Here is a 60,948-nt window from a genome sequence, read left to right on the forward strand (position 1 = left end):
ATCACTTTTTGCCCCTTTTGTATGTGATGCTGCAAATTTTCTAATCTAAACCTCTATATTTGTTTAGTCATACACCTCTGTTTTTCATGTTTTATTTTCAACATGATGTTAAGAGTTTTGTTGATCTTTAAGAGCATGTAAGGGAGGGAAAAAATGGAAAGGAGAAACCAACAAGAAAACCCGTACAAAAAAACCTTCAAAAACAAAAATGGCTTCTAGCGGTAGTTCTTTACCCCCACCTCTTATATTTGTGGATGAAAATTATCACTTGTGGGTTGTGAAAATATGGATTTATCTCAAAGCTCAAAGTTTGTGAGTTATAGTGAAAAATGGAAATAGTCCACCTCAATTATCATAAAATCCAACAATAACTCAAATAAGGAGTCACAATGATGAAGTTACAAAAGAGGGAAGAACTCTTGCCATTATACAGACAACACTATATGATGATGTATTTATTAAGATTCTAACTCTTGAGATTACAAAAGAGGCATATGATAAGTTGCTAGAAGAGTTTCAAGGGGGTTAAAGAACTAAAGGAATGTAGGTGTTAAACATAAGGAGAGAGTTTGAAGCTATAAAAATAAAAGAAAGTGAATTTGTCAAAGATTTTACTAATAGGCTTTTAAAAGTTATTACCCAAATTAGATTGTTAGGTGAAAAACTTAGTGATCAAAAAGTTGTGGAAAAAATCTTGATGTGTCTTTTGGAGAGGTTTGAATCCAAAATCTCCTCTCTCGAAGAAAATAAAGATTTTTCTCAAACATTAATTGTAGAACTTGTGAATACTTTGCAAGCTACTTAACAAATAAGATCTTTAAGGATGGAAGAAAATAGTGAATGTGCTTTTGTGCCATACAAAAAGGCAAAAAATAGGAAGAATACAATAAAGAAAAAGGTTGGAAAAATAAGTTTTCACCATGTCTTCATTGTAAGAAGAACAATCATACTGAAAAATTTTGTTGGTTTAGGCCAAACACTAAATGTTGGGTCTGCAATCAGTTTGGTCATGTGGAAAAGGTTTGTAAAAATAAAATAAATCTATAGGAACATCAAGCCCAAATTGCAAACCATGAAGAACAACACAAGGAACATTTATTTGTTGCTACTTGTTATTCAATGAGCAATAGCAAAGAGGCACGACTCATAAATAGTGGATGTACAAATCATGACTTATGATGCTGCAATTTTCAAGGAATTAAATTAGTTCTTGTTCTTACCGGATTTTGGTCGTAGGGGTGATCCGTCCAGTAAGATTGGTGAGCCTCCTTCACAGGTGTGCTGATGCTCCGAGGTGGGGTTGGTACCTGCAAAAGAGACTCCGATGCTAAAGTTAGGGTTTGTATGAGTGATAGTCTCGTATATGTAATGCACGTACCTTAGTGTGATTTAGGGTTGCTTTGGGCCTTGGGCCTGAGATGAGATTTATCATGATGTAATATGATATGATATGGTTAGCTGGGGGATCTCGTCTGGGGCGAGATCTTCTGGAATCAGTTATGATTCATTTAATAGCTGAGCTGACGTCGCGTTAGCGCGCCCGAGGTCATCTTGTATTTACGAGATCGAGCTCGGAGCTCGGTCTTATAGTATGGACAGTACACTAGCCCCTCGAGCTCTGAAGACCGTAGGGCGAGGAGGTGGGATCGAGCTCGCAGGATGTAAGTGATGTTCGGCGCGCATCTGTTCGTCGCAATGCCTTATGCCGCCATTGTTGCTTCATAGTCGACATGCCTGTCTGCTTGAAGACGTGGCCTCCTTGGGCCTCCGTGGTGTCTCGATGTCCATGTCTTATGGTCGATCAGTGGGGCTTGACAGTGATGAGATTGCTGCTTGATTGGACTGGTAAGTTTTCGGTCCAATCGGTAGATTGGTACGGGGCGAGTTGACGCGACTGTCCAGGATACTTGTTCCCTGGGCACCGAGTGGTGCAATAGCAGAAGGGCTTTGGAGGAGCCTTCAATTCATTGCTTGAGGGTTCAAATTTGACCTTGTTGAGTTGTTGTGATCTTCAAGGATCGGGAAAATGTAATTTTCAGGTTCGAACTCGACCTTGGTGTGATAAGGTTCGAACTCGACCTTGTTGTAGTAAGGTTCGAACTCGACCTTGGTTGGGGAGATGCAGTTTTGAAGTTGGGTAATAGGTTACGCTTGGAGCGAAGATCCCTGAATAGCTGTGGTTTGCCCAAACGTCGAGGCAATAACGGAAGGGCTTTGGAGGAGCCTTCAATTTATTACTTGGTCGAGCTCGGGCTTGGCCTCATATACTAGGCCGTAGGTCGCCGAGTTGAGTCCGGGCTAGTTGGAAAGTGGCTTTTCGCATACGCTAGCTTGCCTAAGATGTCACGTGTCGTGGCTGTCGCTTCCTATTTCGATAATCGAGGCCGGCGCTTTGATGGGTGTGACGGTTATGCCATGATGGCTCCTTTTGTCATAATGGGTTTCATTTATTGTGTGTCTAGGCGTGTCCCCTGGTTGGCACGTGTCATGGCCGTTTGAATTTCGGGGGATTCTTTTGCCCTTCCTCGCGCCCCTTTTCTTTTTACTTGTTTAGTTTTGCTTTCTTCAACTTCTTCCGCACGCCGTTCTTCCCATTTTCGACTGTTCTCTCCGTCTTCTCTGTTTCCGTTGTCGTTTCTGGTGACCCATTCGTTGTTAGGGTTCCTGTCTGTGGAGGAGTACCAGGTATCTCCTTTCTACCATTTTCTTCTTTCTTCTTCTCCCAAATCCCTTTCGAGTCTTTCTTGTTTCTTCTCTTCTATGGCTGGGGGGAGTGGTGCTGGTTCCTCCGTGCCTGCGAGGGAGAAAGGCAAGGCGCAGGGTAAGGCGGCGGCTGCTAAGGCGGCTGCTACTGAGAGAAAGAAGGAGGTTGTGCCGACGGCGGGCCTCGTTCCAGGCATTCCTGGATATGACTGGGTTAGGCGCGAAGTGGGGGGAGTCTAGAGTGTGTTCCGGACGCGATCTGAGGTCGACGCGATTTGGGAGTCGCGACGGATTTGCGACCCTTCCATATCTCGGATGCTTCGGCTGGAGCCTTGTCAGTCCGATGAAGGCGTGTACATGGGGAGGTCTACCGACCCTCCCCATTTCTATATGTTTTGGTGTTTATTCAGGGACCTAGGTGTCCGTCTTCCGTTCACTCAATTTGAGTGCGATTTTTTGAACCATATCAACGCGGCTCCTTGCCAGTTGCATCCCAATAGTTGGGGTTTTCTGCGGGCTTTCCAAGTCCTTTGTACAGTTTTAGGGATAGAGGTGTCTCTTCCCGTTTTTCTTCATTTTTACCAGTTGAAGCTGGGCGTTCCCCCTGATGGTATATTGTCCTTGAATGGGGGTAGGGAAGGAGGTTTGTTCACCCTTCACTCCCAATCATACAAAAATTTTAAACGGGAGTTTTTTCGGGTCACTTTGGTGGATGTCGATCCGATTGAGGATGGTGCTTTCTACTTCGGTGGGTTGCCGAGGTTTCCTTTTTATTGGTGCCCCAAGCCGTCTAGGTTTCACGGGGAGGGCCAAGTGAAATTGACGGCTGTAGAGTTGGTAGCCATCAAGGATCTTAAAGTGCTTCCTCGGCCGCTGGATTGCAGGTTCATCCTGTCTCTCGAGAGCTCGGTGCATAGGGAGAGGGACCTAGAGAGTGAGTATTTTGTCTTTGACCGTCTGTTGGGGTTCGTGGGCTTCCCCTTTTGTTGATGTGCTTCCTCCCCCCCTTTTTTTGCTTGTAGGTCATATGGGGAATTTGTGGAAGGAGCTAAAGCACCGCTATAATATTGCCGAGCTCGAGGTTCCCGAGCTCCCCGAGGAGGAAACTCCCTCCCAAAAGCTTACCCGGAAGAGGAAGAGGGGGGGGAAAGAGGCCGGAGGGACTTCGGCCGCTCCAGATATTGAGGAGGTGACTTCAAGGGCCGCCGATGCTGATGCGGTGGATCTCACTAAGAGTCCCCCGCCCCAAGGGGTCCCTCACTTGTCCGCTGAGGGGGTGGCCCGAGTTGTTGGGCCTGCTCAGGCTGCGGAGGTGAGTGTCTTACCTTCTTAATTGCTTGTTTTGTGCTGACTTTGCTTGGCTTATGGAGGTGATATGGGTTCCTTTGTAGGTTGGGGCGCCCCTGGCCGAGGTGGGAGCCCATGTTGCTGAGCAGGGTGCTTGAGTTGCCGAGGTGGTGAGTACCTTGTTTCTGGGGAAGTTCATTTTTTACTATGTTTTCTGGTCGCTTGACTTAGGGCTCCTTTTTTTTTTCTTTTACAGGCAGGAAATGTCGCTGAGGTGACGACACAGGGTGCTGGGCGAGTTGCCCAAGCTGCCGAAGTGAGTAATGTTTGACTGGGAGTTTTTTACGGTTTCTCATAGGTCGCTTTCTTTTGTTTTTGACTTGAGGCTGGTTTTCGCAGGTGGGGTCAGCGGTCCCCATTGTGGACTTCCTGGATGCCGAGCAGGGGATGCCAACCTCTGCTTCTGCTGAGGTTCGCGGGGAGGGTCCCTCTCCTGCCGTGGCTTCAGAGCCGCCTTCTGATTCGTCACAGGGGACTTCCCGGAGTCGGTTTCTGTCTCATCGTTTCGGGAAGGGCTCGTCGAAGGTTCGGTTGGATCACTTGAGTACCTCGGCCGACGTCGACTCATTGTGGAGCGCGGGAGTGACCGCTGATAAGTTCTTCCCTCAGGGCTCACTAAGCTCTGACGACCAGGGGTTGATAGAAGAGGTCAACCCCGAGGATGGCATGGATGCTGCCCAGGTCCTTTTGCAGAGGGCGATAGGTATAATGGGTCACTGGAAACCCAGATGGGCTAAGCAACAGGAGGACCTGGCCAAGCAGCAAGAGGACTGATGAGCCTAAATTGTACTTGTTTTTATACAAGATTTAATAAGCAATTTCTTCCATTCTTTGTACCTTTGCATTATAATTGTTCTCAATTTTATTTCTTTTGTATATGCAGGTATTCAAGTAGAGAATTGAGGATAAAAGGGCTAAAGGAGTGGAAAATCAAAGATAAAAGAGCAGAATAGAGCACCGCACCGGGCTCAGGTTTATTGCGCGCCGGGCGCGCCACGGGGCAGAAGGAAGGAGAGACGCGTAAAATGAATTGCGCCGGGCGCGACAACCTTGATCTGCCTCCCCAGCTCTATAAAAGGAAAATTTCGAGGGTTTTCTCCCTCATTCACTCAGGGGCGCCTCCAGGAGCTGCGGAAGGGATTCCCAGAGCTTGGGAACGGCCATGGTGGATCATTCCTTCGGTTCTTCCTTTCCTCTTCCATCTCTATTTTAGTTTTCCCCTCTTTGTTTTGAGAGGTTCTATCCATTGTATTGGGGTTAGATGTAACCAACAAACTCTATTGTAATCCTTTTGTGTTTAATGATATATATATGTGTTGTTTCATTCCTTGTTGTGTATGTTTCCATGCTTAATGCTTGCTTTGGCTTGATCACCCTTTGCATGATTTAACGTTTCATTGAGTATTGGGAAATATCCTTGAAATTAGTTATGAAGCATATGCCTAATGGGGATTGTATCTAGGGATAGAGCTTGACCCATTAGTAGTCTTAAAACCCTAATTTGTAATGCGGGTGTAGGTATTGGATACTCAAGGGATTGATATTCAATATCCGCACTTAGGCTCTTTCTCTAAGGGATTAGGTCTGAGTAAATTTATGGTTGACTGAGCAATGAATGTAACAAGAGCTCTAGGATTCAGTAGTTTGTTGTTTGGTGAAGTCTAACCCCACAACCTCATGTTTCCATTTTACCATTTCTTACCCTTTTCCAATCTAATTCAATTATTTGTGTTTTAACAATTCCAGTAGTTATGTTCTTTAATTCATATTCATATAAATTGGAATTGTTCCCAAGTCACAATTAGCCAATGAATACTTATTTTACCTTCTAATCCCTGTGGATACGATATTTTTACTACTTGTACGGCCGGTATACTTGCCGTGTTTGAGTCCGTTGATGGAAGCTATAATTAGAATAAAAGTACTTCAACGGAAACCTCAACAAGTTTTTGGCGCCGTTGCCGGGGATTAGAATGGTAATTTAGTATTTATAGCTATTTGTAACTTGTTTTGTTTATATGTATATATGTTTTGTGTTATATGTTGTTTGTGATATGTGTTGTTTGTGTTAATTGTTAAGTGTGAATCATGTTTGAAGTGGGGTAAATATAAGTTACATTTTGCTTGGGGTGTGAGAAATGAGGTAAATCTGTTTCTGGGTGGTTATCAGGCTTTCTTTCAAGGCAAATTTAAGCAAAACTGACCATTTCAGAGTACCACGCTCGGCGCGCAATAACCCTGCGCCCGACGCGGTATCAGAATTGAAACCTCGTTGGACTTTTACTGATATGACGCCCGGCGCGGGTTTGTGTTGCGCCCGACGCGCACCCCCCTGACTCCCCATATTTGTCTATTTTCAATCATGATTCTCTGTGTTTGTTGTTGTGTTTAATTTTGGTCTAAGGTTGTTCTTCATTTTTGCTGTAATTGAATGGTCATTACTGTGTTTAATTGCTATGCTCACCATGTTCTTTCATGATTATACTCTTTCATCACCTCTGGTTACTAGGACTTTCAGGTATATACTGGTTGGCCTAGGGGACCAGGCTTCTAAGTGTGGGGGAGTGGAGCTGCTAATGCAGGTGTGGTGGAGCACCTACTGAGGATGATGACCATATTTGATGGAAACAGATGGAGCTCACCTTAGTTTACCTCTGTTTGCAATTTATTTTTCTGTTTGTTATTTTCAGTATTTTAATTGTTTTTGGGATTACTCTGGTTGGTCATCTATGTGAATATCCTGCTAGAAGGTTTTTAATCTTGTTTGATACTTGTTTTGTATGTGATCAATTTTGGATTGAGGTTTGCTTGATGTTTATGGTGTGTGTACTTTAGACATTTTCAAGTCATGATAGAGCTTTAGTTCATGATTAGTTGCATACGGGTTTCAATGTTGATCATTGACTGAGCTGAGTTTGATAATCTGTGGATGCCAGCCGGGTGAGGTTTGAGCCTAAACACTGATGAGAGAAACTACACTTATGTTGCATGATAGACTTTGCTTGAGTTTCCCGGGTGGTTTACTAGTGTAGTGCATTTACGTGATCAAGGCATTTATATATTTTGATAACCATCTAAGCCAAAAAGCCATATTTATTTTTCATTTGACCCATATCTTCCTAAGCTTAAACACTCAACCTTCCACTTATCCCAACCAGGAAAAATTAACCATAAACCCTTGTTTTGGTTAAGAGAGTATATTGATGACATCAAACAAGTTTGGAGGAGTTGAAGAATGAGGAAATTTGGAAAAGAAGAATTATGTGGTCATTCAAAATTTAAAAAAAAAAAAAAAAAGAGAATAAGATGCAAAAGTGTATAGATGCATCACATAAAGGCTAATGGCTGGATCCGGTTAAGGGCCTGTGCTAAAATGATACATTGGGGTATGGAGAAAGATATTATTGTAGAAATTTCAATTACTCTCTTAAGCTATAGCACCCTCATTCCTTGAAAAACCATGAAACTGTTATGCTTGACCCTAATTACCTCAAATTGCCCTAACAAAGCCCTTGTGATAAATGCCTGCATTTATATTACCATCGGTTTCATTTGGAAATGAAGAGCAAAGTTGAATCGTGTGGCGTGAGTAGTAGATATGAGAGAAACATTCACCCCTATACACTAGTGTGCATAGAGAGAAACACTTTCCTAGTGAGGATGCATCCATAGATAGTCATTAACTTTTCTCAGCTCTTTGATCTCTTTTGAAACTTTTGTTTGCACCTTGTCATGTTCCATTGCAATAATTGTGGTTGAAAGTTGTTTAAGGTTCATGCTTGTGAAAAGAAATTACAAGTGAACCAAAAATAAGGAATTTGACACACATGCATTGCTTGTTATCTACTAGATTAATTACCTTTTGCTTGAGGACAAGCAAGATTCTAAGTTTGGGGGAATTTGATGAGCCTAAATTGTACTTGTTTTTATACAAGATTTAATAAGCAATTTCTTCCATTCTTTGTACCTTTGCATTATAATTGTTCTCAATTTTATTTCTTTTGTATATGCAGGTATTCAAGTAGAGAATTGAGGATAAAAGGGCTAAAGGAGTGGAAAATTAAAGATAAAAGAGCAGAACAGAGCACCGCGCCGGGCGCAGGTTTATTGCGCGCCGGGCGCGCCACGGGGCAGAAGGAAGGAGAGACGCGCAAAATGAATTACGCCGGGCGCGGCTTATATGCGCGCCGGGCGCGACAACCCTGATCTGCCTCCCCAGCTCTATAAAAGGAAAATTTCGAGGGTTTTCTCCCTCATTCACTCAGGGGCGCCTCCAGGAGCTGCGGAAGGGATTCCCAGAGCTTGGGAACGGCCATGGTGGATCATTCCTTCGGTTCTTCCTTTCCTCTTCCATCTCTATTTTAGTTTTTCCCTCTTTGTTTTGAGAGGTTCTATCCATTGTATTGGGGTTAGATGTAACCAACAAACTCTATTGTAATCCTTTTGTGTTTAATGATATATATGTGTTGTTTCATTCCTTGTTGTGTATGTTTCCATGCTTAATGCTTGCTTTGGCTTGATCACCCTTTGCATGATTTAACGTTTCATTGAGTATTGGGAAATATCCTTGAAATTAGTTATGAAGCATATGCCTAATGGGGATTGTATCTAGGGATAGAGCTTGACCCATTAGTAGTCTTAAAACCCTAATCTGTAATGCGGGTGTAGGTATTGGATACTCAAGGGATTGATATTCAATATCCGCACCTAGGCTCTTTCTCTAAGGGATTAGGTCTGAGTAAATTTATGGTTGACTGAGCAATGAATGTAACAAGAGCTCTAGGATTCAGTAGTTTGTTGTTTGGTGAAGTCTAACCCCCACAACCTCATGTTTCCATTTTACCATTTCTTACCCTTTTCTAATCTAATTCAATTATTTGTGTTTTAACAATTCCAGTAGTTATGTTCTTTAATTCATATTCATATAAATTGGAATTGTTCCCAAGTCACAATTAGCCAATGAATACTTATTTTACCTTCTAATCCCTGTGGATACGATATTTTTACTACTTGTACGGCCGGTATACTTGCCGTGTTTGAGTCCGTTGATGGAAGCTATAATTATAATAAAAGTACTTCAACGGAAACCTCAACAAGGACTTGACCAGGTTGAGGGGTCGACTTCAACCTTGGAAAGATGCGAATAAGATCCTGAGGGAGGAGAACAAGGTCCTTGTTGCTTCCCTTGACGAGGCGAAGCGGAAGGAGGTTGAGCTTCGATCTGTGCGAGGTGACCTTTCGAGGGTGCGGAAGTCTCTAGAGATCGCCTTGCGATCCAATGAGGCATATGCCTCTCAGGTAGGGGAGCTGCAGGAGCTTGTCGCTTTTTCCAGAGGTCGCGCTCGCTCCCTAGAGGATGAGGTGACTTCTCTCAAGGGAGAGTTGGCGGTGGCGGCTGAGAAGCGCCTACGTAACGAGGTTGTTCTTGGTGGCCAGGAGGACGAGATTGCTGCCTTGAAGGCTGAACTTGCGGAGGTGAAGGCAGGGAAGGCCGCCACGGAGGAGAGGCTAGCGGAGGTTGAACACTCCGTTGTGGTAGAGCACAAGAGGGGCTTCCAAAAGGCTGTTCGCCAGGCCCGACTCCTTGCTCCTAGGTTCAACTTCTCTTCAATGCATGTGGAGAAGGTTGTCCGTTTTGGGAGGCTGGTCAGGGAGGATGAGGTCGACGACAGCTCTAGTGAGAATGCTTCTGCCTAGGCTGCCTTTGTAATATTTTTAACTTAGTTTCCTTTGCTTTGGATTCGTGTATTTGAACTTGTGAGATTATTGTGTATACATCGTTCTTGTTTTTTGAGTTTTCGATCCGTTTTTGAACTTGCGTGGTATGTGCGTGTTCGCTTTGCATTTTGTGGGGGCTCAAACTTGGTTATGGTTTGCCCCGAGGTTCGAACTCGACCTCGAATCTTTGTAAGGTGATTCTGACTGAGGTTTGGATTCGCCCTCGATTTTAGCGTAAACCATCTTATGATTTGTATGATGTGAAATTGAGTAAGTACGAATGGGGAATGTTTTTAGTATCGTTGAATCAGCTTTGTACGAAGGTATGGGTGATATCCATGTCGTTATGGAAATCAAATAATTCCAGGTCCTCCGAATTAAAATGTAATGTAGTGAGCTAACCTAGGTCGAATCTCAAAGACAGAAATCAATTTGTTTGAAGATTTTATCAGTTCAATTAGCAAGGGGATTGAAGAACAGTTTAATGAATACTAGATCATAAATTCGAATCAATTGAAACAAGATGGAAATCTAATCAAATGAAAATACCAATTCAAATCTCAGATTTATACGGTAATAAGGAATTAATCCGAATTCCACTGTTTATCATTCAATTCGAATTGGAGAACGAAGAACACAATCGTGTTCTATGGAAAATTAGACACAAATCTGTTTTATAAAATTCCAATCCAAATTGAATCCAACTTTGGTGTTTTAATTTCAAAACGAATTGAATCTGTTCTTGAATTAATTAGAGCTAAATCATAATCATGAATTTAGGTCGAATTAATCAAAAACAGATTAGAGAGAAAGAGGAATTCCAGATTTTAAAGATTTTAAAGAACAGATTACCGCATAATCAGAAACTTGAATCGGTGCAACGAACCTAGCCGAGCATCTTCATCATCCTTGCTTCACAAATCTGTGTTCAAGCCTGAGAAGAAGTTCATCCAAGAATTTCAAGAAGCAGAAACAATTCGTGGAGAATGGAGGAGGGAAAAACAACTTGAATTCCAAGAAACTGAATCTGAAAAATCTTTAAACTGAAAAAGTGTGTTATTTTTTTACATCACTGTAAGTTTTGCTATATGTAAACGACTTAATGGGCCTAAATCTGACTAAACAAGATCCAGCCCATTAGCTTAAGTCACTAATACACTAATTACAATTCATTAAGTCCTAATCTAAAAACAGAAAATAAATCTGCACAGAGCTGCGACTTTGTAGGCAAAATTAGACATCCTTAACGTCTGAACTGGGCTTTTCTTCCAACATAGAAATTGTAAATCTCTTTCTTATCTTTCCAGGGACACCAAGAAAGTTCAATTCTAAGGTCTGTAGCTCCAGATATGGCCTGTGCAAGAAAACTGTTCAAAGCAGGAAAAATATGAAAATTAACTAGGAAATGCAACTAATATCTAAAATGACTTACTAAATCAAAACAAATCTAAAAATATCAAAATAACCTCAACACAAGTCTAAAATACTATAAACCAAACATATAAAAAATGTGTAAAAATATATCTATCAAATACCCCCACACTTAATCTTTTGCACTCCGGGGCAAAACTAAAAATCAATCTAAAACAACTTTTCTAAAACTTTATCAAAGAATGAGCAAAACTTCTTATTTTTTTTTTTTTATATATGAATTCACAAATGTATAAGAAGAAAGAAAGAAATACAACATTCAAGCATCAAGGTAAAACAACAATCCATGAACACAAATGCAACATTAAAAGCTAGCAAGGTGATAAGCTCAATTAAAGAATGATTCAAAAATAATAGAAGCCTCACAAGGAAGTGTTTACACTCATCACTCAAGTGTTTAAGTTTGTGTTTACACTCAAATGCATCATGTAGAACTAGCACACCCAAACTTTGACAAACCTCTAAATTTCACAACTTGAATCACATGCAACTAAAGATCAATAGGACTGTTATTAGGTTGTAACTTGGCCAAGGTAAAGGTTAGATGAGAAAAGAAAAAAAAAATGTCATTTAAGCTTTATAACCAAAGAGAAAAGAGGAGCAATGGGGAATAGGTTCAATAAGCATAAAGATTACCCCTAGAGGAGACTCCTATAAATTGTTATGCTATCCATTTTGATGTGCTCTTTTTTTTTTTTTTTCATTGGTTTTTTTTATTTTATTTATTTTGATATATATATATATATTTTTATTTTATTTTTTTGATATTTTTTTTTTCTGTTTTTTTTTTTTTACAAATAACTCAATATCAACAATATAGAAGTATTCCCTAAAAACACCCCCACACTTATAAAGAACTCATTCCCAAAACAATTCCAAAGCTCCTTTAATCCCTAAGGTTATGGGATATCATGGTTTTTCACTTTTGGTTTATTATGAGCTAAAATCAAAGAAGGGATATAAAGGCTCAAAGAGGGAAACTAGGGGAAAAAAAATGTAAGGTAGGCTATTTGGCTAGTAGTTTAAGACACAAATTCCTAAATGCCTAAATCATATCAATAGAGCATGTGAACAAGAAGCTTCAAAAGAGTTAAGGCAAAACCTAGAGTAATCTAGCAATCATGAGCAAATTCACACAAGAAAGAAATTGGAATGGAGTGATGTATTTCATTCATCAATATAGGCTCAAATCTCACAAGGTTAAAATTCTATTATCAAAGAATCAAACTTTAATTTTTTTCAAATCAACTTACAAAACTAAAAATGCACAAATGATTTACACTTCATGATGTTCAACCAATCAACAAAAATGATGCCACTTTCTAAATCCATACATTTACAAATCCAAAGAAAAAAAAATAAAAAAAAAAATTTTATTCTATTTTCTAATTTCAAAACAACAAAACAGCAAAACATCAAAAACAGAAAACAAAGACAGAAAATAAAATAGAAACAAAATACAGAAACAGAGATAGAAAGCAAAAAACAGAAACAGAAAATAAAACAGAAACAAAATACAAAAACAGAAATAGAAACCAGAAAACAGAAACAGAAAATAAAACAGAAACAAAATACAAAAACAGAAATAGAAACCAGAAAACAGAAACAGAAAAGAATATAGAATACAAAATACAGAATACAGAAATGCAAAAACAGAAACAGAAACAGAAAACAATGCAGAATCAGAATACAGAAAACAGAAATACAGAATACAACAATTTTTTTTTTTTTAAACGCAAACAACTCCCCCCACACTTGAAACACACATTGTCCTCAATGAAACAAATAATGCAATCAATAAAGACAATTGCCAATTATAGAAAAGGGGTAGAACTCCCTCAAGGTCCAAGAGTTGGCTCTTCTAATGAAATGTCCTCCACATTTTTGTCCTCCAACTTTGGGCTTTGATGAAATTCTTTAAGTTGATGCCCATTCACTTTGAATGTTTTGCCAGTAACTTCATTTTTTATTTCTACTGCACCATGGGAAAACACATTAGTAATAACAAAAGGACCATCCCACCTTGATCTAAGTTTACCGGCAATGAGCTTTAGGCGAGAATTGAACAATAACACTTGTTGGCCCACCCTAAACTCCTTTCTCAAAAGATGACTATCATGAAAGCGCTTGACTTTTTCTTTATAAATCTTGGAGTTTTCATAGGCTTCCAACCGGAGCTCTTCAAGTTCCTGCAATTGAAGTTTTCTTTGTAATCCTGCTTGGTCAAATGCCAAGTTGCAGCTCTTCACCGCCCAATATGCTCGATGCTCAATCTCTACAGGTAGATGACAAGCTTTACCAAATACAATCCTATATGGAGACATGCCAATCGGTGTCCTGTAAGCTGTCCTATGTGCCCAAAGAGCATCTTCAAGCATCTTACTCCAATCTTTTCTGTTTGGGTGAACCATCTTCTATAAAATTAGTTTGATCTCTCTGTTAAAAACCTCGGCCTGCCCATTAGTTTGGGGATGATAAGCTGTGGAAACTCTATGCACAACCCCATATTTATTGAGCAGAGATCGCATGCTAAAGTTGCAGAAGTGGCTCCCTCTATCACTTATTATGGATTTTGGCACACCAAACCTGCAAAATATGTTGGATCTAACAAAATCCACAACAACTTTAGAATCATTAGTTTTGGTGGTCTTAGCTTCCACCCACTTTGAAACATAGTCAACAGCAAGCAGAATATAAGAATAACCATGAGATACAGGAAAAGGACCCATAAAGTCAATACCCCAAACATCAAATACCTCACAAAAAAGAATAGGCTGCTGGGGCATCTCATGTCTCCTAGTAATGGCAGATCCTGATCTCTCACATTGCTCACAGGTGCTGGAGACTTTGTGTGCATCTTTGAAAAGGGTGGGCCAGTAGAAACCACTATCCAATACCTTCCTAGCAGTCCGGTATGGTCCATAGTGTCCTCCTACAGCTGAAGCGTGACAGAACTGGAGCACTGACTGGATCTCATGATCCGGAATACACTTGCGAATAACTTTATCACTGCAAAACCTCCACAGGTAAGGGTCATCCCAAACATAATATTTAGAATCACTTTTCAATTTATCTATTTGGGACCTAGAAGCATTTGGAGGTAAAACAGAAGCAACTAAATAATTTACAATATCAGCAAACCACGGTACAGTATCATGTATAAGCATCAAGTGCTCATCAGGAAAAACATCTCTAATAGGGAGAGGATCAACAACTCTCCCCTCTATCCGGCTCAAATGATCTGCAACTAAATTTTCTGAACCACTCCTATCTCTGATCTGAATGTCAAACTCCTGCAGAAGTAGCATCCATCTGATCAATCTTGGTTTAGCATTTGGTTTCTTCAGCAGGAATTTCAAAGCTGCATGGTCAGAGAACACAATAATACTAGAGCCTAACAAATATGAACGAAATTTATCTAATGCAAACACAATTGCTAAAAGCTCTTTTTCAGTGGTAGTATAATTTACTTGAGCGGCATCAAGGGTACGGGAAGCATAAGCAATAACATGAGAGAGTCTACCAACTCTTTGAGCTAAAACCGCTCCTAATGCATGGTTAGATGCATCACACATTAGTTCAAATGGAAGTGACCAATCAGGTGACTGCATAATGGGAGTTGTAGTGAGCCTCTTCTTTAATTGATCAAAAGCCTCCTTGCATGAACTATCAAATATGAATTCTGCATCCTTTTGAAGAAGCTTGGACAGTGGCAGTGCAATCTTGCTGAAATCCTGGATAAATCTCCTATAAAAACCTGCGTGTCTAAGGAAAGAACGCACTTCCCGCACAGAAACGGGGTAAAGAAGAGAAGTAATGACATCTACTTTGGCTTTATCCACTTCAATACCTCTACTAGAGACTAGGTGGCCCAAAACTATACCTTCACTAACCATGAAATGGCATTTTTCAAAGTTTAAAACAAGGTTAGTCTCAATGCACCTGTTCAGAACTTTAGAGAGGTCATGCAAACATGAATCAAAAGAGGAACCATAAACAGTGAAATCATCTATAAACACCTCCATGCAACTCTCTAATAAATCAGAAAAGATACTCACCATACACCTCTGAAAAGTACCAGGTGCGTTGCACAGGCCAAATGGCATCCTAGTGTATGCATAAGTTCCAAATGGACAGGTGAATGTGGTCTTATGTTGGTCCTCTGGTGCAATGTGGATCTGCATGTAACCTGAAAAGCCATCAAGAAAACAATAGTGTGTTTTACCTGCCAACCTCTCTAAAACTTGATCAATGAATGGGAGAGGGAAATGGTCCTTCCGAGTGGCCTGATTAAGTCTTCTGTAATCAATGCAAACTCTCCAACTATTGGTGACTCTAGTTGGAACCAACTCGTTATCTTTATTTTTGATGACTGTAATCCCAGATTTTTTTGGAACCACTTGAACAGGTGAAACCCAAGTACTGTCTGAAATAGGGTAGATGATGCCAGCAGCAAGTAATTTCATGACCTCCTTCTTGACTACATCTAGAATGGTAGGATTGAGTCTTCTTTGAGGTTGTCTCACGGGTCTGGACTCATCCTCTAATAAAATTCGATGCATGCAAATGGCAAGACTAATTCCAGGAAGATCAGCTAATGTCCACCCTATGGATTTCTTATGTAGTTGTAAAACCTGCAGCAATTTGTCTTCTTGCTCCTCTTGCAGACCGCTAGAAATGATAACTGGTTGCTTATGATCTGCATCTAGAAAAACATACTTCAAATGCTCAGGCAGTGGCTTCAGCTCTAAATTTGGAGGCTGCATTATGGAAGGTAAAACTGGTTTGTTTGCTGGAGGAGTATCAGGGGATGCTAGAACCTGTTGACCAAATTCTGCAGCATACAATTTAGAATCTGCAACCTGCAAATCTAAATCAACACCTGCAATTGCAGTATTAATCTCTGCACATATAGTACAAACAGTAGCATCATCACAGCAACAACCAGAACCAAAACAGTCTAAATCAAAAACAGGAAAATCTAAATCTAAATCTAAATTTACATCTGTACAAGTATCAACTAAAGTATCAACTAAATCTACAAAGAAAAAAGAATGCTCTTCAGCAGGAAGTTTCATGTTTCTAAATATGTTGAACTTCACAATATCATCTCCAAACTCCATAGATAGTGTGCCAGAATGAACATCAATTTTGGTTCGTGCAGTCATCAAAAATGGTCTTCCCAAAATCAGTGTTGGTTTTGGAACCTTATCCTGCATATCAAGAATGTAAAAATCTGCAGGAAAAATCAAATCATTTACTCTAACCAAAACATCTTCTAAGACCCCAAGTGGATGTACAGCACTTCTGTTTGCAAGCTGAATAATAACTCCAGTTGGTTTTAAATCACCAAGCTGCAATGACCTGTATATTGAAGTAGGCATCACATTAATGGAAGCTCCCAAGTCTAGCATGGCATCCGCAAAAGTGAGAGTACCAATAGTGCAGGGAACAGTAAAGGTTCCAGGATCCTCACACTTTTGTGGAAGGCTAGACTGTGGGAGTGGAGAAATATGTGAACTCTGTATAAGGGCAGAAACATTTCTTCCCAGGTTTACCTTTTCATTTGTTTTTAATCTTCTCTTATTAGTACATAATTCTTTTAAAAACTTGGCATATCTGGGAATCTGTCTAATAGCATCAAGCAAAGGAATATTAATTTCTACCTTCTTAAAAGTTTCTAGCAACTCCTTTTCCAAATCCGGTTTCTTTGTTTGCAACTTTCTGGAAGGAAAAGGAAGAGGAAGTTGTTGTACCTCATGAGAAGGTTTTGGTTGTGCAGGAAGATCATCAACTGGTACCTGTGGTATGTCCTGCTGTTGCAGCTCCTTACCACTCCTCAAAGTAATAGCACTCACATTCCCTTTTGGATTTATGACAGTTTGAGAGGGAAGATTGCTGGAACCTTGAGTTTGAACTTGACTTAATTGGCTAGCAAGCTGTCCAACCTGAATTTTTAAATCTTGGACAGTTGGTTGCATGTTCTGTTGGAATTGCAAGTGACTTTGTTGGAACTGCATCTGTTGAGCCGCCATTTGTTGCATCATTTCCTGAAATGAAGGTTCACTCTTTTGTGTAGGTGTTAAGTCTCAATTTTACCTCTTTTTGGATGAGACTTATTGAACAAATTCCACTCATCCTTTGAACCATTGCAATATAATTGTTCTCTTTTTGGTTCATTTTGTGTGCAGATATAACTAACCCAAATTCATCTAACAATACCTTAATCCACCTCATTTTTTGTGCAGGTATTGAGGAAGAGTGGAAAGTTGAAGACTCTTAGGATTGGAAACCTAAGAAGCTAAGGAGCAGAGAAGAGGCTCTGCGCCGGGCTCAATATAACCTGCGCTGGGCGTGACAAAAACAGAGTATTTCATCTCTGCCAGGAATTAAGCCGGGCGCAAAAGGAATTAAGCCGGGCGCAAAAGGAATTAAGCCGGGCGCAAAAGGAATTGCGCCGGGCTTGTGTTGAGACAGAGAGTGCTTGACTTCTCTGGAAGAACTTGAGCCGGGCGCGAAGAATTGTGCGCCGGGCGCGGAACCCTAATCTGATCTCCCAGGCTCGTATTTGAAGCCATTTTCGGGGTTCTTTCCCCCCATTCTCACATTGGGCACCTCCAGGAGCTGCGGAAGGGATTCCCAGGGCTTGGGATCGTCCGTGTGCGGATCTTTCCTTCGGTTCTTCACTTCCTCTTCCATCTCTATTTTGTATTTGCCCTCTTTGTTGAGTGGTTTCACCCATTTTGTGGGGTTAGATGTAGCCAACATACTCTATTGTAATCCTTACGTTTTCAATGATATATATATTTGTTGTTTCATTCATTGTTGTGTTTGTTTCTTTGCTTAATGCTTGCTTTGGATTGATCACCCTTTGCATGATTTAAGGTTCCATTGAGTATTGGGAAATACCTTTGAAATTAGTTCTGGAACATATGCCTAGTGGTGATTGTATCTAGGGATAGAGCTTGACCCATTAGTAGTCTTAAACCCTAGCCCGTAATGCGGGTGTAGGTATTGGGTACTCAAGGGATTGATATTCAATATCCGCACCTAGGCTCTTGCTCTAAGGGATTAGGTTTGAGTAAACTATTGGGTTGACTAAGCAATGAATTTAACAAGAGATTAAGGATACATTAGTGTTACGTTCGGTGAAATCTGACCCCCACAGCCTCACAATACCATTATCCCATTTCTACTCTTTCCCATTCTAAAACTAATCTCTTTATAATTTTAACATTCCAATAGTCATGCTCTTCATCTCACATTTACATGACAAACTATAAATTGGAATTATTCTTTAGTCACGAATAGTCAATAAATGCTTATTTTACCTTCTAATCCCTGTGGATACGATATTTTTACTACTTGAACGGCCGGTATACTTGCCGTGTTTGAGACCGTTGATAGAATTAAACTAAATTTCAATTATAACAAAAGTACTTCAACGGAAATCTCAACAGTAGGAGGTGGTGGAGGCTGCTGCTGTTGTTGCTTGAAAGGATGTTGATATTTTCCAGCAACAGGTTGAAATGCAGTATGTTGTGGTTGCTGTCCCCATTTTAAATTTGGATGATCTTTCCAACCTGAATTGTATGTTTGGGAGTAAGGATTGTAATTTTGCTGGTGTGGAGGTCTATGTTGCTGTTGTTGTTGGTTGCTGTAAACTCCAGAAACATTTGCATCTGATTCTTGGAGAGTAGGACATGAATCTGTAGGATGTTCAATGGCATTACAAATGCCACATGTTCTTGTTGGACATACATTTGCTGCAGCCACCTGTTGTTGACCAATTGCTAAGTGCCTCACCATGGTGGTCAGCTCATTAAGTTTGTTTTCCAGCCTTTGATTATTAGCACCAACTACCATCTCATTTACTCTTTTTACAACAGCTCCTCTGAATCTGAATTGCTGAGTGTTTGCTGCCATGTTTGTAATGAGTTGTCTTGCAGCATTTGGTGTTTTGTCCATCAATGCTCCTCCACTGGCTGCATCTATCATGCTCCTGTCCATCATGGTTAGTCCTTCATAAAAATATTGAATTAACAACTGCTCACTAATTTGATGATGAGGACAAGTAGCACACAGCTTGTTGAATCTCTCCCAATATTCATATAATGTCTCCCCCTGTTGCTGCCTAATACCACAAATCTCTTTTCGGATTGCTGCAGTTCTGGAGGCAGGAAAGAATTTTTCAAGGAACAACCTCTTCATGTCATTCCATGTAGTAATGGTAAAAGGTAAAAAATACAACCAATCCTTGGCTGCACCATCCAGAGAGAAAGGAAATGCTTTCATTTTGACAAGATCTTCTAGAACAGTGCTTGGCCTCATGGTTGAACAGACTACATGGAACTCCTTGAGGTGTTTGTGTGGGTCTTCTCCTGCAAGTCCATGAAACTTAGGCAACAAATGGATTAGACCAGATTTGAGTTCATAGCATGTCTCATTTTCAGCATATTGGACACACCATGGTTGATATATAACATTAGGTGTGGCCAACTCTTTCAATGTAAGTTCATGATTATCAGCCATGTTATACAATTCAGAATCAGTTTCAGAAGAAGAACAAGATTGAAAATTAAAAGTCTCACTATCTAAGCAGGATTGAAAATTAAAAGTAGAATTAATAACTACTTCAGAGTTGACTATACTACTATTATTATTCTGACTAGACCTAGACCTTAACCTATGATGAAATGTTCTTTCTATCTCAGGATCAAAATCATGTAATGTACCAGGGTTGGACCTAGTCATACAAGTAAGAACACATACAAGGTTATGTAGTCAAAAGTCAACAAGAAAAGTCAATATTTACTATATAAGCAACTATAACATGCAAAACTGTACCAAATGAATTTTAAAAAATATTTCACCACCAGAACATCATTTCATACATGATTTCCTAATTTTGAGAATTTTTTTGGTGATTTTTAAAAATATCAAAAATAGTAAAAAATTGAAAAAGTGGTCTAAATGAAGGAATTTGGCAAAAAGGGCCCCCAACACCCGTAGTTATCCCATAATAGGGGTGCCTTGATGTGTGAATTTTAGCTACCTTCCCACCAATTTTCAGCCCAATCTGACAACTTTCACAAAAAAGGCCAAAATACCCCTACAAAAATTTATATAGAACTAATAGAAGATGAAGGAATTTCGTGATTTTAAGCTCAAATTACCCCCATTTGGGAGTAAGTCTGCTCAGAATCACGTTTTACCTTTGGAGACCAAGTTTCAGCTCAATCAGAGAAACTTTGAAAATTTTCGGAATGGTTTCATGGAGAGCCAAAACCAAATTCTTCAGGAAATGATTTCTACTAGCCCTCTGTTTTCGGAATGTGTTTTCCTCTGTTTTTCCTCTGTTTCCTTTCCCTGTTTTTCCAGCTAAAATACAGCACAAAGAAACCACAAAGAAACCGCAAAGAGACCACACAATATTGCTACAAAAACACTACAAATTACCTAAACAACACAATTCAAGACAAACACAATAGTATTGAAAACTAAACTGCAAAAACAACAATGAATTAGTGACAGAATCAGAGTTAGAATTGAATTACAAAATACTACACTATAAATTCGAAAACATTTCTACAAACAGTTAGTATACATGATAAAAATCAAAACAAAATGACTTATGTCCCCGGCAACGGCGCCATTTTGATATCCATGTCGTTATGGAAATCAAATAATTCCAGGTCCTCCGAATTAAAATGTAATGTAGTGAGCTAACCTAGGTCGAATCTCAAAGACAGAAATCAATTTGTTTGAAGATTTTATCAGTTCAATTAGCAAGGGGATTGAAGAACAGTTTAATGAATACTAGATCATAAATTCGAATCAATTGAAACAAGATGGAAATCTAATCAAATGAAAATACCAATTCAAATCTCAGATTTATACGGTAATAAGGAATTAATCCGAATTCCACTGTTTATCATTCAATTCGAATTGGAGAACGAAGAACACAATCGTGTTCTATGGAAAATTAGACACAAATCTGTTTTATAAAATTCCAATCCAAATTGAATCCAACTTTGGTGTTTTAATTTCAAAACGAATTGAATCTGTTCTTGAATTAATTAGAGCTAAATCATAATCATGAATTTAGGTCGAATTAATCAAAAACAGATTAGAGAGAAAGAGGAATTCCAGATTTTAAAGAACAGATTACCGCATAATCAGAAACTTGAATCGGTGCAACGAACCTAGCCGAGCATCTTCATCATCCTTGCTTCACAAATCTGTGTTCAAGCCTGAGAAGAAGTTCATCCAAGAATTTCAAGAAGCAGAAACAGTTCATGGAGAATGGAGGAGGGAAAAAACAACTTGAATTCCAAGAAACTGAATCTGAAAAATCTTTAAACTGAAAAAGTGTGTTATTTTTTTACATCACTGTAAGTTTTGCTATATGTAAACGACTTAATGGGCCTAAATCTGACTAAACAAGATCCAGCCCATTAGCTTAAGTCACTAATACACTAATTACAATTCATTAAGTCCTAATCTAAAAACAGAAAATAAATCTGCACAGAGCTGCGACTTTGTAGGCAAAATTAGACATCCTTAACGTCTGAACTGGGCTTTTCTTCCAACATAGAAATTGTAAATCTCTTTCTTATCTTTCCAGGGACACCAAGAACGTTCAATTCTAAGGTCTGTAGCTCCAGATATGGCCTGTGCAAGAAAACTGTTCAAAGCAGGAAAAATATGAAAATTAACTAGGAAATGCAACTAATATCTAAAATGACTTACTAAATCAAAACAAATCTAAAAATATCAAAATAACCTCAACACAAGTCTAAAATACTATAAACCAAACATATAAAAAATGTGTAAAAATATATCTATCAATGGGCTTGGCTTCGAGTTATGTCAAGGTTCATGATAGGTTTCCGAGGTTCACTATTTGACCTCGGATGGGTTTATTGGGGCTTGTACCCAATGTCACTTTTGGGCAAGGCAAATTTCGTCGAGGTTCAGGCTTGACCTCGGGTAGGAGGACCGAGGTTCGTACTCGACCTCGCCTTTAAGTAAAGCAGATTTCATCGAGGTTCAGGCTTGACCTCGAATAGAAGGACTGAGGTTTGTACTCGACCTCGCCTTTAAGTAAAGCAGATTTCATCGAGGTTCAGGCTTGACCTCGGATAGAAGGACTGAGGTTCATACTCGACTTCGTCTTTTAGCGAAGCAAATTTCATCGAGGTTCAGGCTTGACCTCGGATAAAAGGACTGAGGTTCGTACTCGACCTCGTCTTTAAGCGGAGCAAATTTCCTCGAGGTTCAGGCTTGACCTCGGATAGAAGGACTGAGATTCGTACTCGACCTCGTCTGTAAGTGAAGCAAATTTCATCGAGGTTCAGGCTTGACCTCGGATAAAAGGACTGAGGTTCGTACTCGACCTCGCCTTTAAGCGGAGCAAATTTCATCGAGGTTTAGGCTTGACCTCGGATAGAAGGACTGAGGTTCGTACTCGACCTCGCCTTTTAGCGAAGCAAATTTCATCGAGGTTCAGGCTTGACCTCGGATAGAAGGACTGAGGTTCGTACTCGACCTCGCCTTTTTTCAACGTGGTTTCATGCGACAATCACAAGAGCAATGGATAAGATAATGGATTGAGCAAAACGAGTAATTTTATTGATTGTTTTTGTGTGCCTCGTTAAAAACCCTCTTAGTGAAGGACTGAAGCGAGAAAAGAGTGCATAATTTTGTTCATACTAAAAAATAAATGAAACTTAAGGAGTCACAGCAGGGTGATCCTTGCTTTGTTTGCTGGAGGGGGAAATCTTTAGGCTTTCGGTGTAGCATTGCCGAGCCGTTTTCTGATTAGCTTTGACGGAGATGATTTTACCGTCCTTGTCTGGGAACTTCATGGTGAGGTGCGGGGTTGACACTATTGCGCCGAGTTGATTCAAGGTGGGCCTTCCGATAATGATATTGTAGGAGGTATTGGCTTCTACTAGGAGGTATCGGACCATGATTCGCCTTGTGTTTGGTGGCTTCTACTAGGAGTGTGGACTCGCTCTCTTGCGAAGCCGACTAGGGGCTCGGTGTGGTGTTGGATGAGTGAGTGGGGGATGTCTAGCTTGAGGAACGTTGGCCAGTATAGGACGTCGGCTGAGCTTCCCTGGTCGATGAGTGTTTTCTGCACCTCCCAGTTGGCTATTTCTACAACGATGACCATGGGGTCATCCTGATTGGGGCTGATGCCTTCGTAGTCCTCGTCGAAAAAAGAGATCGGTGGCGAGCTTGGGTGCGGCATCGAGGTAGTGGAGTGGACGCAGTTGATGTTTCGTAGGTGTCTCCTTCGAGCCGAACTACTGGCCCCTCCTCCTGCGAAGCCACCTGCGATTGTGTTGATCACTCCCCGTAAGGGAGCTGACTCCGTCTCTTGGCTTATTTTAGCTTGAACTGCGCCGCTAGTATTTGGCTGGGAGCCCGGGGGTAGGTCCGTTCGAGTTCCAGAGTCGCGACCTCTTCCTCGCCCCCATCCGCCATGACCACCTCGTTGTCCCTGTTGTCGCTGGACATACTGGCCGAGGTGGCCCACCTGGATGAGTTCTTCGATGCGGTCCCTGAGTGTACGACACTCTTCTGTTGTGTGACCATGGTTCCTATGGTATCGACAGTGTTTGGACTTGTCGACATTGTCAGGAGTGTAAGCTGGTGACGGAAGGGCCAACAGGTTGCTGTTGTTAGCTTCCTCCAGGATATGGACTCTGGGTGCGTTTAGGGGAGTGTAGGAGTCGTATCTTCCTCCTTTGTTTGCCCTGTTTGATTTCTTGAACTGGCTGTCGTTGTTGACCTTAATTTTGTCTTTGGTTCCTTGTTCCGGTTTGGCGTGAATTTTTCCACGGGCCTGGTCGTGGAACGCAGAGTGCTCCTCCATCTGGATGTATCCGGTTGCGCGGGGCGCAGAGCTCGTCCATGTCGCGGGGGTGTTCGCGGCATAGGCTGTCGACAAAGGGCCCAGGCTTCAATGCCATGAGCATGGCATGGAGGGTGACTTCGGGGTTCAGGTCCTTGATTTTGACCGAAGTGATGGCGAATCGCTCCATGAACGCTCTGAGTGACTCATCGTCGCTTTGTCTGAGGTTGGCCAGGGTGGCCGAGGTGACGTGATGAGGTCGGCTCGTTGCGTACTGTGCTGTGAACCTCTTGACTAAGGTGCTGAAGCTGTCGATGGACCCGGCAGGTAACTAGGTATACCAGGTGAGTGCGGCTCCTCTCAGCGAGGTCGGAAAGACTCTACACAGAATGGCATCATTATTAGTATAGAGGTTTACCTGCGTTGTGTACAGGTCAATGTGCTCGTCTGGGTCCGTGTGCCATCGTAGCGATCGAGGTGGAGAGGCTTCCATCCGTGAGGGAGCGGTGTCTCCATGATGCCGTCCGCGAAAGGGTGGCGGCGGAAGGTTGCTTGCTCTCCCTCGCGGTGGATGGGGGCTCTGCTGAGTTCATGGACCGACTTGTGCGTCGGTGCATGGGATGGATTTGCGGCGGGCCGCGGGGTTGGTACCCTGGTCGTTGCCCGTGGTTGAGAGACGGAATGCTCGTCGCCCTCGTTGTGGGTGGCAGAGTGAGGAGGATGATTAGAGTGGTGTCGGGGGAGCTGAGCGCGAATACGCTCGTTCTCGGTACGCAGTGCGGCCAGATCGGCATCTGTTCGACCTGTTCGATTAGTCTCCTTAGTGCTGCTTCACTATCCATGATGGATGATTGGTTTTCGTCGTTTGTTCCTCGTCTAATGTGGCTTCTAGTGGAAACCATACAGGTAGCCGATAAGAGCTGTCTTGATCGGCCCCACGGTGGGCGCCAAATGTTCTTACCGGATTTTGGTCGTAAGGGTGATCCGTCCAGTAAGATTGGTGAGCCTCCTTCACAGGTGTGCTGATGCTCCGAGGTGGGGTTGGTACCTGCAAAAGAGACTCCGATGCTAAAGTTAGGGTTTGTATGAGTGATAGTCTCGTATATGTAATGCACGTACCTTAGTGTGATTTAGGGTTGCTTTGGGCCTTGGGCCTGAGATGAGATTTATCATGATGTAATATGATATGATATGGTTAGCTGGGGGATCTCGTCTGGGCGAGATCTTCTGGAATCAGTCATGATTCATTTAATAGCCGAGCTGACGTCGCGTTAGCGCGCGCCCGAGGTCATCTTGTATTTACGAGACCGAGCTCGGAGCTCGGTCTTACAGTATGGACAGTACAGTTCTAAATCTCCAAAGTCATCATAGACAATAGAGAAAGTGTTGATGTCAAAGATAAATGAGTTGTTGTTGAAACTCCTTTAGGAAAACAATGTTGATAATGTTGTAACTCTCATGGAAATGGTCCTTCAAATATGGATTAAGGAAGTTGCAAATATATTTTCAGATGATATAATCAGTGTTAAACTTAGGGATATTATGCCTTTTGATGTTCGCCTACTTGAAGGTGATTCAACAAAGAAGTGTAAAGGATAATAGAAATCAAAGTTTAAAGTGAGGAAGAAAAATATCAAAGAAGAGTATTGACGGTTGAGATTTTTCTAATGTCATAATTAAATATTTAAATTTTTTACATGTTTTTGTTTTGCTTGTAAGTTTGATTAAATATTACTTATGTTTAAAAAAAATAAATTATGCAAGTAAATGATATTTGCTTACTAGCTTAATTATATTTTGTTGCTTTTTTACCCAATCAGGAATTAACCCATTTCATTATTAAAGCACTTACTATAAATACTTTTAAGCTGTGCAATTGAGTTCATAAACTCAAACATAACATATCAATTTTTGTGGTACCAGAGATTTTGTAACATGAACTTCTATATTTTGTTTAATCATATACTTCTATTTTTCAATTTTCATGTTTTGTTTTCAGTTGTGCCCAACTCGGAACTTCTTTTGGTCTTTCCCCCGCTTTACGTTTCTTTTTTGTTTACCTGGCAAAGAAAGACTTGATAACAAAAGACTTTCATTGCTAATTCTGCGTGTGATGATTTCGATTTGAGACATTGACCAAGAAAAGTAAGTCTTTGAAAACCATTTGCTTAATTAAACTATGAAAGGCCAGCGTAATATAGCAACTTTGATTCCCTTTGTCTCTGAGCCCCAAAGCATAAAGTTAAATAGTTATGGATGTCATTAATACTGTAACTATTACCTTGCTGTTACTCATGTCTGGAGGCACAAGAGTTGAAACGAAGCAGATACAACCCGGTGACACACTGCTCCCGAGTACTACTCCTGCTTGGTATTCCCGTTCTGGTGAGTTTGCATTTGGTTTCTATCCGCAAGGGCAAGGCAATGACTTTGTCGTTGCAATTTGGTTGATTTGCGGGAAGGACAAGACAGTGGTATGGACTGCACAGCGGAATGATCCACCGGTCAACTCAAATGCAAAGCTAAAACTAACGATGGATGGCAAAGTCGTACTAATAGACGAGCAAGGAGGGGAGAAGATTATTGCGCGTAATGCTAGTGCGAAAGCTTCCTCTGCCTCCGTGCTTGATTCTGGAAACTTTGTACTATACAACAATAATTCCAGCATCATATGGCAGAGTTTCGATTACCCAACAGATACTTTGTTGGGGGGTCAATCTCTTCTTCCTGATGGACCTCAACTGGTCTCTAGTTCATCGCAGAACAGCCACTCAAGTGGACGGTATCGTCTCAAGATGCAGAATGATGGAAATCTTGTTCTGTATCCAGTAAACTCAACTGACACAGCATGGGATGCTTACTGGGCCTCTGATACTTCCAAGGTTGGTGTCAAAAATTATCTTTATTTCAACCGAACAGGTTCACTGCAGATCACCAATGGCAGTGAAGGGGGCCTTACGAAGAGTCTTGTCAATGATTTTGATTTGCCTAACGACGGGAACCGGATTATTTATCGTTCAACCCTGGATTTCGATGGGATATTTTGGATGTATGAGCATTTTATCAACGGTAGTATCCAACTAGTGGCATTTTGGCCGGAGACAGGGAGTGCATGTACGGTGAAAGGTTTTTGTGGCTTCAACAGCTACTGCACATTCAATGACACCCAACCAGTGTGCACTTGTCTTCCAGGTTTTGACTTCATATATCCAACCGATTCCACTCTAGGCTGCAAAAGGAGCTTTCACAAAGAAGATTGTATTAGCGGGGAGAAAGAGAAAGATAGCACAACCTTTTATGAGATGAAGCCGATGGAGAATACTGTGTTGGCGGATCCTCCTTATTACAAGTTCAAGGGTAAAATGTTACAAGAAGAAGATTGCTCTTATGCTTGTTTCACTGATTGCAGTTGTGAGGCTGCATTTTATGACAATACGGACGGAAGCTGCATGAAGCACAGACTGCCTTTGAGATATCTCCGTAGGCCAGAGGAAGGTGAAGCTAGCGGCCTGTTATTCTTGAAGGTGGGAAATAGAAGCCTCAAGAATGGTACTGGGATTGCTGCACCTGACCAACAACTTCCACCTCCAACCAAGACTACAAGTAACGAAGCAACGGTGCAGATTATTGTCATTACATCTGTATTTTCTCTGCTTTTATGCTCAACCCTTGTTATCTCCAGCCACTATATGTACAAGATTCGAATATTGAGGTATAAAAGGTTGATGGAGACTGGGAACTTGGGCCTCAATGAAGAGGTGGCTCTCAGAAGGTTTTCGTACAGCGAGCTGAAAAGAGCAACTAATAATTTCAAACAAGAGTTGGGAAAAGGTTCTTTTGGAGCAGTTTACAAGGGTGGTTTGAACAAGGGTAGGAGATTGATTGCGGTGAAGAGACTAGAGAAGATGGTGGAAGAAGGAGAAAGGGAGTTTCGAGCAGAAATGCAAGCCATTGGAAAAACCCACCACAGGAACCTAGTTCGCTTGTTGGGTTTTTGTGCTGAGGGTTCTAAAAGGCTTCTCGTTTATGAGTACATGCCTAATAGCTCCCTTGGAAACCTTATCTTTGGGGCCCACAGTCAAAATGAGAGACGTCCAGAGTGGGATGAGAGAGTAAGAATAGGAATTGAGATTGCAAGAGGGATTGTGTATCTGCATGAAGAGTGTGAGGCACCAATCATTCATTGTGACATAAAGCCTCAAAACATTTTGATGGATGAGTTCTGGACTGCCAAGATATCTGATTTCGGGCTAGCCAAACTTCTGATGCCTGATCAAACCAGAACCTTCACTGGGACCAGAGGGACAAGAGGGTACTTGGCCCCTGAATGGAGTAAGAACATCCCAATATCTGTCAAAGCTGATGTTTATAGCTATGGAATAGTCCTATTGGAAATATTATGTTGCAGAAGAAATATCGAAGTTCATGTTTCCCAACCTGACGAGGTCCTCCTCTCCAATTGGGCTTATAAGTGTTTTGCTGCTAGACAGCTTAATAAGCTTTTCCATTGGGAAGCGGTGGATAATACTGTGGGGGAAAATATGGTTAAGGTGGCACTTTGGTGTGTCCAAGATGATCCTGTTCTGCGCCCAACAATGAAGAGTGTGGTGTTGATGTTAGAAGGGATCACCGATATAGCAATTCCTCCTTGTCCCAATTCTAATTCCGTGTGATTTTTCTCTTCCAAGTAAATGTTGCAGGCTTGCAGCCTTCATGAATAATCATATGCAGGATTTTCCTCCTTGTCCCAATTCTAATTACGTACTATTGTATTCATTTCAATTATTAAGCTTATTTTCGAGTGTTGAGATAAAATAAGATAGCAAGTCACGAACCGAAGACTGAAGTAGTTATTTCCCATGTTTTGAGCAGTAGATAGTTTATTTAAAGCTTTAATTTGAGTGAAACAAGAAAAATTCACAAATATAAATCAATGAAAGAGTCGGTCTTCACATAGAGAAAAGGAAACCAGGCAGCCCATTGTCTAGCTTCTTTAGCTTTTTCTTATTTTAGATAAATTGCTGGATTGAGGAGGCCCTTTCCAATAAGACCTAAACATTTTGAATGATGCACCTATTAACACTTAGGTGCAATAAAGTTCCAGTATTTTGACCCTACAAAAATGATAAACATAAGTTATTGGTTTTGTACTTTGGGAGAAAAATATATATATCACTTTTAAGTAATTAAGTAATCCATATAATAAGTTTAGGATTATTAGTATTTTGTTTATATATGAGGAGTGATCCTTCTATTCTAGGAGTAAATCTACCTAAACTTATTATGTTCAATAACTCATGTTCTACATCAAATTTTAACGATCCAACCGTTCAATTTAAAGTTCTTAATACATAGATCAAATTTGCAAATTTTGAGAAAATTCGAAAATCATTTGATACTTCATTTTATTAATTTAAATTGACGGATAATTATAAAATTATTTTATACATTGATTCGAATTAATAAAATAAAGTATCAAATCATTTTCAAATTTTCAAATCTAATCTATGCATTAAGAACTTTAAATTGAACGGTTGGATCGTTAAAATTTGATATAAAATATGAGTTATTAAACGGAGTAAATTTATGTAGACTTACTCCTGGAATAAAAAGATCCCTCTTATATATATATATATAATATCATGTGGAGAGTTATATTATTTTTTTTTTATATTGATTATTTACAAATACAATTTCACAATAATAAGATATTTTTTTACTTTGAACCTAAATCTTTAAAATATTGTTCATAAAGTGATGAAATAAGTTCAAAAAACTAACGACAATGAATTGGATCTTAAACACCAAATTAATCAAACCTAAAGCAACTACAAGCCAAATGGTAACATTTATTCACATTTTGTATCAAAATAAATTTTTTATACTGATGAAATAAATTTTATTTATATTGATTATTTACACAAACAACTTCATAATAGTAAGATTTTTTTTTTTTTACTTTGAACCTAAATCTTTAAAATATTGTTCATAAAGTGATGAAATAAGTTCAAAAAACTAACCACAATGAATTGGATCTGCAACACCAAATTAACCAACCCTAAAGCAACTACAAGCCAAATGGTAACATTTATTCACATGTTGTATCAAAATCAATTTTTTAAAATTTTCAACAACAAAATTTATATATTAATATCTCAAAGCTACTATTTATATTACTATTACAAGAATACACTATTATGAGTTATATTGAAGAGGTTGTTGTTGAACTTTAGCAATTGTTTATCATATATTTACTCATGTTATTGAAGTTGTAACATTGATGAATTGGTAGTTATTTCACCACTTTTGTTAAGGTTATGTTACTCTTTTCTTAGGTATTTGTCTTTGAGGATATATATTTATATCAAGAGAATAGTTATATTTTATTTGTTTTTATCGAGATATTTGCACACATAACTTCATATTAGTAAGATATTGTCTGCTTTAATTTTTTTATGATCAATAAAGAAATATGTATTAATAAAGGTATAAGGGGTACCAAAACCCATTTACTAGTAATGAAAAAAAAACTCCTACCACCCTAAACCCTCATATAAAAGAAAAACTCCAAAATCACTTTTAAGGTTAAACCCTCACAATTTTGATTTTAGTCATCACCTAAAAAGTCTCTCAACCAATGGAGTTTATATGTACTTTATAAATTTAGTCATTACCCAAAAAGTTTTTCAACCAATGAAACATGCATGTGTTTTATAAATTTTTATTTCTCATCTTATTTTAACACCTTTATCATGCTATCTGAATATATGACACATTATATCAAAGTTAATAGTATTACTATTTATGTAATACACTATTTTGACATAGATTGCACGCGTTTTAAAATATTTGTAGAAATTGAAAATCATATTTTTTTAACCTTATTAATGTTGTAAAATAGTTAAATAGATCGTTATTTCATTACTCTATCATGGGATCTTGATAGATTACATAGATTATTCATTTATGATATATGTCTTTTATTCAAGTCAATGTATTTCACCATATATCTCCTTCTCATAAGAACTGAATTACTTTCTATATTATAATAAACAAAGTGTTAGACTAGAATTTGTTAATTTCATTAACCAATTAAGATTCAAAAAGCTCAACTTGCGTAGTAATACTAGGATAGTTTCACAATGTAGTCTTCTAATTGAAACTAACCCAAGAAAATCAGTGAAAATTGAAAAAGGATGAAGGAGTTCTACAATCAAAGTGATTTCAAAAAGGGTGACAACATAATCTTCAAATTTTCAAATGTTGGAGTTAATGAGACAGATGTAAGCAAGATAGTTGATGGAGAAGACAACAAACAAATCAACACAGGAAGAATTTGTGTGAATGGTTCATTTTTTTGGTGATTTGCTAATCTTTTTATAAATATATTATTTTTTGTTGAACTACTAAGACTACAACCATTGTGTGAATAGTTTACTTTTTTGCGACAATTTCAAACATGGATTATTGTCTACGAGGTTAGTATTTCATAGAAATGTATGTATCTTTTTAATGAAGTTGATTTGGTAAATATTACGTTATATCCCATATATACTCTTTGTTAAAATTAATGGATTATTTTATATTTATATTTTGTAAAGATATATTTTTATTATAGAAATGTAATCTAATTTTATTCATGAAGTCTCTAATTATAGAGAAAAATTGTGATAAAAAAATTAAATATTTATATTATCTTATTTTAAAAACAAGAAAATAAACCTTAAAATAATAAAAATAAATTAAATATAAATATTTGAAATATAAATAAAAGATTCTTATCAAAACTAATTTATTCTCCTAAAAATATTTAGGCGTATTCTCACACTCCTCTTTGACTGAATATCTTTATCACCTAATTTGAATTTGAATTTCAAAATCTTCCTTTTCTCTTTTTGACCAGTTTTTTCCTTTTATTTCTCTTGTGATTTTTGTTGTAATCCTGAGTGAGACCACCTTAGCATTTGTCTTGAACTTTTATTTTGAAGGTGGTTTTTCATCATCTTCATTCTCCTCTTAATCATCAAACTTCTTTTGAAGACATGCATCTCGGTGCTCTTCACTTGTATCTTCATTTATAATTGGCTCCTCTTCCTCCAAATTTAAAAGCAAAACTCTTGTCTTTCATATGAACATTCAACACTTCATTGTTGTTTATATCTTTAATCACATAATTTTTATCTTCAAATAACACTTTATAGTTTTTTTTCAACAACTAAGCAACACTCAACAAATTTTGATTAATATCAAGAATATATAAAACATAAGATATTAACTTCAAACCTGAATGACTTTTAATAACAATTGTTCCTTTGTCTTTTACTGTAAGGTTTGCTCCATTCCTCATTTGGACTTTAGAGATATCAGTTTTATTGTTCTTTGAATAGTTTTCAGACTTAAGTCACATAGTTTGTATAACCACTGTCAATAATCCAAACCTTTAAGAGTTTTTTGGTAATAAAGCATGACATTGAGAGTAATTGTTCTTCTTCCTCTACTTGTGGGTTTTCAACAACGTTGGCTTTTTCTTGTTGTTCATGAGATTTGCATACATATTTTAAATGTCCTAATTGCCCGCATTTGTAACATTTTGCATCAGGTCTTCACCAATATCTTTATTGTGGATGACTAGTCTTTTTGCAATAATGACATGGTGGAAAAATTAGAGGGCTATTATTTTGGTTGTTCTCTTGGAACAATTCCTTCTTCTTCTTGTTTTTGCCACAATTGTTGTTCTTCCGTTTGGCTAAATATACGCCCTCCAAAGTTATTTCTTATCTTATAAGTCTCCTTTCTTTTAATGCTTGCAATGCATCTAACACCTCTGTCAAAGTGATCTTACTTAGATCCTTTGTGTTCTCCAAGGCTGTTATTGAAGCTTTATATCTTTCAGCTATAGTTACTAGAATTTTTTCAACAATTCTAGAATCAAGAAATTGTGTTCCTAGTAATTATACCTTATTAGCAATATTAAGCAATTTGTATGAGTATTGTTTGATTGTCTCAGTCTCCTTCATTCTTTATAACTCAAATTCTCTCATTAAATTCAACACTTGCATGCTTTGAATCCTTTTATCTTCAACATATTCTTTCTTCATGTAATCCCAAATTGTTTTTGTCGATTTGAGAGTCATGATCTTAGTGGAAACATTTTATGAGACACAGGTAAAGAGATAACCTTTTGCCTTTGTCTTCTTGATTTTTCTTTCTTTGTGAATTTTCATTTGGACAACGATAGGATTGTTTAGTAATGCAAAAATATCATAACCTTCTTCTACGGCTTTTCAGATATCTAAAGCCTCTAGGTATGCCTCCATCCTCACCGCCCAAAAATCATAACTTTCTCCGTTAAAGATGAGTAGAAAAATTGTGAAAAGTTTGTTTCAACTTCCATTTCCACAGGTCATGACCTTGGCTCTAGATACCAATGATGGTTTAATTTATATTTGTATTTTGTAAAGATATATTTTTATTAGAAAAGCATGATCTAATTTTATTCATAAGGTCTTTATTTGTAGAGAAAAGTTGTGATACAAAATTAAATATTGATATTATCTTATTCTAAAAGCAAGAAAACAAACCCCTAAAATAATCAAAAAAATTAAATCTAAATATATGAAACATAAAAAGATTCTCATTAAAACTAATTTATTCTTTTAAAAATATTTAGGTATGTTCCCAACAAAAATAGACCCATGAGTTGCACAAATATAGATGCTAGTTATGTACATGTACCGCCAACGTTACATGCGGGCCACTTGTTATTGAATGGTTTGAGAAAATTCTATTGTTATTATTGTGTAAAATAGAGTTAAAGACTATTCACCCATGCTTTAGGCTTTGTTTGGGAGAGAGGAAGAAATAGAAAAGAATGAGAGAGAATAAGTGAGAACTGATTTAATAAGAAATAGAATAAAATATAATGCAGTTTGTAATTATTTAGTAAAATGAAATTAGATGAGAAATATGGTAGAGATATATTTTTAATTAATTATATTGAATCAAATAAAAATTTAAATTATTAAATTTTAGCATATTTAATATTTTTATGTAAAACTTTGGTTAAAAATCTAATTTGGTCCCTTATAATATTTTTTTGTTTCAATTTAGTCCCATTTTAATTTTTGGTTTCAATTTGGTCCCTAATAATTTAAATTAGTGCAATGTCAAACTTTTGTCCAAATTATTTAAACGGAGTTAACTGTTAGCCACGTAGATGCATAGGTGGATGCCAAATTTCTTTAATACATCTGGAACCAGAACAGCCCGTTCTGAAACCAGAACAGCCCGTTCTGAAACCAGAACGGCCCGTTTTGTACCTGGAATGGGTCGTTCCAAATGCAAAATTAACACACCAATAGTGCAACCAGAACGGGTCGTTCTGGTTCCAGAATGTCAAACACAAACGATCGATGATTATAGTTCACACCCGTGATTATAAATCACGGTTGTGAATCGTGCAAGGAAAAAGATCCAAGGTACAAAGCATTTGAAACACTGGATTTGGTAATATTGTCAATGGAGATTGATAACTTCAATTGCTAAACATTTAGGCTATACATTGTATCATTAAGGACAATGCAGTGTATCACTAAGGACAATGGTGGCAGGTTTTATTTCATTGTTAGCCAAACTGGAGTAAACCACTTACTACCAAATCGACACTATATAGTCAAAGATGAAACGACATGGTGTTTCCCTTGAAGTCATTGACCGATGTACCTCAACAACAATCTGTTATTGAGTAGGTACAACCTGAAGTAGAGGAAGAGGACACACAAGACCAACATTTCACCACACAACCACATGTACAGGTAGATAATGTTGATATCTTGTCAGTCATTCAGTGTTATATGGTGGATAAGATGTATTATTGGCACCTTCAGCATTATCTAGATAATTTTCCTTCTCAGTAATTTCTTTGAACTTTCCTAGTATACATTATGTTATGAATTTTTGTTTTCTGAATCATATTTCTGTCTTTGAATTTATGTTATGTTATGAATTTTTATTTTCAATTTTTGAACCACGTTGCGACATTTTGTTGAACGTACGTATGTGGTTGGCGTTCTGGAACGACTTGTGAATGATCCGTTCTGGTTTCAAAACGACCCGTTCTGGTTTCAGAACAACCCGTTCTGTTGCACTCGTGGTGTGTTAATTTTGCATCTAAAATGGCTCATTCCAAATGCAAAATTAACATACAACATGTGCAACTAGAATGGGCCGTTTTGGTTAAGGTGCATTAAAGAAATTTGGCATTCATTTATGCATTTATATGGCATCCACGTGACCAACAGTTAACTCCGTTTAAATAATTTGGATAGAAGTCCGACAGTACACTAATTTAAATTATTAAAGACTAAATTAAAATTAAAAATTAAAGTGAGACTAAATTAAAAAATATATATATTATAAAAGATCAAATTACATTTCAGTCACCTTGTACATGTAGCGGTCAAGACTTTTGTTATTGAATATTCGTTGTGTAAGATAGAGTTAAAGACTATTGACTGATGCTTTAGGTAGGTCATGGAAAGGAAATTTCTCTTGTTCCCTGGGCCACACGGTCTGTGTTAGAAAAAATTAGCAATCTTGATTGTGTTTTTTTCTCCATGATGAACATTTTCGAGGCAACACGGCATGTGGACCACTTGTTATTGAATCGTAGATGGAAATTGAGAATCGAGAGGGACTTTTGCAACGTCTGCATGAGTGTTGCTTTCTTTGGTGGAGGACTTGTAGCAGTAGCCAGTCGAGTTTTGAGATGAAGAATTATTAGGCAATCCCTGTAATAAGTAATTAAGTAATATTCCCTGTTAGCTGTTACTGTTGTAGTTTAGCCATGAGGAGGAAAACAGTTTTGTTTTGAAATACCAGAAAAGTAACTAGTTACCAAATCCGATGGCCTTCATACCCGTTCTGTTGTTCATGTTATTCGTAAAAGAAGGCAAAGGTGAAAGCAAGATTGAGGTGGGGTCTTGGCTCTCTGCTGGAGGCAAACACAGTTCATGGGCATCAAGGTCTGGCTATTTTGCTTTTGGGTTTTACCAACAAGGTGATGGCTATCGTGTGGGAATATGGCTGGTCGGTGCTGAAAAAACAATTGTCTGGACTGCTGACCGTGATAGCCTCCCACTCTCCTCCAATTCCACCTTGACCCTCAACACGACTGGCCTCCACCTTTTCCCGAGTCGGAGGGAAGACCAACTTTTCATTTCAAATTCTACCGCAGTAACTTCTTCAGCATCCATGCTTGATTCTGGCAACTTTGTGCTCTATGATGATAACCACACCGTTTTCTGGCAAAGCTTTGATTATCCAACTGACACCATATTAGGAGGTCAGAATTTATCTGCCGATGTCGAACTGGTTTCTAGTGTGTCCAAATCAGACCATTCTAGTGGACTTTTCTTTCTCATCTTGCAAGATGACGGAAGTCTCGTTGCTTACCCTTCCAACAGCCTAGCAACTGCCGCTGATGCTTACTGGTCTTCAAATACTTATGCTTTCGACTATGTCATGCCTTATGTTTTATGGGCTTCAGAATCAAAAACTTATCCTTCCAACAATCTCAGTCTCAACGTTTCAGGCTCTCTTTGCCTTTATGTTTATTCTGAGGACCCCTCCGATCCTTATAACCGCAGTTCTTATGGCGATCGCCACACTGGCTTTCGATGTTTTAATCATAGCCCTGGACAGAAGTCACAGAAAACAAGTTCAATCTACCGTGCAACGCTTGATGTAGACGGGAACTTGAGATTGTATGAGCACCAATTTGAGGGCAGTAGCTCACATGTCCAACTACTGTGGAACACCTCGCTTGAGAAATGTCAAATCAAAGGGATTTGTGGTTTCAACAGTTACTGTTCAAACGTAACAGTAACAGGCGATGCCGTGTGTAACTGTTTTCCTGGTTTCGTCCCCTCCAAAAGCAGGGTTAAGGGCAACGTGTCTCTGCCTCTTAACTGCGTGCTGGCCCATAGCAAAGATGGTTTCCAAATCAATGAAGGCCAAAACACAACGAATTTGTATAACATTACTCAGATAGAGAATGTGTATTGGGGTGATGATAGTAATAATCCATACTTTGTCAAACAGATGAAGAAGGGAGAGTGCGACAAGTCTTTCATAGAAGATTGTAATTGCATGGCAGTGTTATATTCAGACGGCAAGTGCAAAAAATACAGACTTCCGCTAACATATGGCAGAAGGGTTCAAAATGCATCGACCGTGGCCCTTTTCAAGAGGCCTTCAGGAATTGTCCCAAGTCTAATTCCAAACAACTTCAGACAGATGCCTAAGCCTAAGCCTAAGCCTAAGGTGATTGTGGATAACAAGAAAAGTCTGATAATGATTCTAGCCTTGGCGTTGGGTTTCATTTCATTGTTATCTTTGGTATTAGCGGTGTCCGTTTTCTTCACTTATAAGCGGAAAGTTTTTAGGTATACAACGTTGTACCCAGGTGAGAATCTGGGATTTACTGAAGAATGTTCTCTGCGTTCATTTTCTTTCAATGAACTTGAGAAATCCACCAGAGGCTTCACGGAAGAGATAGGCAGAGGATCGTTTGGTACGGTTTATAGAGGCACAATTGGTGACAGTAACAAAAGTATCGCTGTCAAGAGGCTGGAGAGAATTGCTGATGAAGGGGAGAGGGAATTCCGAACTGAAATTACTGCCATTGCTCGAACACATCATAGGAATTTGGTTAAGCTCATTGGTTTTTGCATCAATGGATCTAGGAAGCTTCTTGTTTATGAATATCTCAGCAACAGCTCTCTTGCAAGTCTTCTCTTCAAAAGTGAGAAGAACCTATCCTGGGGAGAGAGATTGAAAATGGCATTGGACGTTGCTAGAGGAATCCTATATCTACATGAAGAGTGCGAGGTCCGTATTATCCATTGCAATATAAGTCCTCGGAATATACTTATGGATGAAGTGTGGACTGCAAAGATCTCTGATTTTGGATTGGCAAGGCTACTGAAGTGGGACCCTTCAAGAATGAAAAAAGAGGATGATGAGACAAGTAAGTACTTGGCACCTGAATGGCAGAAGGATGCACCGATTTCAGTAAAAGTTGACATTTACAGTTATGGAATGGTACTATTGGAGATTGTCTGCCGAAGACGCAGCATAGAAATGAATGTTTCCTCAGCAGAGGAGATACTTCTTTCCAGCTGGGTATATCATTGCTTTGCAGCAGGGAAATTAAATGAGCTTGTTAAAGAAGATGAAGGTGTAGATTGGAGGATATTGGAAAGAATGGTGAAGGTGGGGTTGTGGTGTGTGCAAGACAATCCGCATCTTCGTCCTTCAATCAAGAATATCATCTTGATGTTGGAAGGGTTGAAAGATATTGCAATTCCTCCCTCTCCAGCTCACCTCCCTAAATAAATATCCTAAGGATCATGTTATTCCCTTTATCACTTTTGTTGGTATTCAAGTTTAGTATGTGCGCTACTGTAGTTTCTTTTTCATCTTGCATTGTTGTTCCTGTTATTCAATTATATCAAAAGCTAGCTTCCGTATTTGCCACCATGAAGTTCATGTAATATAAAAGAACATGTTTACATGGTATGAGTATTTCTATTTATGCATGGTTGTGAATTGTGATATATTTCTTCTCAAACCTTCCCTATATAATCTCTTACAATGTTGTCCAAGTGCGAAACAAGGGGCAAAAAAAAAATAGAATTGTGGAACATTTTATTGGAGAACAAGGAAGAAGAGATTACGAGTCCCTTTTTTACCACGTATAAAACAATTATTACACTCAGGCAAACACCTTCTCTTTTGCCTAGTTCTTACGGAATTTTCTTCTTATCTCTTTTTTATCTATTACAATCATGATTTTCTTTTTCTGTCAATCTTTCTTCCCTTCATTTACATGTTACATGATCTCAATCATTTTTACACTAACATATAAATAAGATTTTTAATTTACAAGAAAGAATTATTAGTACTTAATTATGTATTATATTAGTCTTGAAATATAATAGTTTTTCTTGAAAATGTTGTATATCTTCATAACTACTAAATCCACATAAAAATCGTGGTAGGATAATGTTGAGCCTTGAGATAAGGAACAACCTAGACTGTGACGGAGCTTAACAGTCGAGGGGGGTAACGTCATGTTTGAAATCCACAATAGAGAACTCTTTTTTTCTTCCTTCTTTTTGTCTGTTATTTGTTTACTTGGTTAAAGAAAGACTTGACGGTAGAAGTCTTGCAATGCTTATTTTCCATATAATGATGTTGATGGTTTTTTGGTTTTGACGATGTTGATTTGATACAATGACCAAGAAAAGCAAGTCTTGGGACACCATTTGCTTAAATTTAAACTAAGCAAGCCAATGTAATAGCAATTAGCAACTTTGCTTCTCCTTTCTCTCAATCTCAAATCATCAAGTTCTAGTTATGGATATGATTGCTATAATTATTACCTTCCTGGTGCTCATGTCTGCAGGCACAAGAGTTGAAACGAAGCAGATACAACCCGGTGACTCACTTGTCCCAAATAGTACTCCTGCTTGGTATTCTCCTTCTGGTGAATTTGCATTTGGTTTTTATTCGCGAGGACAAGGCAATGCCTTTGTCGTTGCAATCTGGTTCAATAGCCGGGGAAGCAGGACAGTGGTATGGACTGCAACGCGAGATGATTCTCCTGTCACCTCAAACGCAAAGCTACAACTAGCCATGGATGGTAAACTCGTACTAATAGATGAGCAAGGAGAAAAGGTTATTGCAGACAATGCTAGTGGAAAAGCTTCCTCTGCCTCCATGCTTGATTCTGGAAACTTTGCACTATACGACAATAATTCCAACACCATATGGCAGAGTTTCGATCACCCAACGGATACGTTGTTAGGGGGTCAATCTCTTCCTAATGGACATCAGCTGGTCTCTAATTCATCACAGAACAGCTACTGGAGTGGACGGTTTCGACTAAAGTTGCAGGATGGTGGAATTCTTGTTCTGTCTCCGGTGGACACAACTGACAAAAAATCGGATGCTTACTGGACCTCTAATAGCTCCACTAGTGCCTCCAGAACTCATCTTTCTCTCAACCGAACTGGATCACTGCAGATTATTAATGACATAGACGGGGGAATTACGAGTCTAGTAGAGGGTGATTCATATTTGCCTAACGACGGGAGCCACATCATTTATCGTGCAACCCTAAATTATGATGGGATATTTTGGCTGTATGCGCATTTTAAAAATGGTAGTGTCCACAAAGTGGGTAATTGGCCGGAAGAAAATGATTGTAAGGTTAAAGGTTTTTGTGGCCTCAACAGCTATTGCACACGCAAAGACATCCAACAACTGTGCACCTGTCTTCCTGGTTTTGACTTAATATATCCAAACGACACCACTATGGGCTGCAAAAGGAGCTTTCAAATGCCAGATTGTACAGGCGGGGAGACTGAGAAAGATGGCGCAACCTTTTATGAGATGAAGTCGATGGAGTATATTGAATTGGAGGATGATCATTATTTCATTGCTGAAATGTCACAAGACGACTGCTCCTTTACATGCTTGGCTGATTGCAGCTGTGAGGCTGCATTATATGACGGTAATAGCTGCATGAAACAGAAGCTGCCTTTGAGATATCTCAAAAGGACTAAAGAAAATAGTGCTGGAGTGCTATTATTGAAGGTGGGATACAACCTCAAGAACGGGACTGGGAATGATAATCCTGCGCCTGAACAACAACCTCCACCTCCAAAGACTACAAGTAACAAAGTAACTGTGCAGATTATTGTCATTACATCCGTATTTTCTCTGCTTTTATGTTCAACCCTTGTGATCTCCAGCCACTACATGTACAAGATTCGAATATTGAGGTATAAAAGGTTGATGGAGACTGGGAACGTGGGCCTCAATGAAGAGGTGACTCTCAGAAGGTTTTCATACAATGAGCTGAAAAGAGCCTCGAATAATTTCAAACAAGAGTTGGGAAAAGGTTCTTTTGGAGCAGTTTACAAGGGAGAGTTGCACAAGGGTAGGAGGTTGATTGCGGTGAAGAGACTAGAGAAGATGGTGGAAGAAGGAGAAAGGGAATTCCAAGCAGAAATGCGAGCCATTGGAAAAACCCACCACAGGAACCTAGTTCGCTTGTTGGGTTTTTGTGCTGAGGGTTCTAAAAGGCTTCTGGTTTATGAGTACATGCCTAATGGTTCCCTTGGAAACCTTATATTTGGGGCTCGCAATCATAGTGAGAGACGTACAGAATGGGATGAGAGAGTAAGAATAGCGATTGAGATTGCAAGAGGGATTATGTATCTGCATGAAGAGTGTGAGGCACCAATCATTCATTGTGACATAAAACCTCAAAACATTTTGATGGATGAGTTTTGGACAGCCAAGATATCAGATTTTGGACTAGCCAAACTTCTGATGCCAGATCAAACCAGAACCTTCACTGGAGCCAGAGGGACGAGAGGGTATGTGGCCCCGGAATGGCACAAGAACATCCCAATATCTGTCAAGGCAGATGTTTATAGTTATGGAATAGTGCTGCTGGAAATTTTATGTTGCAGAAGAAACATTGAAGTTCATGTCCCAGAACCTGAGGCGATTCTTCTCTCCAACTGGGCTTATAAGTGTTTTGTTGCCGGACAGCTTAATAAGCTTATTTTTTGGGAAGCCGTTGATAAAACTGTCGTGGAAAACATGGTTAAGGTGGCCCTTTGGTGTATCCAAGATGAACCTTTTCTGCGACCAGCAATGAAGAGTGTGGTGTTGATGTTAGAAGGGGTCACCGACATAGCAGTTCCTCCTTGTCCCAATTCTAATTCTGTGTGAATTTTCTCTGCCATGGAAATGTTGCAGCGTTCATGAATCATTTGTTTTTCAGTTTATTTGTTTATCGTCTGTTTTTTCTATTTTTGATAGAATCGTTTATCTTCTGTTACTTACTGTTGTATTCCTTTTCAGTCATAAACAAGGTAGCAAGCCGCAAGCTGAAGTAGTAATTTTCCATGTTAATTCATTTTTCAGCAGCAGATATATTTACTCTTTACTTACAACTTCAGTTTGACGGAACAAAGAAAAATTGACAAAATACACCAATATAGACAAAGAAGAAAAAGAAACAATTGACAAAGGTCGTTTGTTTTCCTCTTCGAAAAAAAATAAAATATCATCTATAATTTTTTTATTTGTTTAAATATTTGTATTATCATACAAGTTCGTAAGTTAGTGACATACAAATTTTACACTATTTTGATGATGAAAGTTCTATATCATTAAAACAAAAGAATAAATAAAAATTTATAATATATATAAATATATATTTTAAAAAATAAATACATAATGTTAGGATACAATCAAAATCTTATATCAATAAAATAAAAATTTATAAAACATATACATATTCCTGTAATTGAGAGGTCTTTTGAGTAATAACCAAAAATAAAATTATTTGATAATCAAAAGTAAAATCATGAATATATTCTTTCAAACAAATCAACATAAAATAATTCTAATAATTATATTAGTTTATAAAACACATACATACTTAAAATTTTAAATTCAAAACAGATAATATTTTATTATTAAAAAATTATATATATGAAATAATCTTATAAAAATAATAATATTATAATTCTTTCCTCTTAATATAAATATATTCTCTCAAATTGACATAAAATGACTCTAACACATAACCTATCAAATATTTCTATAAGCATCATGTGTCACGAATGCAAGTATTGTATTGGTATCTAATATGAAATACGGTAGTTTTTAAAGACTAAAGATACGCTGGGATAATTTTTTTTAATTATTTTTATGGACGGTACCAAATATATAGAAAACGGATATAATCTTACATTGCATCGGTTGTGGGCCTTGTGGCTGTTCATTACCAGCATTGTAATTTTTCTTTTAGATATTCACATAATAGATATTGAAATGTTATTAAATTTTTTAGGAAAAAAATTGGACATCCTAGAAAAATAAATAGTCGAGAAAAGTGATAGATTAACAAATATATATGATGTAATATGAAGAGGATAGAAAGAAAAAAAAAAGTGAAATATAATAAAATATTTAAAATATTTGAGTGTTTAAGTATCATCACTCTTTTTTTTAACTAGTAAAAAACTTGAGTACATGTAACACATTAATATGAAGTATGGATACTTAATAGTGTAGGACTTGTAACCAACAATTTCTTGTTCTGTGGGCATCCGAATTTGTGTCTACACCAGGAAACAGAAGGAGTGAGTGAAATATTAGTGATATAATATGACAATAAAAAAAATTAAAATCTTAATTTAGTCTCTTATAATATTTTTTTTTTAATTTAGTTTTATTTTAATTTTTTGTTTCAATTTGATCCTTAATAATTTAAATTAGTGTAATGTCAGACTTTTATCCAAATTATTTAAATGGAGTTAACAGTTGGTCATGTGAATGTCACGTAGATGTATAGGTGAATGTCAAGTTTCTTTAATGCATCTGGAACCAGAATGCCAAACACAAACAGTTAATGATTATAGTTCACGTCCGTGATTCTAAATCACGGTTGTGAATCGTGCAAGGAAAAAGATTCAAGGTACAAAGCATTTCAAACACTAGATTTGGTAATATTGTCAATGGAGATTGATAACTTTAATTGTTAAACATTTGGGCTATACAGTGTATCATTAAGGACAATGTAGTATATCACTAAGGACAATGGTAACAGGTTTTATTTCATTGTTAGTCAAACTGGAATGAACCACTTATTACCAAATCGACAATATATAGTCAAGGATGAAACGACATGGTATTTTTCTTTGAAGTCATTGACCAATGTACCCCAACAACAACAACATGTTATTGAGGAGGTACAACTTGAAGTAAAGGAAGAGGACACACAGGACCAACATTTCACCATACAATCACATGTACAGGTAGATAATGTTGATATCTTATCAGTCATTCAATGTTATATGGTGGATAAGATATATTATTGGCACTTTCAGCGTTATCCAGATGATTTCCCTTCTAGTAATTTCTTTGAACTTTCTTAATATATGTTATGTTATGAATTTTTGTTTTCAGTCTCTGAACCATATTTCTGTCTTTGAATTTATGTTATGTTATGAATTTTTATTTTCAATTTTTGAATCATAGTGCGACATTTTGTTGAATGTACGTATGTGGTTGGCGTTCTGGAACGGCCCATTCTGAATCCAGACCGGCCCGTTCTAAAATCAGAACGGACCGTTCTGGTTTCAGAACGACCCGTTCTGGTTTCAGAATGACCCGTTCTGCTACACTCGTAGTGTGTTAATTTTGCATCTGAAACGGCCCGTTCCAGATGCAAAATTAACACACAACATGTGCAACCAGAACGGGTCGTTCTGGTTTTAGAACGAGTCGTTCTAGTTCCAGGTGCATTAAAGAAATTTGGTATCCACTTATGCATCTACGTGGCATTCACTTGAAATCCACATGGCCAACAGTTAACTCCGTTTAAATAATTTGGACGGAAGTCCGACATTGCACTAATTTAAATTATTAAGGACTAAATTCAAACCAAAAATTAAAGTGAGACTAAATTAAAACAAAAAAATATTATAAGGGACCAAATCAAGATTTTAACCTAAAAAAAATATATTAAAAATGATATTTTTTTGATTCGTAATGGAAAATGACATGTTATTTGGGTCTTTACGATGCAAATTTTTTAAGTCATTACTTGCATAGTAATGTTTCCTTCACCTGAAAACTTGACTTGTTTCATACATAAAAAAACATAGTATCCGTCCAATCCAATGAGAGCAGTCATATGTTGATATTGAGGCCAGGGGTGGAGATACGTGTGTTGATGGGGGTGGCATTGGCCCTCGCAAAAAAAGTATACGCACACGAATATTTATATAGAGTATTATTTCAAAAGAAAAAAAAATACAAATATATTTCTTTATTTATTTCTATATGGATATTTTTCCGTCCTTTCTCCCTCCAACTGCTTGGATTCACATATGTTGATTGGTCTTGGTCTGGATGTCCTGACTCTAGGTATTCCATAAGCAATTATTGTGTTTTCTTTGAAGAATCACTTGCATACCAGCGTTCTAAGAAGCAAATGACAATTGCTTGATCATCCTCTGAAGCCGAATACGAGGCAATGAATTCTGCAATCTATGAACTTCAATTGCTCCAATTTCTGCTTGATGATTTTGGTGTGCGGTGTTATCGCCAATCTATACTACGATAGCCAGAGTGCTCCTTATAGATTTTCATGAACCCGCATTCTTAAAAACTGATAAGAATCATGACTTATGTAAACAACAGCTCTTACATAAACATAAAAATTGTCACTTCAATTGCTTCAAACAAAAAAACTAAACTACAAACCTTGTAAACAACTCATGTTATAAATTATCTCTAATTCTACAGACCAATTTTTTATATATGGCTCCTTGCGTCCTCGGTGTCTCGACCAAACTAATTTTATTACTTAATCTAACATGGTTTGTTAAACTTGTGAAGCTTTTAAACTTCAACACGTTTTCCACCAGTTATTCCCCTACGTTTCAATGTTTCATGATCACACAAACAATCGATTAATGTGCTCTATTTATTGTCAAAAAGAAAAAAAAATGGAAGGGGAGCAGGGCACTCATAAATATGACCTCCAAATGCGTCCTATAACATTGTAGTATGAAGCAGATGCGGAATACATAATTACATTACACACTGAATACTTGCGTCAACAAAATGTCAAAACATAACTTCTTTAAAATCCAGAGGTTTTATTATATGGGACCTATAATTCTATAAAATTAATTCCATCTTTACATTTAGTATCTTACATCTGTGTTAGTATCTAAGGCGTGCATAACAGAGGCATCCGATTTAAAAGAAAAAAGAGATGGCTAAATAGCCATCCCACAACATTGCTCTCAACGTAACCCAGCAGGTTACTTGGCTGCTTGTTCCAGAATCGGGATTTTCTTCCATGTTTCTTCTGAACCACTCATCTTCAACGGTGGCAATGAAAACATGCTGACTGTTGAGCTTCCACTTCTAATTTCCTGCAAAACATGCAAAGCTGATACGGTACTCTTCATATAAAGGCTCTCCATGTACTCGATCTCAGCTAATTCCTTAGGAATCACCAAACCATCACTCTTGGTAGTGGTTGAAGTTGAAGGATCACAACCTTCAACTTGGGCAGTTGTCTCGCCAGAAATTGGAGTAGGATCATTCAAAGGGAAAAGGCGGTCAAGCATGGTTTCACATTCCTTTACAAGCTTGTAGAGCAAATCAGTGGTAAAGAAAGGTTGTTGCAAGACTTTCTGAATGAAGGGCAAGCGAATGAGAGCACCAGTTCTCTTGTCATACTTCTTCAGTATTTTCACTAGCCCTGTGGAATGAAAATTGAGGTAATAATTAGATACCTGGAATGGAACAGTTGATTTAAAGAAAGAAATAGCATAGGTAACACATTCAGTGGTGGATCCATGTTTAAAACAGGGTGTGCACATGCATCCCACTATGAGAAAACTACATATAAATGTCTTGTGAATTTTATATACTTGAACCCACTGTCCCTAATTTATTTGATTATATATATTAAAATTTCATGATTTTAACATTTATGTTTTTTTCTTCATATAATGATAATTATTATTAATTTTTTATTTTCTTAAATAGATCCCCCCTGACTCAGGGTCCGCGATCTGCCAGTGAACACATTCTTCAATTTATGCTCTAAATAACTAACTTAAGGCTGATAACAGAAGCACATATCTTTAAAGCTAGATGATCTAAAAGTTGAGATCATGGTTTCCAGCTAAAAACTGCAGAGTAGCGATAAAGTAATCACGGAAAATCTGTTTGAAAACCACATATAGTTCACATTCCTATTCCATGTGCTTTTTGTAGCATTTTCAAACCAGAATCACTTTCTAATGGCAAGCGAAAAAAGTGAAACTCCTCTGTTTGATTGTTTATGCTTTAAGATGATGTGACCTTTGTATACTTTGCAACTGGAATATTTATGAAGATCAGCATCATATTTAATTCGAACACTGAGGGCATACTATTCTTGAAATAGCTTGTTTACCAAGTAGATAGAAGAATAAAAAGCCTAATTAAAGTGTATGAAAGGGGCTAGATGTTCAATTACAGAAACATGATCATGTTCAAAGTAAATTCTTTATTCCAAGAAAAGCAACATATGCTTTGTCCGCCCAACTTGCCCAGAAGAATTTTATGGAGCAATGGACAACTTGTTTTGGAAACGAATCCTATTCCATCTTATTACTCGATTCTTTTAATTGTACTTAGAAGTGCTACAACTCTAAAAAGAACCTTGGGCAAAGTTTGATAATGTAAAGAATGCAAATTTTGTTACATTTCAATATCAATAAAGAGAAAAGGCTAATATAATAGTATTATGTAATATGTATGGAAGTTGAAAGTACCTGTATAGTTAAGGGCGCTATAGTTTTCCAACAAGACCATCTCTCCATGGAAATCTACAATTTCCTTGTGGATTTTCATCATCTCTTCACTAGAATCCTTTACTTTGGCCACCCTATCTTGTAACTCCTGTACAATCCCACCATAACAAACATTAGAGCTTCCCGTTATCTAACTGTTTCATGAATATAGATCACCCTACAGCTACGCCCAATCCAAATAAAAATAAATAGATCATGCTCAATATGCCTAAAACCGCGCTTACGCTTACTCATAAACAATCAAAACCCTAAAAACACGGTCATAATAAGAAAAGCAAGACAAATTGACATTGCCAAATTGCAATAAGAAATCTTCACCGTGTTAACCAATGCAAACCCGATATATTATGATCACATCAAAATCCGTCATTCATGTTCATAGCCTGTGAATCTACCAATTTTCTTAGCTAATTAAAATTAAACTACACGACAATAACATAACAAGTTGGTATTTATTTAAAATTTTGAAGAAAAAAAATAACAAAAAACCGCGGAAAAGACCTAGATTTGAAAGAGATAGCCGGACAAATTAAAGTAGCGAAATTAGTTATTTATTTATTTGAAAGAGATCTTCGACGCAACGAAAGAAGACGTGATAGAAAGAGAAAGGAAGGAGAAATTGAGGAGAGTACCTTGAGTCTGATAATGTACTCTTCCTCCTTCTCGACGAAGAAGGTGTTGAATTTGTCGAGTTCATTCTCGAGCAAGTTCTGGAAGTCGGTCTCCTCCTTGGACGCGTCGGCGGCGGTGGCGTCGGACTTGAGGCGTTTGGTGGGGCGGTCATCGGCTGCGGGAGGGTCGAATTGCTTGAGCTTCTTCTTGAGGTCTTTGTAGGAGAGGAACTTGTCGCGCCATTCGGGAAGGGTTTTCTCGATCTGGCTGCTGAGGCTCTTGCCGAATTTCATGGCTTTCCGTCAAACAATTTTATTTTTGGGAGAGGAAGAGAATAGTTTGTGTTTGCGTTTGTGTGTTGTGAGGATGAGACGAAGGTGAGAGGAGGAAAAGGAGAGAGAGGAAGGGGTGATATAACGGTTGGAGGGAGGGAATATTCGAAGGGTATTGCTGGAATATCCATAAAAAAGAGTATATTTGGGGTTTTATTCCTTTCGCTCTCTCTAATCACTCTGTACCAAGGAACGAGAGAAGAGTCCAGAGTGGTTGTTTTTGTTGTGTTGTCGTGCTGTCACTGTGTGCTGTGTGCTCTACATCTGTGCATTTCAATATCATATTTTACTTGTCTAATGTACCCTATAAATGTTTATTTTTTTATAATTATAATTTTTAATCAAGTGAAAGGTATTAGACTGGATCAACCAAATAATACAATAAAGTGGAGATACAAATAAAAGTTACACGTGATATAACATAAAAAATTTCAAATTATATAAATATAAATATAGATTTAATTAAAAAAAATATTATTATTGTATGACAATTAAAAATAATAAAAATATTCAGAGATTATTACATTTATAAAAAAAAATATTTTATTGTGTAAGAATAAATTAAAAGAATACAAATTTTTAAATTGAATGAATTATCAATATATATATATATATATAATATTTTATTCTTAAATAAGTTGTTTGTAAAAATATCTTAAATAAGAGTATTTATTAGCAACTTTCATTAGAGTGTGCATAATATAAGAAATAATAAGTAATGATTCTTAAATAAGTAGCATTATTTATGTCAAGGTAGAATAATTTGAGAGTAAGTCTACCATAATATTAATTATCATTACTAGGTCACTTATATGATTAGTTTGTCAATTATCCTTTAAATACTACGCCCTTCAGGTACTTAGTTATAGATTTTAGTCCCTAATCTTGTACATCACTCTATTTTGGTTATTTTATGCATGTATACATCAACCTTGCTCACACATGGATCAATAGTTGCCCACTTATAACTAGTATGCCTTGATCTAGCTCGTATACCGCATCAACTAAGGTTTTAAAGGAAATTCAATTATCCTCTTCACGAGTCAATTTCTCAAGAAAAGATTTTCAACAAATTTGAACATTCAAAGCACTACAACTCAATATCCCCACAATAGGATGTGAAACTTTAAAATAACCTTTCTTTTAATCCTAAGTCAATCAACACGGTACAACTTTAATGTCTAAAGTGTGCTCAACTCAACTACTCAACAAAATTATACAACTCAGTTCAACTTTCAACAATTCAAATAAATAACATGCAACTTAACTCAACAAAATCAACTATACACTATCCTATATCAATGTATAAAGATTCAATATCATGCATCAATTTACATTATACAACACAACTCAATCATCATGCAACATGTTATAGGTCTAACTCTCTTATATGTTTTCACCAATTTTATCATAAAACAAGTTAAATACAATACAACTTGCATCCAACACTATTCAACTCACGCCCGGTTCCATATAAGGCAAGGACTCTCTATCTCGTCCATGCCTGACGCCATTCGATCCGCACCCGACATGGATTAGGTAGAGACCCTTAGGATCTCATGTCTACCATGACAAAAACCCACGCACAACCCCCAACGAGATAAAGAGCCTCTCGAGTTGATCCACATCCAACGTCACTCCATTAACGCCTATTGTGATTCTAACTTGAGACAATTTTCTCCCTCATACTCAATGTCACTCCTCTTGCGCCTGGCGTTAATATAGGTAGAGTCAATTCTCTCACCTCATGTCCGTCATTCAAATCATGTCCGATGTCAGTTCAACCTGAAACAATTCTCTCTCCTGGCGCTTGATGCCACCAATCTTGCACCATACGTGAGCTAAACAAAATATCCTTGGTTGAATTACACCCAACACCATGAAGACGCACTCAACGCAACAATGAGTTATACGCTCGATAGATCACGATTTTGACTCAAACTACCTAAAAAAACAGGAGAATCCAACATGTAATGCACTACAATACACCAACAACAACTTGAATCCACTTAGAACAATAACATGCATGCACAAATTATTGCAAAACATTAATTTTAATCAACTTAGTCAAGAAAACACCAAAAACCCAATTTCAAGATTCAATCTTATCCAAAATCAACCAACATAATTACGAATCTAGCAATAACAAGTGTCATGCAGCTTCACAATTCAACAATACTTGGAAATCTAACTTTCCTTACCTAAAAAATCTCTAAACCAAGAGGAAGAGGAGGAATAAGGAAGAAGAACTCTAAGCTTTGAGAAAAGCTCCTCACCAACAATAAACCCTTAGCTCCAACAGCTCGGGTAACTGACAAACTACTCCATTACAAGTCTCTACAACTCTAAGGGCTAAAAAGAAGAAAAAAAGGTTCTTAAAAATCAAAGTTCCTCTCTCTAAGTTTATGGAAAATAAAATTTATGAAGTTCAACTTTAAAAAAAAAAAATTAAGTATTATTCTCTTTAGAGTCAAACTAGACCTCTCTACTTATAAAATCCTAAATTATCTAAAACTTATTAAGAATTTCTTAATTCTAAAGTTTCTTAACAATTGAATACAATTTTTTTTTTATAAAAACAACACATAAAAAAAATGTACAATGTTACAATACAAAAGCATAACTTATTTATTTAAAAAAAAAAACACTTTAGTTTGAACTTGCCATATAAAACAAATTGACAAAACAACAAAAATTGATTTGAAATTAAAAGTTAATGCAATGGTTAAAAGATTTTGCAAAAGCATAACGTTGACATTGATTTTTTTCGCAATCAGAAAATGTTGAGATAAATTTCACTGGAGTTGAAACTTATCATGAATGTTATAACCATAGTTAACAAAAACGCATGCATTGATAGCATTGTAACAAAAGTTGACAAAAGAACAAATTGTTTTGAAATTGAAATTTAATGTCATGTTTTGATAGAGAATTTTAAAAGTATTTAATTTTTAGTGAATTTAAAATATATTAGGTGAAATGTTTTTTGGATAACAAATTTAGAAGAAAAATAATTACTAATATTTATTAAAGTATTTTGACTATTTAAATTATAGAATTTTAAATTTTTCTAAAAAAAGGTTTGAATTTAAAATTTTTCATACTTTTTTCTTTCTTGACTCACTTATATATCGCTTATCTCTTATCTCTCACTATTTTATCTCTTCTCTCCCCTCTCTCTTCCATTCTCCTATCTCTCTTTCATTTTTCTTTTTTATTTCTTTTTTTTTCCTCTACTCCTCTCTATCTCTCTATCTCTTCTCTTTTTTCTCTCTCCATTCTCTTTCTTATTTTGATCCCTTATAGGTTTGTCTTTCTTATTTTACCTTTTTTTTCTATAATTTATTTTTCTTCTTTCTTCCCTTTCTCATCTCTTATTACCTTTTCTTCCCCTCTCCCGATTTTGTTTATTCCCTTTTTCTTTCTTTTATCTCTCTCTATCTCTTATCCCTCCCTATATTATCTCATGTTTTATTTTTTCTCTTAACTCTCTTTTCTTTATGTTTTGTTTGGGTAAAGAGGGAAGTTTAAAAGAAAAAAGTATAATAGAATTATTGGAATACAAACAATATGTCTCACATTATTAGGAAAGAAAGAGAGATAACGGCTTACAAAGCACACACATGCCTCATTTGTTTGAGATTTTTTAGATAATGATAGGGATGACAGATAAATAGATTGTATAAATTTTTAGACAGGTCATAATGGATCAAATAAAAATAATCCATTTAGATCCATTAAAAATTTATATAAAAATTCAATCTATCTAATATTCATTTAAAGCAAAAAAAATTCATTCAATTTATTTATTAACAATTTTTTCATAGATAAATATTCCATCTATCCATAAAAGTAATGTTTTAAACATTAAATAATTTTTTTATTTTTAAAATATTTTATTTCTCTTTCTTTTCTTTATAAGCCATTATATTCTTATATGATCTTTTAAATTTCATAAAACTTTTTTATGTCAAAATAGTTTTTTAAATTTCAATCTAATATACATCTCATATTGTAATTCAATGAATTTAAAAAAACTAATGGATGAGTCACTAATCATCCATAAAATTAAATTAATAAATTAAATCTGATCTATTTTTTATTCTTACTATAATAGATGAATTGAATGAGTTTACTTGTAAATGGATCGAATGAATGATGGATAAATAGATTTATTTGCCACCTATAAATAATAACTAAAGCAAAGTCACGAAAGTTTAGACTTATAGTGGACAATCTTGTTTCAATATGTAAATGTGTGTTGATTTTTGTTGCACAATTAGATATATTGCTCTTCTTGAAACATATATTCCACAAAAATCATTGATCAAAAATCTATCGAGAATGAGAGAAGTGTGAATAAATAGAAAATGAGTAAATTTTTAAGGTATTTAGATTGAGAGAAGTAGAAGATAAAGAAAAAGTTAAGTTTTATCATCATTAATTTGATTGGATAGAAAAGTGGAGAAAAAGAAAAAAAAAACTTTTAGAAACAGTTTTGCCCTTAATATATATAAATTTTATGAAAAATATATAATACTAAGGTTTAAATTTTAATTTTAAAACGGTCCCATAATTTTATCATTTGATTCTCATTTTTTCTCTCATTCAATAAAAAAATTTGTTTTTAGGTGAGGCCCATTTTTTTTTTCCTTCTATACTTCTCTCCTAAAACAAAGACATGCTATTACTTTTTTGGTCCACTTCTCCCTTATCAACTTCTACGCAAGCAAACAAAAAGTTAATGTTAACGTAAAAATATCAAATTTTAAATTGTTAAATATTTTAAATCACTTAAACTAAGGATTTCCAGCATTTGTAACACTGTATTGTTAAATACAAGAACAATAGTGTTATTTTAAGCAATCTGCAAAGAATTGATAAATAAATAAAAAAATCTGCAAGGAAAGCTGAAAAGGTAGGTAATAATGTAATATAGTTTAAATTTGAGGGAAATTTGTAGGATGGTCGCTTATTTTTATAAATTTTTCAGTAAGTTACTAAAAAAATAATTAATCTGTGAAAATTTGGTGAGAAGGTGAAAGAAAGGGAAGAAAAAGGGAAGAGGGAGGGAAGGTTTGGTTTGACAATTTACGAGACATGGTATAATTCGAAGGCATTTGGAATATCCTCATAGTGTGGACTGTGGTGTGCTATTTGTTTGTTGCGTTGGTTCTCCAAAACGACGACGATTCCAAATATAATTAAATAAAAGTACATCTAGCCTACAACTTCTTCGCTACCTGTCCCCTGGCTACTTGTTACGTGTTAAAATCCGCATCTTTTTATGGATATTCTGCATAAAAATACACAAAGGTTTTTAATTATTTAATGTTGGATTTGCACCATCAAAGATTTTGTGAAGACAAAAGTAGAAGAGAAACACAATAAGTATAAAAAAATTTGAAAAAGTAGACAGAAATTAAAAAAAAAAAATGTACGTTGTAAATAAATATTTGGCTTTAATATACTAATATATGTATGAGAATTGCTAATCAACTCTTACTCTTTTATAAACTCTTTTTTGTAAAAAAAAAATTTAAAAAAACCTACTCTTTTATAATGAAGTATATTAACAATTTATATTTAAATATTATGTTAAAAAAACTCAATTTTTAAATGGGTTTAATACTTCTTTGCATTATTTCATATAAATCTTATTATCCTAGGAGAGTTATTTTTTTCTCCACCAATTTTTTTTTCTTTGTCTTTTATCATTTCCTAAACAATAAAAAATGTTCAGTCTCTCTCAAACTTTTTTTTCTCTATATTTTCATTTCTCCAAAATCATCCTAAACAGACATACACTAAAATCATTTTACTTGAGTAACTTACTATTTTTCTGTTGTATGTATAACATCGTTTTAACTCCTTCACTTGAATTAAAAAAAAACTAATTTAGTTATTAGTATTCATTTTGTTTATAATTTTGTACTGACTTTGGAAAATTACCATTTTAATATTGGGTCTCATTTCATTCTAAGTTGATGTAATTAGAGGATGTTTGAAATTCAGTTAAAAAAACTCAAAAATACTTTTATTACTAAAACAACATTATTTTTCCTTTTTCATTTTGTGCATTGAAATTCAAAACTATGTTTATTCATATGAATGTTATATTTTTATTAGAGAATAATGTCTTTAATATTTTTTTTTCTTTTTAAGATAGACTTGATGTATTTTTATTAGAAATATGTTGAATAATATATGAATAGGTGTAATTGAAACCATGAAGACCAACATAGAATTCATTTACTCTAGTCAGAGTATGAGCAATTGAATTAGTGTTAGGGTTATGTTATAATATTTGCACCATAGAAATATATTTAGCAAGAGCAAGGTTATATAGTATTATTTATTGAATTACTTAGGGTATTTGTACACATATCTCCGCATTTGTTTGATATTATTCACTTTAGACCTAAGTTCTTTTAATTTTATTTTTGATTATTACCCAAAAAGCCTATAATTAATATACCAATTGTGTTTTTATAAACCTTCATTTCTCTTCTTGTTTTTATGATGTAGGACATTATTTATATCCGAATAAGCATCATCTCAAACAAAGGACCTAAACTCCCATTCAAAATAATCTATCTATATATTTTTTTGTTTGTTTGTATGGATTATTGGTTGCCATCAAATCCAACCAGCAACATTTATATTGCATTGTTTGTTTGTTTATATAGGTTATGGGTCATTGATTGTCATCAAATTTAACCACCGACTCTGATACTACTGTTCGGGTTATGTTATGGTATTTGTCAAAGAGGGATATGTTTATTAAGATGATGGTTATATCGCATTGTTTATCAAATTATTAAAGGTATTTACACACACATCTTCACATTGATTTGCTATTATTCACTTTGGGCCCAAGCCTTCATTATTTTGTTTTTGGTTATTATCCAAAAAGCTTTTAACCAATAAAGTGTATGTGTGCCTTATAAAACCTTTATATTTCTTCTTATTTTTATGATGTGAGACCTTGGTTGTATCTAAAAAATTAATGTGTTTAGATATAAAGTTAACATCCCAATTTGTCAAACTACTTAATACTTTGGATGCACTAATTCACTAATGTACCAAATTCAAAGAAAATAGTATTTCAATCTATTGATTGGGCATGTGTGTTTCATGAAGCTACTAAAGAGATGCATGGTGAATCTTTTAAACTAGCCCCATTGATGCCCCCAATATTTACCATGGATCCTCAAGCTTCAAAAATGAATTAAAAATGATAGAAATAAAGATAATACGATGAACCGCTCCTCTAGGAAGATAAGCAAGAGGTGAAGAACTTGTCACACGAAGTAATTTATTAATTAAAGTTCATAAGAAAGAAATGCTCTAAGATGAGAGCTATGAGCTTTTGAGAAAGAATTTTATAAATCAAATTCTTATTTCACTCAAAAGTGATGAAATTACGTAAGGAGAAGTCTATTTATAAAGTTTGGTAGTTTGTAGTGTAAGTTAAGGTAATCATGGTTATGGGTAACCAATGTTAGGTTAACTTTTATTGAAGACTACTAACTCTAGTTACGTTTTAAAATTTGAATTTTCCTCCTAAAAATGCAACTATCTTAAATCTACCACACGACAAGGTATAAAAGGTGTGACTAGATGTCAAGATCCTATTAAAAGAGCTTATGAGAGCATGTCACATGATAAGATATTAAAAGTGTGACTAAGTGTGACACATGTGACTTGTTGGAGTTTGAATGAACCATGAGAGATGTAGTATACTCCTCTTGGATGTCCACCTTGGGGCTATGTGCTCCCCACTCTCTTATGGGTAGGGATGGCAAAAATACCCGCACTCGCGGGTATCTGCGGGTAAAACCCGTTACGGATAATAAATGGATAGACTAATTGGGTACCTGCAGATAATGGGGACGGATAATTTTTTACCGTTTATAAATGGGGCGGGGGCGGGTATAATGATATTCATACCCGCGGATACTCGTTTAATAATATTTCTTAAATATCCTAATTATCCTTGTACCACATAACCCTAAAACTATACTCTCTCATCTTATTTTCTTACAAAAGTGAGGTTGATGAAGTTACCAACATGTGTTAAGCATGTTATAGAATTATGTTGGATGTAATTTGATTAATTTTCTATCTTTGATTGGGCCAATAAGATTTATGTATTTTTAGTTGTTTACTTTCGTTTGAAATTATGAGATTGAATAATTGAGTTATGTAACATGAGACTTTCACTTACTTATGAGATTGATGTATTTTAAGTTATTGATTATCTTGCATTTTTATTATTATTTTAACAAAATTAACGTTAAATACAAGTTCAAAATTAACATTGAATTTTTTTTAATATTTCAATGACATTAAATATAAACTTAAAATTATTTATAATATAATTTTTTTAATTTCTTAAAAAATTTATAAATATCCATGGATATTCGTGGGTATTCAAGAAATTCATAGATACTCGCTTAATGGATACCCGCGCGGATATGGAGTGGGTATGGAGTCAATTTTCATCTAGGGGGCGAGGACGGGTTTACTATTACCCGCCCCCATGGGGCCCCATTGCCATCCTTACTTATGGGTCAATCAATATGAATAAGCACATATACCATTACTAATTACATCCCCTATCCCTTAAATATTAATTACACCCCGTAAAAAATATTACAAGAAAATAAATTCCTACATTATTTAACTCAGAAAATAAAAAGCTCAAAAATTAATAAAATATTTATAAAAAAATTATTATAAAGAAAAGAAAGTAAACTACTAAAAGTGACCCAAGTCTTACCCACTCCTTTTGGTTCCTTTTGGACTTAGTCCATTTAATAATTTCTAATACTTTTTTCATGAAAAATTAATTTAATCATTTTTGTTAATTTTTAATTTTAACATAATAAATTTTTATAATTTATATTATATTATTTTAATATTTTTTTTTATTTTAGATATAAATTATTGTTTATGTACGTTGTTATATTTTATTAAAATATAAGTATAAATATTATGTTATATTTAGTTTAAACTTTAAAGTATATATTGAATGTTAAAACACTTATAAATAATATTTTATTTTAATTTATAATGTTATAGAATAATAACATTATTTTTTATATTAATAATAATTATTTTTATTTTATTAATATTAATTTAATTATGATTCAGTCACAGTAAAATTATTACACTTTAAATTAATACCCATATTAATTTAATGATCTGTCCGTTCTAAAAAATTATTCATTCTATTTTTTTTATAGTTGTTTTTGTCAGTATTTATTATTTTTTTTATTGTCATTTTTTTAAAAATAATAACTTTTTTTTTTCATTCTTATCATTGATAATTAATGTATGTTTACTTAATAATGTATCTATTTATTTTTTAATATATCTATTATTTCTCCAACTACTTAAAAAATATAACAGAAAAATAGATAATAAATATTTTAAAATACTAAAATATCAATATTTTTTTAATTATCATGTATAATCTTAAACGAAAATAATAAAAAAAAACACAGAAGTATTAGGTATTTGATGAGCATATGATATAGGTAAATTGTGAGCAGAAAAAAAAGGCATAGCTTTGGCATATTCCGTTTGAAGAACCTTTATTCTCCATTGGGACTCTAGCCATGCTCCAATCAAAGCTTGGGGTCCACCATTGCTCCTCCTTATCTTCCCCTATTCTTCTACGTTAATTAATTCGCACATGATCGATGTTTTTTTTTTTTTTTTTTTTTTTTCTCTCTCCTTCTAAGTCTAGATTATTCTTATAATTTTGTATCGTTGCCACTAGATATCATTCTTTACTTAACTGCCAGGGTTTATCTCATACTCTCAAATCAAAGCGTGTATTCTTTTTCTTTTTTATTCCAACTAAAACGGGACGTATTTAGAAGTGAACTTAAAATTATAGTCGCAACTCGGAACCCCTTACCCTTTATTTAGATGCCACAAAAACAAAGGAGGAGAAAAGTACAAAAGAAAAGACAAAATAAGTGAAAAAGTAAAATAAAAATATACTGCTTAAATTAAAATAAATAAATAAACTTAATATTTTTTCCACTTGCTTGATTAGGTACATATGAAGAATTTATTTAATAAGTTTATTTAAATTTATTTTACCCAATAATTTATATTTTATTAATATATGAACGATGGATCAGGTCCACAAACTTTTTAAAAATTATAAAAATCATTTAATACTTGATATTATTAATTTAAATTAATAAATAATTATAAAAATAATTTATACGTTAACTTGAATTAATAAAATAAAATATTAAATAATTTTTAAAAATTATAAACTTTATCTGTGCATTAAGAATTTTTAATTTAATAGTTAATTCATTGAAATTTAATATATAACATGAGTTATTAAATAAAATAAATTTAATTAAACTTATTCTTTGAATAATAAAACTTCTTCTCATAAATTATATATTTAACTATTTTCTTTTTATATTGTTTATCTTTAATTATAACGTAATTTTTCAAAAAATAATAATTAAATAATTTGATATAATAAACCAACATTCTTTCATAAAATCACTCTTTTTTATAAAAAAAAAATAATTAGAATGTAGTATTAAATATATATATATATATATAGAAAATGCACTAATAAATAAATTGTTATTAAAAAAAATCAATGCCTATGTTAATATTCAAGGATATAAATATCTTGAAATAAATGAAAAGCAAATCCAAACTGACATGTAATATAAAACAAAAAGAATAAGGAATAATATTTATACCATGATAATATAATAAAAATTTTACTTTAATTTTAATCCTTCAAATTTAAGTTATATATTTTTGTGATCTCTCAAATTTAAAACATGTATTTTTAGTCTACATAATCTCAAAAACTATTGTTTGGGCCCTCAAATATTTTAAATATTGTATTTTTAGTTCCCAATATATATATATATATATATATATATATATATATATATATATATATATATATATAAACATGCTACCTCTGTCTCTACTCATAAGATCTATAAGCTAAATTACACTTTTTAAGAAAATTACTAGTTTTGTTTTTATATATGAGTCAAATACCTAATTTAAGAAGATTAGGAAAAGTTGTTAATTCAATATTAATAACAATAAATTTGTCATATATATATATATATATATATATATATATATATATTTTAAATTACTCTTCTATTACTTTCTTTTTTTTAATCAATATTCATATATTTTATAACCAAGTTGACTACATATCCTACACTATTTATTTATTTTAATTAATATTTATTTTTTCCTAACTAATTAAAATACATGTTCTTTAAAAGTTTACAATTAATGCATTTTACTAAACTAAGAGGATATATTTTAATTAGGAGTATTTTAATCTAAAAATTAATTAATATACAAGATAATATGAATTGGTATTATATATTAAAAGAACAAATAATAGTTCTAAGTAAGTTTGGTCTTATAAATAGAAATAAAGGTAATAATAAATTTATTTAAGAGTATTAAATTTATTAATAATTTAAACTATTTTTCCAAAATTAACTTTTTTCTCTTTTCACTTAATTATTTTTCATCTAATTGATGTATGTTTGGAAGAAATATGATATGTCTATTTATCTTCTTCACTTCTAATAAGAGAGGATTTTTATCCAATTAATTTCAAACATTTATATCTTTTGTCTAAAAGAGTTATTACTCAAATAAGAATATTTTGTAAGAGATATAATTAATGCAACTAATAATTAGAAGTCTTATAAAAAAACAAGTAAAAAAATTAAAAAGTCTTATATATAAGATGGAGGTAATATTATTTTAGTCCTCTCAATTTGTCATTATCAATTATAAAATTAGTGAATAAAATGATATATTTTTTAAAATTATAAAAATTAAAATGATAAATTTTAAATTTGATGAAATAAAATAATAATTTTTGATATTTTTACTAAAAACACAAATTTTATATTTGAGAAAAAAGAAAAATATATACTCTAAATTTGAAAAACTAAAATTATAATTAAGAGAAAAAATTAATTAAACGTACTTACAACTACTTAAGACTGTTTTTTTTTTTACACCAATCACTTGAGACTGTTATTTAATTACAAATTGCAATACATGTAAAGTTTATTCCTTTTAATATTTACCTTATGTTGAGAAGAGGTGAGTGAGTAATAAGAGAATAATACCATCTAATATTTTTTATCAATTAATAATCTAATAATTTACGCTAATAATATACGAAAATAAACATTATAATAAAATTAGTGAAAGAGACACTCTATCCATCTTAATATTTAAAAAAAAAGTTAAAATATTGACTTTCACTGCCATTTTATATTGGTTCCAACTCCAAGAGAGCCTTGGACTTGAAACCGGCCTCCCGTTAATTATTTATTTGTTGTATGCTTATGCGTTTTTGTTCTTGTATTTTAGATTTTTCAGTGATCGGTGTTCTTAAAGTTTCTGTTATCTTGTCATT

The 60,948-nt window shown here is 35.6% G+C and overlaps 5 protein-coding genes and 1 non-coding gene across 6 annotated transcripts; 4 read left to right on the forward strand and 2 right to left on the reverse strand.

Moving 5' to 3' along the window:
- Positions 1-13,037: 13,037 nt before the first annotated feature.
- LOC145958136 (uncharacterized) lies at positions 13,038-13,610 on the reverse strand. The gene has a single exon (XM_083074616.1). It carries the CDS (start codon positions 13,608-13,610, stop codon positions 13,038-13,040), a length of 573 nt encoding a protein of 190 aa, XP_082930742.1.
- A 5,645-nt stretch (positions 13,611-19,255) lies between these two features.
- Positions 19,256-19,360, forward strand: LOC145958468 (small nucleolar RNA R71). Its single transcript, XR_014434304.1, has one exon. It is a non-coding gene; the product is annotated as a small nucleolar RNA R71 (small nucleolar RNA).
- Positions 19,361-26,286: 6,926 nt separating this feature from the next.
- On the forward strand, positions 26,287-28,933 carry LOC109807055 (G-type lectin S-receptor-like serine/threonine-protein kinase LECRK1). The gene has a single exon (XM_020369584.3). The coding sequence runs from the start codon at positions 26,317-26,319 to the stop codon at positions 28,735-28,737; it is 2,421 nt and encodes an 806-aa protein (XP_020225173.2). The 5' UTR covers positions 26,287-26,316; the 3' UTR covers positions 28,738-28,933.
- A 6,650-nt stretch (positions 28,934-35,583) lies between these two features.
- LOC145958411 (G-type lectin S-receptor-like serine/threonine-protein kinase LECRK3) lies at positions 35,584-38,602 on the forward strand. The gene has a single exon (XM_083075616.1). The coding sequence runs from the start codon at positions 35,969-35,971 to the stop codon at positions 38,459-38,461; it is 2,493 nt and encodes an 830-aa protein (XP_082931742.1). The 5' UTR covers positions 35,584-35,968; the 3' UTR covers positions 38,462-38,602.
- A 157-nt stretch (positions 38,603-38,759) lies between these two features.
- LOC145958412 (G-type lectin S-receptor-like serine/threonine-protein kinase LECRK1) lies at positions 38,760-42,069 on the forward strand. Its single transcript, XM_083075617.1, has one exon. The coding sequence runs from the start codon at positions 39,485-39,487 to the stop codon at positions 41,873-41,875; it is 2,391 nt and encodes a 796-aa protein (XP_082931743.1). The 5' UTR covers positions 38,760-39,484; the 3' UTR covers positions 41,876-42,069.
- Positions 42,070-45,698: 3,629 nt separating this feature from the next.
- SPX1 (SPX domain-containing protein 1) lies at positions 45,699-48,572 on the reverse strand. Its single transcript, XM_020373382.3, has 3 exons — positions 48,171-48,572; positions 47,500-47,626; positions 45,699-46,436 (listed from the first exon to the last, which is right to left on the reverse strand). Exons 1-3 carry the CDS (start codon positions 48,441-48,443, stop codon positions 45,991-45,993), a joined length of 846 nt encoding a protein of 281 aa, XP_020228971.1. The 5' UTR covers positions 48,444-48,572; the 3' UTR covers positions 45,699-45,990.
- Between the last annotated feature and the right edge of the window lie 12,376 nt (positions 48,573-60,948).

This window comes from Cajanus cajan, chromosome 5 (genome assembly GCF_000230855.2).
Source record: "Cajanus cajan strain Asha chromosome 5, NIPB_CcT2T_4, whole genome shotgun sequence".
NCBI classification, from domain to species: Eukaryota; Viridiplantae; Streptophyta; class Magnoliopsida; order Fabales; family Fabaceae; genus Cajanus; species Cajanus cajan.

Bases quoted from the DNA above. Each gene is read 5' to 3' on its own strand.
- SPX1 (XM_020373382.3), bottom strand. From the start codon at position 48,443: ATGAAATTCGGCAAGAGCCTCAGCAGCCAGATCGAGAAAACCCTTCCC. The intron at 47,627-48,170 runs GTACTCTCCTCA...GGGATTGTACAG, and splicing joins AGTACATTATCAGACTCAAG to GAGTTACAAGATAGGGTGGC. The intron at 46,437-47,499 runs GTACTTTCAACT...TTCATTCCACAG, and splicing joins TAGCGCCCTTAACTATACAG to GGCTAGTGAAAATACTGAAG.
- LOC145958412 (XM_083075617.1), top strand. From the start codon at position 39,485: ATGGATATGATTGCTATAATTATTACCTTCCTGGTGCTCATGTCTGCA.
- LOC145958411 (XM_083075616.1), top strand. From the start codon at position 35,969: ATGGCCTTCATACCCGTTCTGTTGTTCATGTTATTCGTAAAAGAAGGC.
- LOC145958136 (XM_083074616.1), bottom strand. From the start codon at position 13,610: ATGGTTCACCCAAACAGAAAAGATTGGAGTAAGATGCTTGAAGATGCT.
- LOC109807055 (XM_020369584.3), top strand. From the start codon at position 26,317: ATGGATGTCATTAATACTGTAACTATTACCTTGCTGTTACTCATGTCT.